Source organism: Ascaphus truei, chromosome 1, assembly GCF_040206685.1.
Source record: "Ascaphus truei isolate aAscTru1 chromosome 1, aAscTru1.hap1, whole genome shotgun sequence".
In the NCBI taxonomy this organism is placed as follows: Eukaryota; Metazoa; Chordata; class Amphibia; order Anura; family Ascaphidae; genus Ascaphus; species Ascaphus truei.
In genome coordinates this window covers 67,275,157-67,347,245 of record NC_134483.1, presented here as the reverse complement: position 1 = coordinate 67,347,245, position 72,089 = coordinate 67,275,157, and positions in this window count along the sequence as shown.

The window sequence follows — 72,089 nt, the reverse complement described above, 5'->3', positions numbered from 1 at the left end:
ATATATATACACACACATATACATATTGTATATATATATATACAAAGAAAACTAAAAAAAGAAGAGAGAAAGTGCGCAGCCCATAGCGTAAAAACGTAAAATTTAATAATAAAAATTGAGGAGAGGGAAACAAGCTCACTCACAAACAGAATAAAAATGCACATATACATATACATACATATATATATATATACATATATATACATATATATATATATATATATATATATATATATATATATATATATATATATATATATATATATATATATATATATATATATATGTTCCTTACCGAGTAAATCCAGGATCCCAAGACCACAAGGCAAGAAGGAAACAGCACACTCAGGAGGTACAAAAAAAGCGTATATTCAGTAGAAAAACTGGCACATAAACCCGACGTTTCGGTCCTTGGCACAGGACCGAACTCAAGGGAGTGCTCTGTACATAATGATACCTGACAAACATATATATCCACCACCCATCAACAAACAGATCCCTGATAGGCTAAACCATGATGTTAAACAGCTGTAGACACTAGCTAATCAAATACGACATCAGCACTGAGCAACAGTGGTGTCGGGTGGCGTCTCACGTATCTTAGTAACCATTAACAATGGCGCACATGCGCAACATACGTCACAACTACAAATAATAAATATATAATGGTAATTGCTAGAAAACACGAGCGTTCAATGCGTATGCTAGGTTTCCACGAATAAATAGCAAAGCATATGTACGGAGCATACCATGGTATTACATAATGAAAATAGCGACTGTAGTGACTATCAATTAAATACCGGCGTCAGCACAGGGAAACACAGTGTCGGATAGCGTCTAACGTAACCAGGTAACCACCACTGCAAAGCAACAATGGCGTTTTTCAGCAAGCGTAACAACAAAGAAATATAAAGAAAATTCCTGAGGGACGCAAGCGACCAATGTGCACACTGAGCTGACTCGGATAGGCAACCTAACACATAGGAAGAGCATCACGTAACATAACTTGTTGAAAATAAATAGATAATTGCCCAAAATATCACGAAGACACACACAGCAGCTGCAATCACAATATAAATAAAGCAAGCGTGATAGTGCATGCGTGACTAGCATAATTATTGAACAAGTGTCATAACATCAGATAGCCATAGTAAAATAGGGAAAAATAATAAGGTGAAAGACAAAAAATAAGGGACGGGAAGGGAAGTGTTCCTTGGAGTCCCAAGACACATGAGGAGTGAACACATAAAAATAGGGCAGTTAGACAGAAGACTGGACCCAAAATGAAAGCAGAGGCATACCGATATAACATCACTGTTAAGTACAGTGGGCAAAAAGAGATTAGGCAATAGAAAGGAGAATAAACAACAAAATAAAAATAAAATACAGACACGACCAACAAAGAGCTAATGTGGAAGAACCACAAATGTGCAAAAAAATGCAAATCATGCAAAAAAGCAAAAAAATACAAAGATTATGCAAAGCACAAATGCAAAAAATAGCAAATCAAAAGAAAAAACAAAAAGCAAAAAATGGCATACAAAAATAAAGACAATGTGCAAAAAGAGTCCCAAATGTCAACTTTGTTTTTTGGCATATTAATATGCCAAAAAACAAAGTTGACATTTGGGACTCTTTTTGCACATTGTCTTTATTTAATTGATAGTCACTACAGTCGCTATTTTCATTATGTAATACCATGGTATGCTCCGTACATATGCTTTGCTATTTATTCGTGGAAACCTAGCATACGCAATGAACGCTCGTATTTTCTAGCTATTACCATGATATATTTATTATTTGTAGTTGTGACGTATGTTGCGCATGTGCGCCATTGTTAATGGTTACTAAGATACGTGAGACGCCACCCGACACCACTGTTGCTCAGTGCTGATGTCGTATTTGATTAGCTAGTGTCTACAGCTGTTTAACATCATGGTTTAGCCTATCAGGGATCTGTTTGTTGATGGGTGGTGGGTATATACTGTATGTTTGTCAGGTATCATTATGTACAGAGCACTACCTTGAGAAAGGTCCTGTGCCAAGGACCGAAACGTCGGGTTTATGTGCCAGTTTTTCTACTGAATACATGCTTTTTTTGTACCTCCTGAGTGTGCTGTCTCCTTCTTGCCTTGTGATCTTGGGATCCTCGATTTACTCGGTAAGGAACCAATTTTCATTTTTTTTAAATATATATATATGTATGGGACAAGCACCTATTTCCAGTTTATGTGTGTGCCATCTGCCTATTTATATATATATATATATATATATATATATATATATATATATATATATATATATATATACAGTGGTCGACAAATCACCAAAAAATCTACTCGCCAAACAAAAAAATCTACTCGCCACCTAGTACCACACGTGTGCTGCTTGGGCCAATAGGAGCTCGCCACGATGTTAAATCCACTCGCCCGGGGCGTGCAAATGTATAGGTTTGTTGAACACTGTATATATATATAACAAACAGAGGAAAAAAGCAGCGCCTCTGCTAATGGTTAAATAGGTAAATGTAATATAATATATATAATATATAATAAACCGGCTGTGATTAATAATAAGGATCTACACTGTATACACTAATAATAGTGAAGTACTAAATAATTCTAGCACAAATAATAATAAAACCTGTAACCATAAAGATAAGTGCAGAGATATTGCAAATATACAAATTTAAAAAAGAGAAAAAAAGAGTGTAAAAAACAGTCCTCAGAATGTCCAATATTGATGTGGGTTCTGGTATGAAGGGTCTCCTGCTGCTCTCAAATGGACAAACCACGTCCACAGGGAATCTAATAGAAAAAAGGGGAGAGAGAGCGCACACCCATAGCGTAAAATAGTAAATTTAATGAGGGGATGGGGAGGAAGGGGTTAAGAAATGCGCTTACAAAAATGCAATAAAATCAAGCATTGTGTGATATAATCACCACCATCCGGTTTGTTTCTGCAGTATCTTGGGGCAATCCCGGTCTAGCAGTAGCAGGATCAATATCCCAACAAGTGTCCAGGGCAGGTAGTCTTCAATGTAGCCGTGTTAGAGTCCTGGAAAGATGGCTCTTTGTACTTCAAGCCTCTGCAGCAGTCGCGCGGATCAGTCTGTTCCGGCGCGCGGTGATGACGTCAGTGTCAATGCGTCTGACGTGATGACGCTCCCTGACGCGTTTCGTCACTGACGGGTAACTTTTTCAAAGTAACTTTGAAAAAGTTACCCGTGAATGACAAAACGCGTCAGGGAGCGTCATCACGTCAGACGCATTGACACTGACGTCATCACCGCGCGCCGGAACAGACTGATCCGCGCGACTGCTGCAGAGGCTTGAAGTACAAGGAGCCATCTTTCCAGGACTCTAACACGGCTACATTGAAGACTACCTGCCCTGGACACTTGTTGGGATATTGATCCTGCTACTGCTAGACCGGCATTGCCCCAAGATACTGCAGAAACAAACCGGATGGTGGTGATTATATCACACAATGCTTGATTTTATTGCATTTTTGTAAGCGCATTTCTTAACCCCTTCCTCCCCCTCCCCTCATTAAATTTACTATTTTACGCTATGGGTGTGCGCTCTCTCTCCCCTTTTATATATATATATATATATATATATATATATATATATATATATATAAATACACACACATATATATATACACACAAGTACACAACGTGGGACACTACTAAGTGGAACTCCGCCTCCTTGTGACTATCCATCTCCCCATCTGTGGAACTTCCTCTTTCTCCCCTGCATCCAACACGCCAGAGAAAAGAGGTCAGGAAGTGAGAGGGAAACAATGTAGACTTTAGAGTGGGACAGGGTCCGGTGCCACAGAGCATGTATGGTATCCCTTCACTTCACTTGGAAGTATGTAAGGGTGCAATGCATGTAGTGTAGGCACGTAGTTAGTGAGATACTTGTAGAGTCACTGACATGGGTGATCAGTGAGCATGTGAGGTTACACCATCCCCAGCAATCCCATATTTTTCTATTTCTAGATTCTTTTAATGGCTGCTTTTTTTTTCCAAATTAAATGCAACATGTCTAATAGTCTTTAATAGCATTCAATCATAGACATATTTAATAATTACTTCTAGTTACTTTATTACAAAGATACTGTAGTAATACTAATTGTCATCGAATATGTTAAAAACCAAAGATGGAAAAACAAAACGCAAGTTACATTGTAGATGAGGTTAAAAAAAGACATATGTCCATTAAGTTCAACCTAGGCAAAATTTAGACGACAAATACTTAATTCTATATTTGTATTTACATTATATTGATCCAGAGGAAGGGAAAGCAGATATCTCCCTGGATCAACATACTTCCAATGTTTACTTATTTCAACCTATGTTAAACTGTAATTCATGAAAACATGATTTGAAGTTATAATTAATTATGAAGAAGAATTGTATGACCTGCCAGTTGACCCATTACTCTCTCCAAAAAACATTTTGTCACACATATGTATTTTTTATCTTGGTGAAATCATATTATGTAGGAGTCTGACATAGGATTCATCATGAAAGATTACATTAGATTGATATGATATTTTCTCTCTCTGACTGTGTGCAGTCAGACCAGATGGCGCTCTGTCTGTGTAAAGTGCTGCCAAGTCATGTGTCAAGTTTGTCAATCTACAGTGGATGTTACATTGGTTGCTATTGTAGTAGTCTATTATTTTATGCTAGTTTAATCAGTGGTGCCTGAATTCTATTGGCTTTGCAGGACCAAATATAGGAAAAAGAGACAACCACAAAGAATAAAAGAAACCAATAATTAACAAGTGCACTGTAAGTGGAATATACAGTGCACAAAATTAGGGAGATAAAGGAAGTACGTTAAAAGTTAAATAACCCAAATGGAGTATGGGGAGTGGCACCATCCACCCCGCCTGTGATACCCACTAGAATAGAGCCAAACTCTAAACCGTCCCAGTGGACTCGGTGTGGATATACTCTTCTCGGATACAGGAGTGCACCATTGCCCAGAACACGCCACAATGTTCGTGGGGACCTCACTTTCCAAACACTACTTCCTGGTCTTACACAGCCAGCAAAACTAATGCCAGGAGTTGTTTTGTTAGGAGGTCCCTAGGTGGGTCTCACATCACTGGCAGGGTATCACTAGTATTACTGGCCAAAAGTTGTGTAACTGACATCCGTAGTGCAAGTCGTGACTCTGGATCTGGGGAATCGCGGAGACAAGGAGAGAGGAATGGAAGCAATGTAACACCTGTTTGTGCTCTGGTCTCCCTCTCAAGTGTAGAAGAAGTCTGCTCTTTGAAGCATTTTTTTTTTGGTTGCAAAGTCTGCAAAGTCACTAGTCGACAGAAGACAGAAGACAGAAGTCGCTTCGTGCAGCAACCAGAAGTTCAATTTAATCAGTTTCTTCTCTCCAATGTTGAGAAAGACTTGCTATTCCACCCTGTCACGATTAAAAACATTTTTTTTTAATCTAAAATATTTCTATCAACCGAATACATATGAATACAGGGTGTGGCAGATGTGGCTAGGTTGGTGATTCACACATATAATGCTAAAAACAAAAGTGTTTTTCACAGTGTAATAAATATTAATTATTAAGAAGCGAGAACAGAATAAAAAAATAAAAGGACTAAGTCCTTGGGTCCTCCCTCCCACCCTTGCATTACTGAGAGATGGAACAGCAACTTGTTCTTGACATACAAATGTTAAACAAGTCAAGCAGTAAGCCAACTGCCACCCATGAGTTACTGAGAGGTGGAACAGTAACTAGGTTTAGTGCATACTTACATATGTATTATTCAAGACTTCAAACACTTTGTGTGCCACGGCCAATGCCAACCCGGATATTATTGTGTGCAACTATCTGGCATATCATGGCAGTTTGGGTGCTTGCTTCTTTCGGACACCACTAGATCGTCGTTCCAAAAAAAAAACCCAATGAAATCATTCATTGTGGCATATTTTCCCATTTTGCAATGGTAATAAGATAATGATTAATGATGATGATTGATGATTGTGGAGGTTGAACACACAAGCCAGTGACAGTGGCATGTCAGTCCGTGGCAAATGATGCAGGCGTAAAGCTTAGATAAGTGTATTTTCCGTCAGACAGTCAGCCTGTCAGCCTCTTTGATTGGTTGTTTTATTTACTTATTGTTGTTATTGAATTGAATATACTAGTCAATAATATAATCATTCAGAGTCATTCACTCATTGCTACTAGGACTAGTGGCAATGGACAATGCATTGATTTTCACAGGAATAACACTCAAAAAAGTGCTGACTTGGGGGTTGATACATAAACCTCAGTTACTTTGGGGGAACTAATGTCACCTTACCTAAATTTGTTAACAGACCTTACCTTCCCTAGCTGTAACGAAGACCCACAAAGCTAAATATATGCACATATCCAGCTAAGATTAGGATAAGACACCCCCATACTATTTGACAGTAACGCAAGCTCGTGTTAACCATATGCTAGGGAGGATGAAAGGTGTATATTGCTATGTACTATATACCTGGTATCTTCCTTCCCAATTCAAAAAAATAATGACCCCTTTTAAGTAATAGTGGCCATGAGGGCATGCATTATGCATGCATTCGTGGTCACCAAGGTAGCCAAGACGTTAATAGAATACCCTATCTACACTACTAGCCATTGTACTGTATGTCATGGCATTACAACCGCTATGACATACAAGTGGTTAATTGTCCCCTTATACCCCACATGGGTGACCTAACCTCTCTCCTCAAGGCACCCACCCCATAACCCCCACCCCACACCCAACCCCCAACAGACCTAACCTACCTCTATAGTACTACTAGCCCTACTAGCAAAAGTTGGCTAATGACCAACTTTAAAACAAGACTTACACCATGACACAGATTATCTATCAATCAATCTAAATATATTTAGATATATTCAAACATAGCAAACGCAAAACCCAAACACTCCATGGTAACTACCCTGCAAAAAGTTTGCAATGAGATCCAGTGTGGAATGGAACTGGGACAACTCACTGGTGCAACATTCCTAGATTTTGCAAAGGCTTTTGATACTGTTGATCATGTTATCTTGCTTAACAAACTCCAGTGCTCTGGAATAGGGAAACATGCTTTAAACTGGTTTCAGTCCTACCTATCAGGTAGATCCCAACATGTGTATATCTCAGGCTCTAACACCAACCCCTTGGATATCACCTGTGGTGTTCCGCAAGGCTCTGTTCTGTTGTCCCTACTCTTCTCAGTGTTCATTAATGATCTTCCTACAGCTTGTAAGGGAGCTTCAATACACATGTATGCACACAGCCCTAGAGCCTCCGACCTTGAACACATACTTCAATCTGACTTTTTGGGACTTGATAATTGGATCTCACAAAATAAACTGTTTTTAAACACTGACAAGACTGTAACAATGGTATTTGGGACCAAGGCTAAATGTCTAAAGCTTCCAAAGACTGAGCTTCAGATCAGAACCAACGCTAATACCACCCTAACTCCTATTACTAGTTTTAAATACTTGGGCATATGGTTTGACTCCCATTAAAATTTTTGGGATGCACACTGATACCCTGACATCCAAAACCTATGCCAAACAAGGTGTACTTTATAGGAACAAATCCTCCATAAGTCTGCTAGTCAGAAAGCATATCGCACAGCAGATGCTAATGGCAATTATCGACTATGGGGACATAGTATACGGCTCGGCACCCCAAACCCACCAGAGCAAACTTGATACCCTCTACAATTCAAGATGCTGTTTTGTTCACCAATGCAAATACAACACACATCACTGTGAAATGCTCAACGAATTAAATTTGTCATCACTTGAGTCCAGGCGCAAGTTCATCTTTCCTGTCTTGCCTTCAAAGACTTTCTGGGCAAGCTACCCATCTATCTGAACACGATCCTCACCCCTACCACATGCAGCACTTATCTGAGTTTTGACTCCAAAAGACTGTTCATGGTCCTAAGGTTCAACAAAGTATCTGGCCACTCCTCCTTCTCTTACCGTGTACCCCAAAACTGGAACAATCTACCGGAGACTATCACAGCCAACACCAGTCTGAGTTCTTTCAAAACTAAAGCTGTCTCACACTTTAGTCTGGTCTGTAACTGTTACATACGCCTATATTATATATTATCTGTAACTGTGCATGCAATGTTATCTATAATATATACCATGTTTACTTATGTAACTATGTATTTGTAAGCATGCGTTTGTCATCATAACTCTGTGCCCAGGACATACTTGAAAACGAGAGGTAACTCTCAATGTATTACTTCCTGGTAAAAATTTTTTTATTAATAAATAAAACCTACAATATTATATATTGTGACATCTCAGCCACGTTGCAGGATCTGGGCTCTCACATTAAAGGCAGGAAGTATAAGTATCTGTTTACAGGTTTATTCTTAAAGGCATAAAACAAAACAACAAATTAACGAAATGCCTAGATCCTCTCTGAGCACTAACTACATAGTAGACATCTGTCCCCTAACTATCCTGGATGGCTACCCTGCTTACCGGTTAAACAAAACTCAGAGATTGTTGATTCACAGGCAGTGCAACAAAAACAGACTAAATATTTCCTTACTTTAGGATCCTGAGGTAAGTCCATCTCCGGTGTCAGGTACATCCTCTGGGCTGCTTGACTTTTTCATGGCTCACCTCGTTTACGGCTGCAGAGTCCTGCAGCTTCTCGGTATCCCCTTTTGTGCAGTCCCCACGGCCTATGATCTGCCTCTGTAGGTTCTGGAAGAAGTAGCACTGATAGGGACCCATTTCCTGCCTTTTAAAGTCCTGCTCTGGAGCCAATTGTATAAATCCTAACATAGCATACATCTAGGGTGTGGTCTACATGTCTGCAGAGTGAGGGAGTTAACCTTTTACTCCTAATATCCTCCCTCCCAGCTCAGACCTGCTGGTGTGAGCTACCATGTAAACCCATCAGAGTACTCCATCTTCAGGCATTCCTTGAGTTCCTTAAGGCAATCCTTTTCTGGTGATGCGAAGACGCATAGTTGCCATTAAACATTAACGTGTGCTGTTTTGGGGCGACAGCTCTCCAAAACTTATCAATGTCCTTGTTTAAGAATTAGAACTTCAATTTCTTCTCCTCTTTTTCTTCCTTTTAAATCCAGCAAGTCCTTGAACTTCACTTTAATTATAATAGCGGTGACAATTGTAACTGTTGAAAGCCATCGTTGAACTTCGTTGCTTCCTCTTTCCAATCTTTGAATGTTCAAACTCTGTACCTTCATTGGTTCCTCTTTTACGGCAATGTCTTTTCTCAAGACCATTTTCACTCCTACCAGTAATTTTTTATTTCCCCCTTGTGGCAATTATCAGGTACTCAGGATGTGAAGTACAGAGGCTTGCTACCTCATCAGTTTGTGATTCCAATGAGTAGTCGTAGTTGAAGTAGACACTGGTGACAAAGTCCTTGTAGCCTGCGGAGGACTTTTCATTCAAGCTCACCTTTCCATTTCACCAATTCTTCTTTTACTTGCTTGGCAATGAATTCTTCTACGTGCAATCTCCTTTTCCCTGTCACTAGCATAACAATATGCATCTGGCTCAGCACCATTAATCTCCAGCACCTCAAACTTGACGGAGTTCTCATCAACTCTAACAGTACCCCGTGGCATCTTTCCTTTGCAGTCGGCAGACTTGTAGTCTTGGCCTCTCTTTCATGATGCCTTCATTTATTCAGGTGAAAGCAATACTGGACATTAATATATAATATGCATATTAATTTGTGTCAATTGGAGTGCTACTGGGGAAAGTGGCGTCAAATATGCAACAGTAAACAAAGAAGGCCCAATGCATATCCAATCTAACAAATAATTTCATTCATTACTAAATATTTTTAAAGTATGGGTCATTTAGTTAAATCCTTTGGCCCCAAAAAATGTCAAGCCTGCCACCACATTGACATTCAAATGTATGAAAAGAGAAGAGTACAACAGGTAGAGAGGTAAAAACAGAGAAAAGGAAAAAATATGACTGCGCCCAATACCTGAAATGCTTGAGAGACTGTCATTCTCAAGTGGGACTATATGGTCACTTCTGTAAATGGTTCAGGGTATTTAATCAGCGCAATTTCTATTTTCTCTTGAGCTAGACAGATGCTCCTGCTTATTATTGCAACCTGTTCTTAATATCCATAAGCTTCACCTACAGTACATCCCTTTCTTCCTCTGTTTATTTCTTATCTCACTTTCATCATTATATTCACTTTTCTTTTCACCATCTCTCCTGACAGTGAGAGAGGTGTGATTTTTTTTTTCAGAGCGCTTTGCAAATCAAGCAAAATGGACGGACATTTTGCAGAGAAAAATGGCACCAAAAGGGAAAACTTCACAAACAAGTTTCCAAGCATTTAACCAAATCCAGTCAACGTGCATTGCAAATTCCAACATAGAAGCAAATATTACGAGGTCACATGATCCTTAATATATTGCCATTTTCGCAAAGTTCTGGTTAAGTCATAAAATGTCATGGCAATCGGGGGGAAAAATAACTCCAAAGTCTATTTTTGTGTGTTCTTGAGATTATTTTTGACCATAATTTGAAATTTAAGAGAAAATGTCAAATAAATGTTGGGAAGGAAACTTGAGGACATTTGCACAACTCTACTGGCAGCTTTCTCCATTCTGTCCTTTTCCCTACCTGCCTCCAAAGCTGGACTATCTTCATTGTCGCTTCAGAATCTTTGTATTGGCATCGCTTCAGCACCGTTACTTTGCAAGGGGAAACATTTGAATGCTGTTATTAGCCACCCTGGCTGGATATGCATGGTCACCTGAAGCTGTCATGACCCCAGCCCAAACCAATGCAGGGTAATGTAGCCCATCTACCTTTTCCCCCCCAACCTCATATCGGGTACCCTAGGGTGTTTCATGGTCTGGCTACATGTCTGTATGTGGTGCGTACCTTCTGGCAACAGGAGGGCCTGAGTCTCCTGCGGTGACATGTGGGACAACAGAACAGGTTTTTGGGGTGGATGCCTTCGTTCTCCTTCAATGGTGCAGCACCTCCATCTGTAGTAGGCCCCAGGGATACGGGGTGGAATCCCTACCACAGAATCCCCTCCCAGGGATGAGAGATTCCAGTCTCCACACAAGTCTCTTATAATTAGCAGCAGCTCTTTATTTGTCTCTCTTCACAGCATGCAGATAGGTATCACATATGAGACAGCCAGCCAGCTGTACTCCCTTAGGATGTCCCTGCCTCCACTCTGTGCCTCAGGGGCACCCAGAGTGGGGCTAGCTCTTCCCTCACCCCCTAAGCAGGGTGAGAGGTACTTGGTCCACCTATCTATGTCTATCAGCTCTACTCCTTCCTAGACTAGTAGAACTCTCACACACTAGACCCAAGAGCTAGAACACACTAAATAGAAAGTGCACTGCTCTTTATGGTTTCAGCAGGCACCGCCCCTGTGTCTGATTGACAAACGGACAGGTGACCTACCTTCACCATTTCAGGGCAAGTGCTTGAGGTGGGGAAAACCCATGATGACTCCTGGCAAACCTGCCCTTAACAGGGATTACTGTGCAGGAGGAGGATAGAAATATAGCCCATAATTTTACCAGGGCTAAAGTAACTAGAAAGCCTTTGTACACTTTGAACTGAATCACTAACCACAGTTATTGAAGAACCAGCTGATTTATAGGATTTGCCCCACATATTTACTCAGAGAATATCACAAAATCTATGCTGTGTAACTGTCTTGCCTTGTTAAGCTGAAGTTACTTTTCTGTTTAATGTATACATCCACGAATATATCCACTAATGGCAAATGCCTCTAATTGAATGCCAAAATATTGTATTACAATTGAGGTCTATTTTGTGGCAGTTGTATTGGGCTTTGAATGTCTCCTAACTCAATTTCTTATTTTTTTTTTTTCAAAAGCATCGCAGGCCATTTTATTTTGTTTCACAATTTTACTGAAGTTTTTTTAAAGCTGACCTTAAAACCTGGCCAGCCTCCCAATTGAGTCATTTTGAATCAGCAACAATAACCATCTGTCTGACATTCTGAGACTTCCAATGTGAAATTTCAATTTCAATTGCTCACCAATTTCCCCTGTTCCAACCCTAAAGCACAGAACATATGTAATATTTTGGATGTAATGAGCACTTCCACTATGAAACACACAGTAGTCCACCAATGCTGACATCACTGTGCCTACAGCTGGTCTACATTACAAGATAGACTGATATGACTTTATCTGGCTGTCCTATTTAGGTAGTTACACTAATCAGGCTATACTGTAATTAGGTTACACAATGGGGTTTGTCTTGTTTCATTAATTAAGACTCGTTATGAACATGTCATACACTTAATTCATGTTAATATCAGTTGACACTGCATTTCCTTTTCTTTATTATTTTTAACTCAATTGTTTATACCGTGCACCAGCAAAAAACATTTAGAGAAGTTATGTGCTTGCAGTGGACATAAACTCTGTACATGGTTTTCAAACAATTCTGTAGTATTATATAAGTATTACATGTCTCAATTTTATATAATCTTTCCATACATATATCAATGATTACCTTATTACTTTACAATGCTGACAATGTAAGCATAATTTCACATTGTTGAATTTAGGAGGCATAGTGAATCATTGACTTAAAAAGCTCTGCAGAGAGATCTAAAGTTATTCAAAATGCGTTGTGATTTTTTTTGTGATGTTTTTCAAAATTTCATATTTCTTTCAATGTTTCACAAGAATTTAAATTGAGGTAAATGTTGCCACTTTTTGCTAGAATTTCACCACATTTCACAATAATTTTGTGAAAATTGCAGTATATAAATGGTCATGGTACATGTACATTAACTTGTAATGCTTGAAAAATGTTGTTGTGTGAACGTTGTAATTTTACCAAAAAAATTGCGTGAAAGAAACATAGCAAATTCTCCTGGTTCATGAACTTTTGTTAATATCACACATTTCTAGAACTCTGTAATACCGTCACAAAAATATGTCTTAGACCCTGACTGGCACATACCACTGTGGCTATTACCTCTCTCACTTTGCCACTATTATCCATGTGCCACAGTTTCAAACCAATTTCTGTATTAGTCAATAATTTCGCTAGATAGTCCAGTCCAAATACCCTAAGCAAAGTTCAACAAGAATGCACCAACATGTTCTGCCACCTGTTACTACACTGTGGCACTTCTCCTAAATTTTAATGAGAGCACCTCTCCACATACTTCTATGTGCAGTGTGTGTATGTTTACATACCACCAGGTGGAAGCAGCACTGAACCTCCACTTCAATCTGCCAACATTCTTCAACCAGCAATCCATTTATCAAAATGGGGGTTAATTCCACATCAATGAAAAAGTAATGTCCAGCAGAATTATCATGATGCATATGTAGCTAAAGAAATGCACAGCATTCAAGCCCTTCTGGTTCATTTTTCCACATCTGCTCCCTAGATTTTTCTATTAGCTCAAGACCGTTTGTACTAATTATAACCAGATTAAAATATAAATAGGAACTAGTGACTAAGCAAATTCTGACAAATGGAGAAAACAATATTTTAGGATGTACAGCCCTATTTAATATGCTGTATAGATACTCTTCATGTAAGGCGGGTTCTGACCTATATTAAGTCTGGATTTAAATTATTCCGGGGAGGGACTTGAGATGAGACAATATACAGTAGATTGGGGCAGAATTGGTTTAAGTGAGCACAAGGGATTTAGAATGTTTATGAGTGTTTGAATTTGAAACAGAAGGAGCAAGAGTTTATAATGTATCTTTGTGGCAATGGGTAGTATCCAGTTTAGTCTAGAGTTTCAAAGGCTCTATTAAGATGCAGGCTAAGATAAGTAGTATTTTATTTATGTATTTATTTATTTATAAAATATTTTACCAGGAAGTAATACATTGAGAGTTACCTCTCGTTTTCAAGTATGTCCTGGGCATAGAGTTAAGATGACAAATAATACATGGTACAAATACAGTTCCATAAGTGAACAGGGTATACATTACAGCTGCAGCTGCCGTTATTCAAACACTTCACGCGTTGTGTACATCGGAATGTCTTCCAACCTTACCGCCTTAAGACGCGAGTGCGGCGAGTGCAGAAAATAGAATTTTAGAGTTCTGGTTTTTAAACACCTTAAATTGACACAGTAGCACAGTACTGTACACATTGCAATTCATTCATTTCATTGCACCCAAAGAAACAGAATCCATGAAATTCAAACAAAGCAATCGTGATAAGCGCGGGTGCCTGGGGAGATTGGTCGCGTTCATGCTGCGTGGAGTACAGCAGAGCACACAATATCGGCACCATGATTTGTTCGAATAACGGCCGCTACAGCTGAATATACATTTAATGCACAGTTAAAGATAATATATATTATAGGCTTATGTAACAGTTACAGGCCTGATTAAAACGTGAGAGCTTTAGTTTTGAAAGAACATTATCTTGTGGTGGATGTGAGAGTCTCCGGTAGGTTGTTCCAGTTTTGGGGTGCACGGTAAGAGAAGGAGGAGTGGACAGCTTCTTTGTTGAGCCTTGGGACCATGAACAGTCTTTTGGAGTCAGATCATAGTAGGTACAGTATGGTCAGTCTACAAAGAGGGCTCAATGTTGATCTAAGAAACCTAGTAAGGGAAAGAGGTTGCTGCAAAAAGAAAATGTCACAGCAAACAAGCCAACTCCTGGTTTAATACAAATTATTTTTTTCTAAATGATTTATCAATTGAATATATGCATGGTAATTAAAGTTTTGTGATTCATTTGGGTGCAGATAGAAGAGTGACTTTAGATACTTGATATGGCATTAGGAAGGTAGTTGGAAGAGTTGGTAATACTGTAGGAGGTCATGTGAATATGGGATTTACTTTGTTGGAGTCAGAGATAGGTGCAAATCAAGGTCAGGTTAGTTTGCACAATGAGGGATAGTGTGGCCCTGCGCTCTGGAGTGCGCTCACTCAGGTAGTGTAAAGTATAAATGGATCGGGGGGAGAAAACGCATTGATAAAGCGCAACTGTTGCGTGGAAGGACACATTCTCTTTGAGAAAGCCACTTTATTAATGTTCTAACAAAGCATTTCACTATTTTTCCATACCTGGGTTCCTTGTTCCCATGATTGAGGATTTTTGCGTGGGTTCCCTGGATCTCCGGTTGCAGACTTACAGGTTAGTTTGCCGGCTGCAGCTTTGAATTGGTCAATTGTCTGTATCAGCGGTTGGTGAAGGGGTTTTGTGTGTTTTACTTGATACTTTGCTAATCAATCATCTATTTCTGATACTAATATTAGTTATGTATTGTGACAGGGTAAATAAAAGCCACCAGCTATATGCCTGGAAAACCTATGTCTAGTCTGCAGTGCAGCACTGACTAGGTTAACTTCAGCTGGGAACCTCAGGACAATTAGTTGGAACCCAGCTGCCTAATCAAGGTGAGTTAAAACCCAGGCTGTAGACACATGGAAGCGGCTGTTGATGAGAGAGGAGTAAGAAGTAAAGAGATTCCAGAAAACAAGGTCTGAGTAGCAAAGCAGTTGTATTGTGAACTGTCTGTCCCCTGCATAGAAAAAGGGTAGCTGGCTTATATATAAACTGTCTGCTAAAGAGAAACTGCTTTGTTTGGTCAGCCATTTTCGTTTTTGCTGATGGAAAGCTATTTTTGTTTTGTGTGCTGTATATCTTTTAAGGCTAAATAAAATAGCCTTGTCAAGAAAACCCACGTGTGTAGTTGCATGTACCCTGCAACATGTATATTATAAGTTTGTTTGTTGAGTCCTTTAGAAGCACATTTATCAAAATATGGAAGTGTGAGTATGTGGAATTGGTTACCCTTCGTTCTGTGTATAGAGAAAATACTAAAAAAAATTCTTAGAGAAAGGAAGGTGAAGGTAAAGATGGGTCTGAGGACAAAAAGAAAGAAGTTCCCAAAACTTTGGGAAATGGGTTATATTTGCTAGCGTGTTGGAGAAAAGAGGTTTAAAGATTGTGCTTATTTAGGTATGTAAAGTGTTTGGCAGCCTCGCCTGGTGAAGATATAATGCGGCATTTAGACAACATTTGGCGGTTCATTAGAGTGTATCATGGTGGTCAAAAAATATGGATTTGTTGTTATCGTTAATGACTCAGCACAGACCTTTTTCTTCCATTTTGACGAGTAACGATACATTTTCAGGTCATTCATGATAAAATAGGAGTTTGTTGGCAGTTTAATGAGAGTTGTTATAAATGGAAGTCTGCTTGTACATTTTGAGTGTTTCCAGTGTGGGGATGCCTAAGGTGCAACTTGTTGTTTTAGCAAATGATAAGGAGTCAATAATAAATACACAGCTAAAGAAGAGGCCAGTAAGGGCACTGCCATCAGTAAACATGTCTCGAATGCTACCTTGGCTAGAAGTGTATTCTAATGGGGTGGATGCTGATATTATCTTAGGGTTTTCCCTTTGGGTCTTGTTTCTAAGAAGGAACAGGGAACAATTTGTATTGTTCATCACATATACTTTTCTGAGAGTGGGTCGGTGAATGATGGAATTGTCAAAAATACTTGTTTTTTGCCTTTTTGCCACAGCTCTTGCTTTAATAAAATCATGTGGGCAAGAGGCTTTGCTGGCTAAGGTGGAGTATAGAATGAGCATTCAGGCTGCCTGTACATGTTGGTGCTTTTTACAAAAAAACAATCGGTGGCGCCCTAACACCCTCAGTGAAATGTGCAAAGTACAAAATAAAGTGATAAACAAGTGATGCTTAGATGACTATAAGAGTGCTCACCACAAACAAAGCGGGATCATGAGGCTGAGGTGGGGATGTTGGTAGCTACCAACCTACAGTACAACCGAGCAGCCACGTCCGAAGTGGAGAGTGCTAGTCATGTAGCTGGGTTAGGGTAGGAGAAGTCAGATTGGTCGAGGTACTTGCCATGGTCTAGGAGTGGAGAGATCGGATTGTCGTCATGCGGTGCCAGGGTCCAGGGGTATAGAATGTAGAATAGTCGTATCCGTGGTCCAGGGGTCAGAGAAGGCAGGAGTCCGGGTACAAGCTGAGGTCAAAATACTGGGAGCAAGACAAGGCAAAGGCAGGACAGCAAGAAGTTAGAGGTAAGCACAAGTCACAAGAACAGAGTTTATGCTCAGCCAGTTTGTAGGAGGGCTGGCTGAGAATTTAAAGGGCATATAGCCAATTGAAAGGTTGCACACAGGTGCAAGGTAATGAATGCAGGACAGCTCGCAGCTGCAGGGTAATGAGCAATCAGACATACTGTAGGCTGTCCACTGATAGGCAGGGGCGGAGCGCATAGCAGCTGAGGAATAATTGAGAGAATTAACCACTTGTTTTCTTGTGTCCACGTGGCATCTGCACATAGCTACCGTGCACCGTAGGTTGTCCGTATCATCACAGAGGCGGAGCCTGGAGACGGTTCCTGCGGTATTTTCCTTCCTGGCAGCGCAGTGCCTGCGCACAGGTTGCGGCTGACGTGTGTCACTCGTGACGTCGCGAGATGCATCATGGGGGTGGGGCTTAAGCCCGATCCTGACAAAGTCTGAATAAGTGATGCCAGTGAATAACTAAATAAATTGTTATTATAAATAAATGTACGCCTCCACTCAACCCTTCATAAAAACTGTTCCACAAGTCTTCTCCAAGCAATTTCCTCCAAAAAATAAGTGGAGCGGTGGACTGTACCAAATGAAAATAAATATAACTACATAAAGCAGTACAGTTGGTGTCACGTGCTGATAAAAAATTTAAAAATAACCCTCCAAGGAACCTACTCACACTTTGGAAGGAATAATAATGCAGTAATCCAAATCTGTGGCACTGAATTCAAGATAGTGATTCCGATGTGCTCAGGGAAGAGAAAGACACAGCAATAGTGTAGATAGAAAATTCTAAATATTTTACTCTAACAGAAAACCTCTGAGTTCAAGGCTTTTATCAATTCCAGTAAAAACAAGCATGAATGTTAGTAAAGATGTCCAGAGAGCCAGGTGGGCTGCAGTCCGCATGCCCCCGCGTCCTGTTCCGTCACTTCTGGTTTCTTGTTTCGGCTACTGCTGATGCTCTCCAGATCCTTCACAATCATCGGCAGGCTCCAAACAGCTACACGTTTCGCGAGAATCGCTTCATCAGGAGTATCGGTGTCAGTGCATCTGTCTTGTTTTTATTTATTAGGTTGTAAGTTTCAAGGGGATTATTACTATATATTTATTTATGCCTTCCCATGGTTTGGTATATTGGTATATTTCTTGTGTTTATTTTGAAATGCTTTGTAGTTTAGTTGATTGAGTTGTTTATTTGTAATTAGCTGATTTGGGTGTTGTACATAATCTTGATGTTGGTGAGGATTTTCTATTTTTATTTTCAGGCTATTGCTGATACTGTAGGTTGAGTGTGCCATAAGCTAAAGATAATACTGAGGGTCAGACATATGTACTTGGCTTCTTAAGTATTGAAATTGATACAATTGATACAATTGAAGGGTTTATCGTTCTACAGCTCAGAAGATTGATCAGATAAAGAGCCTATTGAAATATTTTTTTGTGTTGTAAGAAGGTTACATTGTATCAAGTTCAGTCTTTAAAGGGACATTTAGCATTTGGATGCAGTGTCATGCAGTGTCATGCATATGGGTAGTATTGTTGTCGTCAATTGGCACTAATGGCAGTCGGTGCTGATAAGCCACATTATTTTGTTTTGATTACTTAGAAAGTTAAAGCAGAAGTGGATTTATTTGTTTAGCATATAAAATGGTCACATATTGGATTAAACGTTAGTTGTTTAATATTGAGTTAGAACTTTAAACAGGTGCCTCAGATGCTGTTGCTTTTGTGCATTTTTTGGGGGGCGGGGAGATGGTGTGCAGAGAAAGGGTCTTTGGTAAGAGTTCATCCTTTTTTATATCGTAATTTGATGTTTTTCGAGTAATTTCATAGAATTGTGGCTATGGATATTTGAGGTGAGAGTTGTGCAAATAAGCATATTGTCTTCGACACTGATGATGTGTGTATAGTTGCAGCTTTAAATGGTTTAACTTCAAAGTCTGTTCAAGTTGTAAATTTGTTCCCTCATTAAGTTTTGCAGTGTTCATTGTTGAATATTTTATTTAGAACTAAGCACGTTCCGGGAAGGTGTACTATTATTTCTGGTGCTCTTAATTTACAGTTTTCACTGTTCAGAAGAGCTCTGCAAGCATCAGTAATGGGCTGCAGCTGTTTAGATTACTTGAGTCTTGGAAAGGCATGAGGAAGTTAGTAAGGGCTGCAGGGGCACCAGAACTTGGAATGCTTATGTAAGGGCTTGGCGAGATTGTCAAATCTTTCTAAGTAGTTTTGGTAGGATGAGGGATAGGAAAAATTGGAAAGGAATTTTTGTAACATTTTTAGTAAAACAATTTGAGGTTGTTTTCTCAGTAAGTTCTACAAAGAAAGGTAGGAAGCACCTAACACCAGGTCACGGAAAATGAATTGGTCTTGTCAAGGGTTCTGAAGAGGGCCACTTTAGCTTTATAGCCTTCGCAATATAGGAAGCCAAAGTTAATACCCAGGATTAGACCAAAAAAGTTAGCCATGACCTGTACATTAACTCCTTGGAAGCCATAGTGGCCACGAAAGCACACATTTTGCATACATTCATGGCCACCATGGTAACCAAGGGGTTAATACAAATACCGTAACTACCCTAATACCAATTGTATGTCACAGCGGTATAACCTTTCCAGGAACCTTTGATAAAGCGCCCAGTGCGTGAAACGCGTAAGAGGACTACCTTTGTGCGACTATAATGTTGCTAGTGGTTTCCGTTCTTAAAATAAAGTTACCTGTTTTATCATCATTTTTGTCTGGATTCCCGTTTTGGCATTCAGAGCCAAAGAAACCCTTATGCAAACCTCTTCAAAACAGTGAAGTCGCTTTGACTTCCTAGGCAGGACAGTACACAAACAATTTTGGCTCAGACACTCCTGTCAGATTTGGGATGCTAACAGAACTTTCTACAAACTAACAAGATTTCCTTCACCTTTGCCCCAGGTTTTTAATCACCCATGATTTTTGATGGGGCAGTACCTTAAAAAGTTTTCTTTCCTGGAAGGCAGCTGCCCATACCAAATATGATAACTGTTTTGGATACTAAAGTTAGAACATTTAGCTTCTTTCAGGAAATATTTAAAATCCCTGACTAGGAATTCCTGAGTGATTTGCAAATACAGCATTTTATAGGCTCCAATGCACCATGGACTGAGACACAATTTGATTATCTTTGTTCAACGGGAGCTGAAAGCAAGGGGATTACAGTACTTCCATGGTTTATCATCTTCTGTCCCCTAAAGACTTGGATGCTGAAGATAGGTACATGATTCAGTGGGAGAGAGAGTAGGGCCTAGAACTAGATCAAGAGGATTCGTTAAATATGTATGAAGTGACCTCTTGCGCCTCCATCTGCACCACTATTAAAGAAAACTCATACAAAGTTCATTAGTATTTGACCCCTGGGAGGCTACACAAAATCTATGTATGTATGTATGTATGTATGTCTTTATTTATATAGCGCCATTAATGTATATAGCGCTTCACAGCAGTAAAACAAGTGACAATCATATAATTAACAAATAATATAAATAACACATAAAGGGTAGAAGTGCTAGATACATAAATGTAACATTTAAGAAAAAGGAGTCCCTGCTCCGAAGAACTTACAATCTAATTGGTTGGTAGGAAGAACGTACAAAGACAGTAGGAGGGCGTTCTGGTAAGTGCGTCTGGTGCTAGTCAGAGGGTGCTAGTCAGATATTCAGGGGAATGGCATTCCAGAGGTGTGGGGCAGTCAGTGAGAAGGGTTTAGGGCGGGGGAAGGCTTTATATACAAAAAGGGGTAGAGAGAAGACATCCATGAGCAGAACGCAAGAGTCAGGGTGGTGTATAGCGAGAAATTAGGGCTGAGATGTAAGGAGGAGCAAAAAAGTGTAAAGCTTTAAAAGTGAGCTCTGATACTGTCCTCAGTCAACAGCGCAACTTGCCACTGTTGTTTACTCCGCCAGAGCTGCTTCTTTCGTTCTGTTCCCGTAGTACTGGATCTTGGAACCTTAGTTCTTACGAACTCTTGAAGCTTAGCTGAATCTTTGTTACAATGTTACGAATCTCTTACAGCATGATGAATTTTTGGTGAATCTGTTACAGCATGATGACTATCTTCCTGATGGGCTGCACGGGTTTTTATAGGGTTAACATTCCTATACATAACTAGTGCAGCCTGTCTCTCCGTGGAAATATTTCCGTCCCCCTATCACGGAGTTGCCAATACTTTGCAAACCTGGCAGAGGGGGCTTCTCATTCTTCTCTGGGCACGTGCAAACTTTGTCCCTTTGCCACTTAGCATATGAGTAGTCAAGATGGGAGAGAAGGAGTGTCTGTGTCAGAATTTTTGCAGTCGAGCAACAGAGGAAAGGGCATATCTTGGTTATATTGCGTAGGAAAAAACAACATTTTTTGCTACTTTTTGAATGTGAGAAGAGAATGTGAGAGAGGAGACAAGTGTGATCCCTGGGCAGCGTGCTTGTGCCACTGTGTGAATGATAGTACTTCCAACATCTATCTGGCATACCCGTCTCTTTGTTGTCCTGCTCTGCTAATAACGGTGTCGTCTCCTCCCCTTTCACCACTACTGCTCTCTCTCGCCTTAAACCTTTTTTCCTCACTACCCCTTACCTGTAGTATTTCCTCACACTCAGTATACGCCAACCACCTTCTCTCCTAATCTTTATGTAAAAACTTAAAACTCACCTTTTAAATTAAACATTTCAATAGTTTAGACTAATAGGCACTGTCCCACAGTCGCTCCTTACAACCATTGTAGCAAAGCACTGCCATCTACTGCACTTATTCTCTCACTTCCTATCTCTGTATGTCTCCCAACATACCACTTAGATTGTAAATTCTCTGGGGGAGGGATCTACTTTCCTATTGTCTTAATTTCTTTTTTTGCACTTATTGTAACTTTGAGGGAGCTTCTTCAGGGGGGAGGAGAGAGGCTGATTGTGTAGTCTTTTCAGCCCAGGCCTGTATTCAAATGGAAATTATCTCGTCTGGTTACACATGTCTTATAGCCAATGGTTTTAGGTATATTTGACGAAGCCCTAGGGCATACATAGCCATTTAACTGTCCCACTGTCTCCACTCTGGGGATTTTAATAATTGCTTCACTGTACATATATATTCACTGTATTTCGTCGTTCATGTGTATTGATTAATACAATTGTATTTTAGTTTTATTGTGTCATGGAGCACCTTGGCTTGCTCACCTAGCTTTATCCTTTGGGCATCTATAATAGCCAGCCGTCCTCTGGGCTATTACTATCTCGTTACATACATATGTATCCATTCTATTTTTGACTTTAGAGTGCATAGATAAAGGGACCTGTTGGGACCTATTGGTCACTCTCAATATGATTTGTATTATTACCTTTTGTCCTGTTTTCCAGGTCATCGATCTTGTTTGCCAATTTTTAATTCTGTCTCTTTAGCTTGTCTACGAGGAGCATTTGAAAGGTGGATTGGATATGTCTGAGACTCTTGTCTCCACGTTGGTTATTCTAGAGGTATGCTCAGTAAGCTGGCAAGTTATTGTGGCAATCTGTTTCATGAATTTTTCCAGCCGCTGATACATCTTAGCAAGCCAGGTCTGGCTCACTTCTTCTAATGCCGCTCTAAGCACTGTCACGCCTCACTTCTGTGCAGAGTTGCAGGTAGGGTCAGTGGCTTTAAGTGTGTCCTTTCGTTTCACTTTATCTCTTCGATCAACATTTTGCGATTTTAGTGAAATGATAGTGCCCATTCGGGAGAGAAGCCTCTCCATAGATTGGAAGAGAGAACTAGCAGCCTGTTATCTGTTATATTTCTCAATAATATGTAGCATTACTTGACTAGATTTGACATTTCGAGTAGATGGGAATTAAATCTGCGCTTTGCGGGCAAGGGTAGGTGGGAGACAGAAGAGCACCCCCATCACATTCTCTTAGATCTGCTGACCGACTATCCCCCGTTCAGCAAGGAGACCTCGGTTTGGTGCGGTGTCCCTGTTGACAGAGCTGTGGTGCCCAGAGAAAGACTTCTCAAATAGGACATATGCAGTGACCCGTGTACCTTAGTGAGATGGTCCATATGCCAGCCTATGCACTGTCTGGTACCTTTAGTAAAAGTTCTTATGTGGGCATATACAGTGCTTGGCGGCTTTAGTGAGAGAGTTCTTATATAGACAGATGTAATGCCTGGCGGCTTTAGTGAGAGTGTATCCATGCACGGCTCTTACAGGCGATCGTGCAGTTTAAAAATTCATTTTAATACCAGTGTGCAGGGGGTCTCCTGAGCTGAACCGCATTGATTTCTACCTCAGGACCCCCTACTTCAAGATATAGGCCCCGTTATGGGGTGCTGGTATCCCCTGTGCATTTAAATATCCCGGTCATGTGACGCGGGAGAATTTTAACATTGTGGGGATACTGGCACCCATATTGGGGCCTATATCTCAGGAATCAGGGGGTCCTTGTGGCTGAAATTAATCCGGTTGAGCTTCTGTACACTATTAGTTAAATCACATTAAAGCAGCTTCATTACCTAAGCGGCAAGATGCTAAGGCAATTAAGGAATTAATGTGCAGTAGCTGGTTTATTGGGGGTAGAGGGGGTGAGTGAAGGGGGTACTTGGCCCAGGGTGGGTGGTTAGGTTGCGGGAGGTGTTAACCCCCTTCATTACCATAGCTATGGTAACCGCTATGGTAATGACAATTACACAACCCACCCCCTGTATCCCCAACAACCCCCTCCCCCTACATATACAGTACAATAATGGGCAAAATTACTATTTTCCAGATATGGATAATAGTGCATTTTCCCATTAAAAATAAAATATTACCCATCCAGCATAAAGTAAATAAAAGTTGCACTTACCCCTGCCAGGATGAAGGCATCCTCATCACCGTCCTCCATGTTCATGTCCTCCGAGGGCAGCAACATTACAATCAAAAATACAAACTAATGACCCTAGCCCCTTAATCAACTTAGCGGTTAGCAACTGCTACAGTAATAAGGGGTTAACCCCCTACCCCACTACCCACCCGGGAGGCCTAACCACCCTCCCCGGGGCAACTACCCCCACTCTCCACCGCCACTACCCAATGATTGGCACAGTTTTAAAGAATGCCCATTATATATGGGCATGTTTTACCACTATAGCAATAAATTGGCAAGCTAAAAAAAAAAACACATAAAATAAAACACATTAAAAAAAATACATTAAAAAATACATTAGAAATGCCAATAAACTAATTGATTGGCACAGTGTTAAACCATGTCCATATAATATGAGCATGCTTTGACATTATGGCAGTCAATGGGTCACCCAACAAAAAAGCAAACACCAAAAATACACAAGAAACCAAAAAAGCAAACACTAAAAATAAACAAGAATTACAAAAACTAAATACCAAAAATAAGCCAGAATTAAAAAAAGTAATTAACAAAAAAAAGAATTAAATAAAAGCAAAATCAACAAAAAAACATAGCAATGAAATAAAACAAACATTTACCAAATAATGCATTGCTTGCCACTATATTTATCTATAGCCCTAAAGCGGCATACTGTAGGTAAACACATTGGCAGTCAATGGGCAACCAAAAAAATACAATAAAAATACCTGATAAACAAAAATAACATACAATCAATGTTTTTCTAACCTTTTGATGTCTTAACCCACCGATTCCGAATGCATCAGGAAGCTCTTGATCCGCGACGCAATACTCCTTAACTTCAGGTAACTTCTTCATTTAAAAAATAGAAGAATTGTGTGGTGCTAAGAGCCATAAACAGATGCTAGAAGATTGTGTAAAAACACCATTCCAATATGGATTACCCTTGGAGTATGAATATGTATGAAAATGTGGATAGGTAGATAGATTTACACGCTTGCCTGGGTACCTCACAGTGCACATTTATAAAGGTAAATAACATTGAATATCCAGAATTTACAGCATGAAATAAAAATCCAACCATACCTTAGTCAATCAGTAGATAAGGGGGAATATTTCAAATGGACTCACTTGATAGTGTAGTATCCTGACGCTGTTCACTTGTCCTTGGGTCCTGGTGTGCCTTCCATATGTGTTAATAGAACCAGAATAGATGGAGAAATGGAGCACTATTGATGGAACAATTGGAAGAAAAAAGCTGAGAGTGCGTAATCATAACAAATATTTTTATTGGTCATAAAGGCAAAAAGGAGCAAAGGTGTAGCCCCACCAACGCGTTTCACGCTGTAGCGCTTTATCAAGGTATACATACTAGTGTGCCAAACATACATTTATAGGTCTATAGTATTTAACCTATCCATGTTTATACCTGGGAGCCTCCCCCTGTAACCCTTGGCGCCTTCTGCGTGATGTTATCGCATCCCGCATGCATCCCCGGTGTCCGAGCCAGCGCCGTATCACTTAACCATGCCCAGCGTGCGATGCCACACCACACAGAAGCAGAGGACAATGTGCATGCGCATATCCTAAGTTCCTGAGGCAACTGGCACTACTGCGCTGGACCAGGCCCTGCGAGCACATCCCGCCTGTGATGCCCCATCCATCTGTGGCCGCACACCGGTCGTGCGACATGCACGCTTCCCAGCGTGTGAACTGATTTAAAGCAAAATAACTTTATGTAGACACAAGATTTTGGGCACCACAAATACACAAAAAAAACCTCTCTGCATTTTTCTCCCTAATTTCTCCATTTCATCCTTTCACTATCCTAATACTATAAATGCATTTTCTATGTCTGCTGTGATTATGAGACCTATCTATGGGACCTATGCTAGTAGCCTTCATAAAATATCACCCTGGGACTGTTACACTGCCAATTTTATCAGTGTAGTTATCATGATATTCAAAAAGACCCTGAAGACCGGCGATAGCTGAATGCCCAAAACTGGCAAGGAGCAGCGATGTGATATTCACCTCTCTCAAAAGTTCTAACCTGTGGATCTGCAGCGATATGGGCGGGCCAGCTGCATAGAGAGCTGCACAAAGAGCCACTTCTCCCTGTGCATATCTCACCAGCGATCACTTGGTTTTAATTACAATGTTAATACTAGAGCACATGAGCAGGGGGTCTCTGGAGCAAAACCACATTGATTTCAGGTCCGGGGACCCCCTGTATCCTGAGATACAGGCCACATTATGGGTTTCCGGTATCTCCTATGCATTTAAATGTCCTGGTCACGTGACGCAAGACATTTTAATGCATAGGAGATACAGGGCCAGCATAACGGGGCCTGTATCTCAAGAACCAGGGGGTACCCGGACCTGAAATCAACACGGTTCTGCTCCGCAGACCCCCTGCTCACGTACACTAATATTAACATTTTAATTAAAACAGCATCATTACCTTAGCGGCTAACCACTGGGGCAATGAAAGGGATTTACTTCAATAGCCTGTTTATTGGTGGCAGAAAGGGTGGATGAAGGCGGTAGTAGCATCAGGTGGGTTGTTAGGCCTGCTGGGAAGGTTGTGGGAGGAGTTAACCCTATCACTATTACAGTGGTATTAACCTCTATGGTAATGAAGGGGTTAACCAGTACCGCTACCTCCCACCCCCTGTAGGCCTAAACATCCATCCTTCGGGCTATTACCCCCTTCACCCAATCCATCTACCCCCAATATAGAAAAATAAGCACAACAACCCTATTTCCCACCTCCTCTACTCCCAACACCCTCCCTCCCCAACACATACAGTACAGTAATGGGCAAATTAGCTATTATCCATATCTGTATCTAAATCAACCATTAGCCAGCCAGCAGAAATAAAATCAATAAAACTTTATACTTACCCCTGCCATCATGAAGGGCATCCTCATCAGCATACTCCGGGTCCATGTCCTCCATTCGCAGCAAGAGTATAAGAAAGAAATACAATCTAATGGACCCTAACACCTTAATCACCATAGCAATTCATAACCCCAATAGTAATTAAGGGGTTAACCTACCCTGCCCCTTTACAGAAATACAGTGACAGGCAATGCATTTTTTGGCAAATGCTTGTTCTCAATCAATTGTAATCTTTTCTATTTGTGTTCATTGTTTTCACTAAATTGTTTGGTATTTGGATGGCTTGTTTTTAGTACATTTTTGGATTGGTTAGCGGTTTTATGTCTTGATTTGTTTTGTTGGTTAGCTGTTTCTTTAATTAAATAATAGTATTTTGGTATAACATAATTTGTATTCGTTTGCGGTTTTGGTGTTAGAATAATTGTATTGATCTGTAGTTGAGGCTTTTAGTTCTTTTATTCTTGTGGTGTTTAGATGCTTGTGTATTTCTTTCATTGTTGTGTATTGTTATGCTTGATTGTTTTAATAGGTTGGCTATTGACTGCTATAGTGGCTTATGCCCATATTATATGGGTATGATGTACCACTGTGCATATGGGTATGGGGTACTTGTGCTGGGGTGGGTGGTTTGGCCTCCTGGGTGGGTAATGGGGGAGGGTGGGTTATCCCTTTAATTACTATAGCGGTTATTAATCGTTAAGGGGTTAGGGCCATTAGGGCCCATTAGATTTTATTTTTTCTTGTACTCTTGCTGCCAACGGAAGACATGGACCTGGAGTATGGTGATGAGGATGCCCTTCATTATGGCCAGGGTAAGTAGAAAGTTGTATTGACTATTTATGCTGGCTGGCTAATGTTTGATTTTGAATGGGCAAATGAGCTATTATCCATATCTGGATAATAGTAATGTTGCCCATTACTGTACTGTATGTGTTGTTGGTGGTAGAGGAGGTGGGTAGTAGGGTTTTTGTGTTTTTGAATGTTTATTGTGGGTAGTGAGTATGGGTGAAGTTTGCATTTGGCTCTTGGTGGGTGTAAAACCTACTGGGTGGGTAGCGGGATGGGTTAATCCCTTCCAAAGTAATGAAGGGGTTAACTCCACCCGCAAACCCCCTCGCAAGATCTAAACACCCATCAAGGGCCAAATACCACCTTCACCCACCCTCGCTATCCACAATAAACATGGCACCGGTAGTTAACCCCTTCATTTCCTTAGCGGTTAGCCGCTTAGGTAATGAAGTATACAAATAAAATACAGGGGTGGCCAATGCTACATCCAATTGACAAATTGACAAATTGGATGTAGCATTGGGCACCCCTGTCTCTTTTTTGTATACATTGGCCACGCTCAGTAGCACTCATTGACATAAATATATATATATGTATAATGTGGTGGGTGTTGGAGTTAGAGCTAGAGCGTGCTGGGAATGTGTGTGTTAAATTAAAAAAGGTAATGAAGTGGCCTGTAAATGCATTTTTCATGCATCGGATTTATGCCGGGGACCCCCGGCATCAATCTGATGCATGAAAAATTTATTTTTTTGTAAGTCCCTCTCTTGCCACCGCCTCTGAAGCCTCTCACGAGCTTCACGCCAATTTTTTCTGACAAGAGGAATTTGGGAGGAAATCGCCATTCTAGAGCCGAGATTAGCCTCGATAAGCTATTCGAAGCTACTTGAATTGCATGAGTTTTAAAACCTGCTGGTAAGTGGCTTATCATGGCTCACTGGGCGATGTGTTTTAGACGAGAGCAAAAATGGCGAAAAATGCATTTGCCACCCACTTATCGAGGCTTTCTGAATCGCTGTAGGTATTTTTGGCCAATAACAGCTAAAAAGCCTTGATAAGTCGGTTATGACGGCTACTAGCATAGTCCTCTATGTGTAGTATTCTACCACTTCAAAACAGAAAAGGTTAAGTTGAGTTACAGTACAAGTAATTTAAAAAATACATGGAATTGTTTTATGGCAGGTCAGGTAAATGACACTCACCTGGTTTTCTGTGCTTGTCTTAAAGTGGAGTTATCTATTGGCGATCTACTGTAGGATTGTGGGGCGAATAAAACCCTAGATACAAAACTCTTTTAGACAGTAGAAATAAGCACTTAAAGAAATTCCTCAAGTGATCTGGGGAACACCATATGGTGTGACCAGGAAGACATTCTGCAAGACTGTGTAAGTTTACTAATGATAAAATATCTGGGGTTTTGTAATATTTGCAATCTGATATTTTAATTGATGCTTAAAATCCACGATTGTGAGGGTTCAAGGGTTAGATATCCATTTTTCTCTCAAACTTAGATGTAACCCCATCAAGACTAATCTCTTTGCCTGCGGCAAACTCACCCAAATTCGATGAGGTGGGTCACAATATTCTAGGAGTTACGAGGATACAGTTATAAGACTATTATACTCTGAGGCATTTTTCAATTAAAAAAAAAAAACTATCTATTCTTCAGCCATAAAAATGTCAATAGAGATAGATGAAGGGGCATTCAGGACATACCCAGATGGTGGGCTTATTCGGTTTCCAATGCAGAAAGTTTTAGGATAAAAACCATGCATTTCAGATATGAAATTAGAATTCAACCAAGGCAGTGTTAATGCTATGACATGTATTCAACATAGAGGTTGTGCTATGCCAATTACACATATGGATTCTCTTATTTTCGACTCTAAGCCCTCTTTGGAGGAAGCTGATATTGTTAGGTGGTATCTTATTTAGACTTTCTTCATATATGTGACTGTATATTTCTTGTAACGTTAATTTTTCTGTAACTAAGATCTGTACAACTTTTGTATATTAGATCTAACATTTTATAAGTATTGTCTTTGGGCTCTAATTGAACTTTGCACGCTTCGAAGAGAGTAACTTCATTTTAGGACATTTGTTCATCAATACATTTTTGTGTGTTAACTACATATTTTTCTTAATAAACGGGGACCAAAGACCCCTAGCAATAAACATTTTTATCCATGGTGTTAGTAGTAATTTAAGATATATTGTGACACATTGAGGGGAGATATTACTCCTTTTAGGGACCCTGCATGGAGATGTGGATCAGCTGCATGGCTGTGTGTATTAACCCTTGTCATATATGTAGCCATGATAACAATGTCTACAATCATCTCTCCTGCTGGCAGTAAAACCTGGTAAGTTACAGGAATGCCAGCAGTAATTATGGAGGTTTGCCCTCACAACCTGGTGAGGTGCCCTATGTATGGATGGGAGTGGCTACATGCTCTGAGTCCCTAGTTAGTGAAATCAGAGATGTGCCTGCTTCTTGAGGTATATAAGGCACTGCACTGCCTAAAGTTAGGGCGTGTGGTTGCTGCGAGTTGATGGTGCAAGGTGAAGCAGCAAGTTAAAGGTGCCCACTAGTACAGTAACTAGTGGCATCAATTTATATCAAGCCAGAGAAGGCCAACTGTGTCCAGGGACCTGGCACAGGGGTGATCTCCCTGCGGGGAGAGGGAATCCCACTCCATTGGGAGGGCATATCTTTTAAAGGGAATCACGGAACAATGTACGGCTGAGACAAGGACTGTGAGGGGCAGCTGGCCCTTATCACCACGCACAATAAATATGGCTTGTTTAATGAGAACCCCATGGTGTGAGTCTGCAATTACTCTCCTGGGGCCCTCACCACCAAGAAGACGTTCCACATCAGGACCCTCTACCTGCATATGCATAGATCCTGATGAGGTGGAGGCGCTGCACGTGATGTAAGTAGGACTCGCACACACTACCTCAGCTACCTGTCTGGCTGACATCCCTGAATACCATCATGCGGGAGACTCAGGAGTCCTGTTGCCTACAGGTGCACCACCATACACAGACATGTAACGGGGCTGGATAGACCACAGGAGCCAATGTGAGATTGGGTGGGTAAGACCAGACACGAACGAACGTTACAGTTGGAGGCGCTGCTGAGATACCTGTCAACAGGACAGGCTTTTGCTGGGCACACTGGGAAATAGGGAGAGTGTCTGCTGCCACTTTGTGCTGCGTGGGAAGGAGCCAGGGTAGTCAAGGGAGGCCGCGGAAGACTTGGAACGCATAGACGCCCTGGGATTCTTAGGTCTGGAGCCAGGCTATAGCTGTCACCAAAACCTTGAGGTAGTGCTAGTGATATGATGCCTAAAGGCATAAACTGGTAACTTAGAGCAGGAATCCTGGAGAGGGTCTGCGCTAGACTGACCAACAGCAGGTAGACTCTAAAGTATTGCATGGACGAACCAGGGTTCTCTAGCCCATTCCAGACCACTCGTACAGGGAGCACAGACTGGGAGGAAGGAGATACAGCAGACACAGTAAGAGTGAGCCTAGCCTGAGGTAGTGTAAACACGAGTCAGATCTACATTAGGTACACAAGGTGGTGCACAAGGCATTTTTATTGTATCGGTGTGGCAGCTGCCCCGCAGAGTGGAGCTCCATGTACAATATTTCAAGACACAGTATTCTAATGGCGACCGACAGAATGGAGAATCGGCGCAGTGCGGAAGCTCAAGTATGGCTGACGGAGGCCGAAAGAGAGAACAAATATGTTATGATGTATGAGGAAGAGGAGCCAGCTACAGAGGAGACTTTCGTGAGCCTATTGTGGAATGGCGTGAAAACAGTGGTGGTGCCGTGTATGGCCTGCTTAGGACCTTGGGGTACTGACCCTGAGGATAGTGAAGGAGACAGTGTTGTGAAATGGGAAGCACGAAATGGACTTGCTTGTCATTCAACATACAAACAATCGAACGCTACCTCAACGATGAATATGATTGACAGTGCAATCCATGATGGCGGTTTCCGCGTCCCTGGGAAACTGTGTGGGCCAGTTGCAGAGAATATTGCAAATGCTAAATCTGCAGAAAGTTGGCCAGGAGTGGTGCCAACGGAGAGACCCCGCCCTGTTGGGGAGTATGGCACAAAATCTGGAGCCGCGCCCACATGGACTGTGACTAGTTCCGCCCCTGTGCTGGGCCAGCCTACAAGTCTACGGGACATCCCCCAAGTTTCAAACAGGGGGAGTGGTTTCCTGTCTTGGCATATGCGGATGGAGAAAGCTGGAGGAAGGGTTGGTGACCCAGCCCATGCCCTTCAGTTACGAGGAACCAGCAAGCCGTACATACCACTATTGCGAGCACCTCCATTGGTGACTATGGCTTGCAAACAAGAACAAGGGCCTGCCGAGCAGAACGGGCCATTATAACTAAATATAAACAAACCCATGGGCTAGAATACCCATATGTTCCCGAACCCCTCATGCAGGAGATAGAGGACCGCCGGGATGGGTGGCTCATGGAGGATATTGAGTATTATATGGTTACCAAGGGAGGTGCCATTGAGGGCCCCAGAGCCGAGGAATGTATATCCCAGTTGATGCACGTCTGGAGTATTGGGCGCAGCATCTATATGCATAAGGTGGTGTATAGAGGGGAATGTGGCTTGCCCAGGGAGTATAGTATAACAGTGACTGACATGGCGTGCCGAGAAGTGAAGAAGCCAGATCCTCATCACTATTATTAGGGAGAAAGCCAATGAGGTCTGTGCAAATAAATCTTGAGCGCCCCTGCTGGTCAGTGAGCATTGTGATATAGCTAATTATGAAAAGCATTGCTATGACTTTTGATTGTGTGTTCCTTTTGCAGGGTTTCCTGAAGAAAGGTACACTAAATTTAGGTCCTAGCCGGGTCGGTGGGGATTCACCAGGGGGAGTATGTAGCCATGCATAACAATGTCTACAATCATCTCTCCTGCTGGCAGTAAAACCTGGTAAGTTACAGGAATGCCAGCAGTAATTATGGAGGTTTGCCCTCACACCCTAGTGAGGTGCCCTATGTATGGATGGGAGTGGCTACATGCTCTGAGTCCCTAGTTTGTGACATCAGAGATGTGCCTGCTTCCTGAGGTATATAAGGCACTGCACTGCCTAAAGTTAGGGCGTGTGGTTGCTGCGAGTTGATGGTGCAAGGTGAAGCAGCAAGTTAAAGGTGCCCACTAGTGCAGTAACTAGTGGCATCAATTTATATCAAGCCAGAGAAGGCCAACTGTGTCCAGGGACCTGGCACAGGGGTGATCTCCTTGCGAGGATAGGGAATCCCACTCCATTGGGAGGGCATACCTTTTAAAGGGAATCACGGAACAATGTGCAGCTTAGATAAGGACTGTGAGGGGCAGCTGGCCCTTATCACCACGCACAATAAATATGGCTTGTTTAACGAGAACCCCATGTGTGAGTCTGCAATTACTCTCCTGGGGCCCTCCCCACCAAGAAGGAGTTCCTCATCAGGACCCTCTACCTGCATATGCATAGATCCTGATGAGGTGGAGGCGCTGCACGTGATGTAAGTAGGACTCGCACACACTACCTCAGCTACCTGTCTGGCTTGACATCCCCGAATACCATCATGCGGGAGACTCAGGAGTCCTGTTGCCTACAGGTGCACCACCATACACAGACATGTAACGGGGCTGGATAGACCACAGGGGCCAATGTGAGATTGGGTGGGTCAGACCAGACACGAACTAATATATATTAGAAGTCATGTGCTGTTTGTGGCACCTGTATACACACATCAATTCCTCTAGTACAGATGTAGCAAGATTTACTGCCGGCGTGGGCACCAAGAGGTGCGTGTAAGTCTGCTGCAATTTACAAAAGTGCATTCATACAGAAAGAAAAAAAAGAACATGGAAAAGCATATAGTATACTAATGTAGTGTCAAATCAATGGAAGACAATAAATATATTGTAGTTACAGAGGTAAGATCATGGGTATCGATTGAAAGGCAAATCTCCGTTACCACAATATTTTATTTCAATATTGATATATCTTATATGCAAGCTTTCACAAACAATTACCTGATGTACATACTGTAGGTGTAAGTAACCTTCATAAATGCTTTTTTGTTTTAATTGGTGGATCAATTGACCTAACTGTGTATAAAAATGTTGGTGATATCAAACAAGCACACCCCTGAGGAAGCCATAAGCAAAATGCAAACTGTAGGAAAAGAGGTTCAGCTGATCTGTGCCTCCAGCTTGCACACTGATGGACAATCACATTGGTGGGAACATCCGAGGTGGGTGGAGCTGGTTATGCAAGTGACAAGTGAGAGCAGTGGTTCTGAGAGAGAAGAGACCACTGTATCTGCTAGAATGTAGCATCCACACTTACCTGGGCACGCCGAGAGACACATGCACAGACCATTATGGTAAAGGAGATTTGCCTTCTGATCAATGCCAATGATTTTCTTACCTCTGTGGGTGCAATACATTACTTGTCTTACATTAATTTGAGATGAAATGACGACTCAAGTATTTTTTCTATTTATTCTTTTTTCTCTCTCTTAATGGATGTACTGTCATACTGGAGGAGTTAATGATCAGTTAGTGACTAGAGATGTGCACGTTTTTCACACATATTATGGAACTTTGCAAATTTCACCCAAAAGCTTGCATAATGCTAAATATCAACAGGCATTGCGTGTTCAATTAATTCTGATTGCTTTTCCTTTTGAAATTTGATAGAACTTAAAAAAAAGTATATATTAAAAGTTTTGGGATTTCTATTGCGCAACTATAAAAAAGTTAAATATTGAATTTTTATCAATTTGTGTAGTTCCACTAGAATTTTGGGGCCAAAAGTTGTTTTCTAACTTTTTGGAAAGTTCTAGTGAAACAGCAGTACATACATCTCTGTTAAAGACTGTTGCAGGATGATCTAAGAAGAGAGCAGCAGCAACAAGTATACCGAATGGATTTATTCCATCATTTATACATTGTATATTTTTAGGGTTACATTTATTTATTTAACTTTTACAGTATCTAATTTTCACATATCTACCAAATTGTAAGATTTATTTGACTTTATTTGCACTCCCCTATTATATACTGTATCAGTAAATGCACATCTGTAACTTCCTATCCAAATACCGTAGGCACATACTAAAACAAAAAATATGAAAGCATGTTGTACAGTATTAGATTGTTGGATATTAAATATTTCATTAGATTTCAATCACACACAACATTTTTCTTATTATTAACATTTCAATCATCCATAACATTTTTTGAGAGTTACTTGACTGTACTTGATGACTCACAATGCTGACTAATATGTACTAACATACTTTTTCAAATTTGTGTTGCGCCAAAAATTTAAGGGCTAAAAAGTTACAGAAACTATCAAAAAATACTTCATACATTTCATGCATAATTTGTTGTTTTAAATGATTTGATGAAATCTGATTGATGCAATTTAAATTAAATCATAATTAGTTTTTTTTTTTTAATGTATAACTAGTATTAGTACATAGGAATGACTAGTGTAATATTATTTATAATGGCAATACTGTGAAAATTATACATTTTGTTAACCTATATAATGAAACATCTACATGAACTTCAATTACATTTTACCTTTGAAGAGGCATATGATATTTTGGCCCAAAGTATGTTGCTAAAGGTGGTTATTAGTCTGGGTACCAACATTTGCACCTGTATTGAGAATTAAGGAATAGGCAACAGGGGGTGTCTTTTAATGCCAATTGGTTGGTATTTAGTCACTGCATGTTAACTTGTTTAATAATGACTTTGGGGCTGACTCTATAAACTTTGAACAGGCTGATCACATTGAAAACTAAATGGAAGTTTCAGCCAATTGCACAGTGTTAATAGAACCTGGCCCTTGCACATATTAACAGTGCACAATTTTTATCTGCTACATAACAGACGTCGAAAAAAATAAAAGATAAAAAGGGCAAGAAAAAATGTAAACTGTGAGACAACGTCTAACTGTATTTTCAATAGATTAAACAAAAAAATAGATGTTATCATGGCAATAAATGATTAACCAAACTTCCTAGCTTTTTTCATTGAGATGGCACAAAATAACTAGGCGTATTGTAAATGCCTTTCTCTGTGATTAGTGTTGTGAACGTTACCCTGTTATTCACTTTACATATGGCTTTACACATACGTATTTATTTGCTTTGTTATTCCAACCATGGCAAAATGCTCTGTAGAGCATTACTCACGTTCCAAAGTATGTAATTATTTAGTATGAGGATGTTGTTTGAGGAACTGCATCATCCCCTAATTTGGAAACATATTACCTAACTTTCAACTTCTTCTTGGCTTTAATATGAATTTCCATTAGTGCTTCCAAGGGGAAGACAAGGGAAATGAGATATCTCCTCTAGGTCTACCTGGAAACCACATTTTCAAAAACTGGCCAAACAACGTCCTGGACAATAGCCAGTTGCTTCCCTTTAGAACAAATTACCTCGTCATTAAAATAAATACCCACTTAAAACAAAGAAAAGGTGCATTATTTGTATTGTCCCATTTTTGCAATTATAAACAAATAGATATTACTTAAATAAAAAATTTAAAAAAAAGGAATAGCACTGCTCAAAACAAAATCAAACACCTTTTTTAATTCATGGCAGGGAGAAGAAGACATTTTAAATCAGTTTTGAAGCAGATTTTGGGTGAAGTGATAAACAGTGAAATGGGGTAGAGCCATGTGTATAATTAAACAATACAGTTGTTGCCACTAAGGGCAGATCCACAAAGTTCAGTTAAATCAGGGCTCATAATGTGCAATTACATAAAACAGTATTGGACGTTATTTTCCCCGAGTTTAACACGTATTCATAGAACTAATTATACTCAAAATCAAGAGCTGTTGTATGTCCCATTAGCATAACATGTTATATTATTGTAGGGTTTCATTTGCATTAGATTCCAAACACACAATGTTAGGTTTGTCTTGCTCTTATCCAGTCTCTAAAAAAAGAGGGTGGCGGTGGAAGAGGAGTAATATCAATGTTCAGATAAATTAGTCTTTTGAATATCATTATCACGAAATGTCGATATAGTTTGGCCAATGCTTTAAGGAGAAAACTTTATTTAACGTTACATTATTTCACTTTAAAGATATATATATACATTTTAAGTTATGGTGGGTGAAAAAGGCAACAGGAAACCTCCACCGTGTTGCATATAGAAAATAAAAAGATCACTTGTGAGCACATTCACATGTCTTAGGCAAGTCTGCAACCCTGCCTTTCGCTATTATCACCAGCATACATTGCTTCCACTGCAGCCAGGGATTCTGGGAAATGACATGCAAATGAGCACACAATGTGTCACCTTTTGCCTGAAAAACCATTGTTACATGGAGCCCATATAAGCCAATGCTCACTGTTAACACAACTTTAAAAGCACAGCATGGGAATCAGATGCAAAGCCAGAGAAACCATTCACAGACATGTTTGAACCTTAATGGGTCTCATCAGTGTGAAGTTGGTTGTACTGCTGGCTTTGCAATTTTCAAGACTGTAGGGTTTACCATCACTTTTTAAGTTATGGTGTTGCATATAGCAAATAAAAAGATCACTTGTGAGCACATTCACATATCTAAATCTATTTATTTATATAGCTCCCATAGCTGTACTTAGCATTTTATAAGAGAGACAATACAGTGCAGGGAATTTTATTACAAACAGTGCAACAAATTAGATCAGACAATAGGAAATTACTTTCATTGGGAACTAATAGTTCCCTCTGTCTGTGGTAGGGCATTTTTTCGTTTATTATTTCATCCATGTCATCAGTTTATTGTTAGGTCTCTTTAGTTATACTGTGGTTTTTTGCTTTATGTTATACAGACGCAGCACCCGTTATTCGAACATTTCCCGTAGCCGTTTTCGTAAAGTTTGCTATTTTCCACGAATGATTCACTCATTCTCGGAGAATGCTCGCATTAATGCGGCCAATCACACCTGTATTTAGCAATGTTGATTTCTTTGAATTACCTGGATTCTGATTTGTTTGGGTGCAGTTCTTCGCGTATTTGCAAGGTGACTACCAGCAGTCACCTGTCAACTATAATGCAGACGACATGAGTGACCCCAGCTTCTACGCACAATGCACCTCACACATTGGCTCATCTCCACCCGGTTAGCAAAGTTTATAATGAAGGTAAATATAATGTACTGTACACCGTACAGTGTTACACAATACAGTATTAGCTTTAATTCCCAATGACACAACAGTAGTGTACAGTATGCTGCAGGATTAGGGAATTGAATGCCTTGACTGTGTAACACTATTGACATGCACACAAAACGAATAAACTATAACTAAACGTACCTGTAAACTTTAATTAATTATTAGAAACAATAGGTAATACACACATGTCTAATAAAAATAATGCACGTAATATATATAGTATATACTGTAGAAAGTGGAAAGTAAGCGCAGATATACATATACTTACCTGTACTATACTTACTGTACCTGTACTTACCTTACTACAGATATCGCACCCCACACATGCATCTTCACTGGGTGCTCGGGCCGTGGCTTTAGAGATAGCTGTCCTTTTTGGCAGAATGCAAAAGTGGCAAATCTCTCAGGAGCTATCGTTGTCTCAAAAGAAAAGACGACATCCTGAAAAGTCTTGCCCCTTTCGATTCATGCCTGTGCTTGGTCCACTCTTTATCTTGTTGGCCTCCCTTGTCATAGGATTTGCTCTGTAATGATAAGGAATAATTTTACAGGAACTGTACAGGCAAACCACACTTAACTAAAGCACAGTACTGTGCAACATTATAGCTGTACTCTCCTTACTACTGTACAGTAATTACAGTACAGTATCAACCCTGTTGTGTCCCTCTTTTTACTATTGCAATATACTGCACATTATTACAGTAAGACATGTACTTTACACATCCATATTTCCATCCCAATTGGTGTCTCAAGAACTTGATGCTGGTCTCAGATGCTGTTATATTGTGACTCTTCTCTAGAATAGTCTTGACTGATTCTGCACAGCACTCCTCATTAGCCTCGCTGATTTCGTCCACCAGACGCTTTGCTGTCCTACAGTTTAAAGGAAACGAGAACAATTTGTTAGGCCCAAAAATAAGTCAAAACAAATACATGTTTTTGTATACAGTAATCTAAAATAAATGAAAAGAAATTAACTAAACAAAAATATGCATTTTAATATGCAAGACGCTTTTAGTCATAAAATCAGCAGGAGAAAAAAAATCCCTTTAAAATTTTCGTCTAAATGTAGTACAGTAATATTTAGGTTCAAATCTAATTGCAAAGAAAACAAATAAACAAAAAAATGCATTGGATATGCAACAAGCTTACTCTGTTGTGACTCGGGAACTCAGCTTTACACTTTTTGTCTTACCATGGGCATGATAGCTGACAGTGCTTTTTACTGTTCTGGAGATCCTGGTACTTAGGAAGTTACGTAGCATTTTAACTGACTTGTTGCCATATTCATAATTAAAGGTGGTTAACGGGCATATTTACTAAACTGTGCTACTCAATAAGACACCTTTTGTGCACAGCTTTGTAAATATGGCCCCTTGCAGCCTATTCAAGTGAAACATGAGTATGTTTGTGATCACTGACAAATAATTTTTGAGTATTTCTTTTTCAGTTACTTCTTTTTCCAAATAAAGTAAGAGATTATGGGCCATACTTAACAGTATGTGGTACTTCATAAGACAACATCGAGAGCCATAAGATGAAGATGAAAGGCTAATGTTTACAGAAAAGACCAGGAGTTGGATCATAAAATCGAGTAAGAGGGTTCAATTGTATACCACACCAGCCATGATCCTAAAGGCAAATAGACTCTACCCTGGCATGTTACTATGTGAAGTAAGGGATAATGAATAAGACAATAGCCGATGTGTGAAACGGAGTGGCGTGCCTTAGAAAGGCATCTAAAATACCTTGCCACAGAAACAACATTCTCTGGGGTCAAATAGACTGAATTGATTTTTCCGTTTTTGAATGTTGATGAATTGTTTTTGCCCACAGGTGTTTGTATGTGCCCATAGGTTTCTTACTCCATCTAAGATATAGTTGTCAAATTAATTTAAATCTAAATTTACATTTAAATCTCCATAGATAATGTAGCCAGGTCTTCCTCCGTGTTCCCTTAAATCCTAGCGGGTAGCGCTGCTGGGGGAAGTATATGCAGCTGCAGCGGGAGACAATCCAGTTCGGCAGGGGATCAGCTGCATGGTGGTGGCTGAGTGCGGAGAGAGAGAGGGTGCTCCGTTGCTCCGGAGGCTCCGCGGCACACCCGGCTAGCGGGGGCCGCCATGAGAGACAGGCACGCATGCGCAACAGGGGTTCAGACGTCCCGGCGGGAATCAGAGAGCTTGCGCATGCGCTGAGATTGTTGTGTTGCGCCGGCCCTCTACCATAGGAATCCTCAGGGGACTATATATCCCAGCAGTCCTTGGGGCTGCAAGTCAGGTGGGGGAGCAAAGCCAATAGGGCTGTTGTATCCCTGGGAAGACAGTGGATACATTTGGCATGCTTGGCACCATGCAGGCAGTTGGAGCCAGGACAGAGAAGGGGAAGGTAGGGTCAGAGTGTAAGTGGCACTCAGACTAGGCCAGAGTACCCCCTTAGGTCCCAGATAGTCCCCACTCAAGTGAGCTTGTGGTTGCTTCAGGGAAGGCCCTAGATAGGAACGCGTCCCCATTTACTGAGTAGTGTCAAGGACACAGAGGAAGACACTGCTCTTTGATTGCGGCCTGTGGTCTGGGACCAGACCACCTACAGTATGTGCAGAGACTCTTAAAGGTGGGACCCTCCTCCGGAGACCACCCAACTAGAGGCAGACGCCATCGCTAACGATGTCACTGGATCAACGGATCCTCATCGCAAAGTCAGCTGCACCGAGTACTGGAGTATTCGGCAGGTACTTCAACCACGTGCACCAACAATTCACGGACGCGCAATGTTGTCAGTCTCCTACTTGGAGCTGTTTTAATACAGTGTTTGTAGTCATCTGGCTCTGTTGGCAGTACCTATATGTCACTACTTTATTTGGTTTAGTGACATTCAGTTAATGAGGATATTTACTTTCTACCTAGTTGTCTGTGTGCTTACTATAGCCTGTGTGCTGTGGATATATTTCACAGTCACACCAGCTGCACCATGGGTGTTAGTCAATGGTGGCTGCACCTATGATGTTCACTCCCTGTAATATTTTGGGGGGGTTCTGAATAGCACATATTTACACTAGGTGGACTCTATATTTTATTTGTTTAATTACATCATTCTCCTCACTGCTGTTACCATTTATCTACTATTTGGTTTGCCACAGATCCAGAGGGTTCTTACCCTGACTATATGCACCACCAGTCCCATACACCCCACTATTATTAATTATAGTTATGGTTTTCCATCAATAAATACTGGTGACTAAGGTGCAGGTTATTTGTGATTTAATTTCTTTTTAAATTTTTGTTACACATTCACTTGGTAATATATGTTTTAAGTAATTCTATTAAAGGTATATTTTAATTAGTGGTGTGCAGTTAAGTGAATTCTTTCAGGAATCCAATCATTTTGTACTCCTTTTTTTCTGATTCACTTTCAGCTCACTGTTTGCACCCACTTCACGATTACCAATCTATATTTAGTTCATTATTCACCCAATTAGTATGATTTTGTGATCACTCCCTACCCCCTACCCCTTTTCCAGTAGTGTCAGGGACACAGAGAAAGATGCTGCTCTTTGATTGCGGCCTGTGGTCTGTGAACAGACCACCTACAGTATGTGCAGAGACTCTTAAAGGTGGGACCCTCCTCCGGAGACCACCCAACTAGAGGCGGACGCCATTGCTAACGATGTCACTGGATCAAAGGATCCTCATCGCAAAGACAGCTGCACCGAGTACTGGAGTATTTGGCAGGTACTTCAACCACGTGCACCAACAATTCACGGGGTAGCGCTACTCCATACACTTTGGGTGGCCTGACATTTGGGAGAAGGACATCAGGGAATTGGTGCCTGGCAGCCAATGTACTTTGGGGACACTCCACTGGGGGACCGAAACGTCGGTTTATGTGTCTTTTTCAATACAAAAACTTGTGATCAAACTTACCAGAGTGCTGCCTCCTGAACTCGTGCTTCAAACGGTTTATTATTGCTTTATGGGACAAGCACCCAATTTTTTCTACTTGCAAGTGGAGTGCCGGCTGCTTCTGTGGATTATATATATATATGTGACGGCTCAGGGGATTCCTTCCCCTCCATGTGTCCCTGGCGCTGCGCTCCCTCCTGCCTCTCATGTCCCTTCCTTGCCTCCCCGTTCTGTTCTACCTTCTTCCTCCCGCATCCGTCCCTCTGCGGCAGTCCCTGATGCCCTCCCAGCATCTGCGCGCGTTCCCCGCAGGGCACGCGCGTCCTCTCAGTCTCCCGTTTCCCTTTACAAAACTCCCCGCTCACGGTCACCCTCTGCCCCCGCTCCGGTCTCCTTACCTCCTGCATACTCCCCTCCGGTTCTCCCCCCGCCCTCTGCGGGTGCCAATGAGGCGCGGCGCTCCGCGCTCCTCTTGACACAGCCTGTGCGCACGCACTCTAACCTTACAGAGGGCGCGCGCACACGCTCCTCTTGTAGGCCATCCCAGACCTCTGGCCCCTCCTCTCATGCTGTTCAAGTTATCTCCCTCTCTGGCTCACCTGTCTCCTCCTCCTGTCCTTCTCACCTATCCCTGCTGCCTCTCACTTCACCCTCTGCTCCTCCTCTCTCTCCCATTGGTGTTCCCTCCTTTATAACCCCTGTCTGTCCTCTAACTCATTGCTCTGCATAGTTCTTTGTAACCTCTGTGTGTGCAGTCATATGCTTGGCTCTCCCGTGTTTTCCAGCTTCTGTTCCTGCTCCTGCTAACCCCTTGATTTCCCTGGCTTGACCTCTGCTTGTACTGGATTACCCTGCTCTCCTCTGCCCTTGAACCCTGCTTACGGACACGACTTTGCTGACTTCTGTTATCCCTGGACTCTGGCTTATGAACATTACGATCCTGCTCTCTATAACCCCTGGACTCTGGCACACGGACATCACTATCCTTACTCTGAATCCCAAGGCGTTGCAAGTATAACTAACCATCTTTCTACAGGCCCGGCAACGCCATACCACACTCCGGGCACGTCCTCACTGCTGTGGGTGCATGGTAAAACCCTTCCCACCTCAGTTCTGGGGACTGGCCAGGTCTGCGGGCATACAGGCGTTACATTATGCAGAGCCCAACAAATGCAGACCCCCCTGAGGTGGGTCAAGGTGTTTCTTTGGAACATTTACAATTTGTGAGTAACCAGCTGACCACTGTTTCCCAGCAACTCGCTAACCTAACTATACAGGAAACTCCTGTGGCTCCATCACCCCCTGTGGCTTATGGTAATGCTGGACCCCATATTCCACCTCCCAAACGCTATGATGGGAACCCCCTCGCTTGCCGGGGATTTCTTAACCAATGCGAGGTGCAATTCGAAATGTCCCCCTTTCAGTTTCCTACCGGCCGCTGAAAGGTGGCTTACATCTACGCCTTGCTTACTGGCGACACCCTCGCTTGGGCTTCTCCCCTCTGGGAACATAAGACTGAATTAACCCAAGATTACCCTAAATTCAGGCATGAATTCCAGCAAGTGTTTGACACTCCCGCACGTCGGGAGACGGCTGTCTTCTCTCTCTTTCATATCTCACAGGCTCGAAGATCTGCTGCCAAATACGCATCGAGTTCCGTACTCGAGCTGCGGAGACTCAATGGAATGATGAGGCACTCACCGCCGCATACTGTCATGGTCTCTCTAACACCTTGAAGAATGATCTTGCTACTCATGCCCGGCCTTCCTCCCTGGAGGAATTAATTACTCTCAGTGTACGTATGGACTAGCGCAACCAGGAACGACGGCATGAGAGACACTGTTCCCATTCTCTTTCTTCCCCTGTTGTTTCTTACAGGTCTCCCTCTTCGCCTCTCCTGGCATTGGACGCCCCAGAGCCGATGCAAATTGGGAGCCAACAACTTCGGACCGCGGAGAGAATGCGACGCCGTCAGAAGGGACTCTGTTTCTACTGTGGTTCTTCGGAACATCACCTCCAGAACTGTCCCCTGAAGTCGGGACGCGAACACCCAGTAAAGGTAGAGGGGCTTCTACTGGGTACTGTCTCTTCTTGCCCCTCTCTCCCCGAGGATCTCCCAAAAAAGTTCATGCTTCCTGCTACGCTGGAGGGTCCTGATCTCCTACTGGAAGTAAAGGCTTTCATTGACTCGTGATCTGGCGGTAACTTCCTGGATCAAACCTTCACCTCTGAGAACCAAATTCCCCTGGTCAAGAGAAAAGCACTTATTGGTCTCGAGGCTATCGACGGTCGCCCGTTCCAGCCAGCATTCATCTTCTGGGAGTCCATTCCTCTCACTTTGACCTTGGCCGACGGTCATAAGGAGGTAATAGTTTTTGATATCTTCCATTCTCCCACCGTTCAACTTATTTTACGATTGCCTTGGCTTCAACTCCACAATCCGCGCATTGATTGGACCAGCTCCTTGCCTATTCAGTGGCCTTCCTCCACTGAGTCAGTCTCTACGTCTCCTCCTGTTGCGGTGCTCGCTGGTTTGGATTCGGCTCCTTCCAATCTCTCGATTCTCCCGACCGTGTATCATGAGTTCCTGGATGTGTTCAACAAAGTACAGGCTGAAGTTCTGCCTCCCCATCGTCCATATGATTGTCCTATCGATTTAATTCCAGGAACCATCCTCCCGAAGTCGAAATCTTACCCTTTTGTCTGTTCCAGAAACTGAAGCTATTATGTCTTACATCCAGGAAAACTTGGATAAAGGATTCATCTGCAATTCTACCTCCCCCGCTGGGGCAGGCTTCTTCTTTGTGAAGAAGAGGATGGATCGCTAAGACCCTGTATCAACTTTCGCGGACTCAACAAAATCACGGTAAAGAATCGGAACCCCCTTCCCTTAATCTCTGAACTTTTCGATCGTCTCCAAGGAGCCTCTATCTTCTCCAAGCTCGATTTAAGAGGGGCCTATAACCTCATTCGTATAAGGGAGGGGGACGAGTGGAAAACTGCATTTAATACGCGATCTGGACATTATGAGTATCTAGTAATGCCCTTTGGTTTATGCAATGCTCCTGCCGTCTTTCAAGAGTTAATGAACGACATCTTCCGGGATGTGTTGGGAACATTTGTTATCTTATACTTGGATGACATTCTCATTTTTAAAAAAAACTTAGATGTACACATTCACCATACCAAACTAGTGCTTTCTAGGCTTCGTGCTAACCGCCTATACGCCAAGATAGAGAAATGTTTGTTCCACCAGACGTCTACTGCCTTCCTAGGCTATATTATCTCTAACCAGGGTTTTTCTATGGACCCAGAGAAACTGAAGTCTGTTCTCGACTGGCCGCTGCCAAATTCTCTCAAGGCCTTGCAGCGTTTTCTCGGCTTTGCCAATTATTACAGGAAATTCATCCGTAATTTTTCTTCCATTGCTCTCCCCATCACTGCCTTGACCAAAAAAGGTGCTAATCCCACGTCTTGGTATCCTGAAGCCATTGACTCATTCCAGTTTCTCAAAAAAGCCTTCGTCTCTGCACCCATCCTACGTCACCCGGATACCTCCCTTCCCTTTCCTTCACTTTGGAAGTTGACGCCTCGGATGTGGGAGCCGGTGCAGTTCTTTCTCAGAGATCCTCTCCCCAAGAAAAACTCCATCCCTGTGTTTTTTTTCTCGGAAATTCTCGTCTGCAGAGAGAAATTATGATGTTGGGAATCGTGAGCTTTTGGCCATCAAATTGGCCCTTCAGGAGTGGAGGCATCTTTTAGAAGTCACCAAGGAACCTATTGCCATCCGCACCGACCACAAATATTTGCTGTATATCGAGTGGGCTCGACGGTTAGGATCCCGTCAGGCCCATTGGTCTCTTTTTTTTCCCCGTTTCAACTATACCATTTCGTATATTCCTGGTACCAAAAATATCAGAGCGGACGCTCTCTCTCGCCAGTTCGCCACGGAGAATGAATCTAATGAATCCACGGAACCGATTCTTCCTGCCAAGTGCATAATCTCTGCCAATAATTTCAATGTGTTGGATGAAATCAACAAAGCCCAGGTTCACATTCCCAGCAGGTTCAGGGTACCAGAGGGACGCTTATACACAGCTCCACGGTTTCGCCACAAGATTTTACTTTGGGGACATTCTTCTAGATCGGCCAGTCATCCAGGCAACAGGAGGACTGCGGATCTTATTAAACGGACATTTTGGTGGCCTAAGATGAACAAGGACATTTTTGATTTCACTAGTGCTTGTCCGGTATGTGCCCAGAGTAAATCTGCCCATCACAAACCTTCGGGTTTTCTTATGCCTCTTCCCATCCCGGAGCAACCTTGGAAACACATCTCTATGGACTTCATTGTCGAACTTCCCAACTCTAAGGGATGAATACCATTCTTGTCGTGGTAGACAGATTTTCTAAACACTCACACTTTATTCCCCTCAAGGGTCTTCCTAATTCTGCTACTTTGGCCGATATTTTTTCCAAGGAAATTTTCAGATTACATGGCGTTCCCATTTCAATTGTCTCTGACAGAGGTTCGCAATTCATCTCTAAGTTCTGGTGTGCGTTTTCCCAGAGACTTGGGATTTCTCTTCTTTTTTCTTCCGGATATCACCCTCAGACCAATGGTCAGACTGAAAGGATGAATCAAACCTTAGAGCAATATCTCAGATATTTTGTCTCCGAGTCGCAAGACAACTGGGTGGACCTGTTACCATGGGCCGAATTTTCTATCAACTCTCTTAAGAATTAATCTACACAAGAGTCTCCTTTTTTCATCAATTTCGGTTTTCACCCTAGCAGTCTTCCCCTCTCCTTCCCCTCTTCTGGCGTTCCCGCAGAGGACTCCCATGTTACGACCCATCAGAATTCTTGGAGGAGGATCCTATAGTCTCTACAAACTGCCGTCTCAAGACAAAAAACTAAGGCAGATCGACGTCGCCAACCAGGTCCTTCGTTCAAACCCGGTGACAGAGTGTGGTTGTCCTCAAAGAATATTAGGCTCAAGACTCCATCTCCAAAGTTGTCTCCAAGATTTTTGGGTCCTGTCAAGATTATAGAAAAGATCAATACGGTCGCCTACCGTATAGCACTGCCTCCCACCATGAGGATTCCTTTTGTATTCCATGTATCTTTACTCAAACCTTTCATCCAGAGCTCGCACTTCCCGGATCCTTCCCATAAACCCAACCCAGTGACTACCCTAGGACAACAAGAGTACGAAATTCACTCTTTAATCGACTCTCGTTGGTCCAGAAATTAACTCCAATTTCTCGTCCACTGGAAGGGATATGGTCCAGAAGAACGTTCATGGGTTCCAGCACGTCACATCCATGCTCCCAAACTCCTCCGGCAATTCCATCTGAAATTTCCCCAGAAACCATTGCTGAATCATCCGGAGAACGATCCTCAAGGGGGAGATACTGTGACGGTTCAGGGGATTCCTTCCCCTCCATGTGTCCCTGGCGCTGCGCTCCCTCCTGCCTCTCATGTCCTTTCTTTGCCTCCCCGTTCTGTTCTCCCTTCCTCCTCCCGCATCCGTCCCTCTGCGGCAGTCCCTGACGCTCTCCCAGCGTCTGCGCGCGTTCCCGCAGGGCACGCGCATCCTCTCAGTCTCCCGTTTCCCTTTACAAAACTCCCCACTCACGGTCGCCCTCTGCCCCCGCTCCAGTCCCCTTACCTCCTGCATACTCCCCTCCGGTTCTCCCCCCGCCCTCAGCGGGTGCCCCTGCGGTGTGGCACTCTAACCTTACAGAGGGCGCGCACACACGCTCCTCTTGTAGGCCTTCCCAGACCTCTGGCCCCTCCTCTCATGCTGTTCAAGCTATCTCCCTCTCTGGCTCACCTGTCTCCTCCTCTTCTCCTTCTCACCTATCCCTGCTGCCTCTCACTTCACCCTCTGCTCCTCCTCTCTCTCCCATTGGTGTTCCCTCCTTTATAACCCCTGTCTGTCCTCTAACTCATTGCTCTGCATAGTTCTTTTTAACCTCTGTCTGTGCAGTCCTATGCTTGGCTCTCCTGTGTTTTCCAGCTTCTGTTCCTGCTCCTGCTTACCCCTGGATTTCCCTGGCTTGACCTCTGCTTCTACGGATTACCCTGCTCTCCTCTGCCCTTGAACCCTGCTTACGGACACGACTTTGCTGACTTCTGTTATCCCTGGACTCTGGCTTACGAACATTACGATCCTGCTCTCTATAACCCCTGGACTCTGGCACACAGACATCACTATCCTTACTCTGAATCCCAAGGCGTTGCAAGTATAACTAACCATCTTTCTACAGGCCCGGCAACGCCATACCACACTCCGGGCACGCCCTCACTGCTGTGGGTGCGTGGTAAAACCCTTCCCATCTCAGTACTGGGGCATACAGTACAGGTCTGCGGGCATACAGGCGTTACAATATATATGTAGAGGTATCCGTACCATGTTAGCTGAGCTTTAATAATCAAAAATGAATAGACGATACCGTTCTGTGGCTAACGAAATGCTTTTATTCTTGCGAGCTTTCGAGATAAACTGATCTCTTCTTCCAGCGATGTTACAATGAATGAAGCTAAAAAGAGGTTTAAACTTAAAAACAGTGCATACTGGAATGTGATCTGTGATCTAGCATCATCTATTAACATTCCTCAAACTATTTCCACTGACTCAAATTAGTTTTTTGTCCAGTCCCACAACAACTCTCCAAGTTGTAGTATAAGCTAATGCAGGAGTGCTCAACTCCAGTCCTGAAGTCTCCCCCCCACCCCCCCCAGCAGGTCAGGTGTTAAGGAAACCCCAAGCTTCAGCACAGGTCGCTCACTGAGCCATCTATGCTGAAGCAGGGTCTGATTTAGCCACCTTTGAAGAAGCAGTGATATCCTTAAAACCTGACAGATGGGGGGGGGGAAGGGCTTCAGGACTGGAGTTGCGCACCACTCAGCTAATGTATACAGTGAGTTGGAAAGATACGTTATAGTCCAAAAAATATGGGTTTCCTTGATGGGTGCTGCACCGAATAACAAATGGGTTCGTTCTGGGCCACTTGAGTAGTTGAGGAAGAGGGTTCCAAATGCGCACAATCTCATCAGAATATATAGAGAAAAAGGAAAAAGGCACACAATAGTGTAACACTGTATAATACAGTTAGAGCAGAGAAGGTATTGCACTCACATTTGACGAAGTCAAGCGGGCATTTCGGTTACTAAGTTTAACCACACTGATGTTGTAGATTCTCTGTTAACAGGACACCTCTGGTGATGTATACCGTCTCTAATAGCAGGACTTGCAGTATCATACAGGATCACTGGTAACAGGATATTAGAAAAGGCTCCTCCTGTGTGCTTCCTCCACCGCTTTATTTCTTCAAGTCTTCTCTTTCCCGGAAAGGGTGTCCTGTTAACGGAGAAAATACAACATCAGTTGGTTAAACTTAGTAACCGAAATGCTCGCTTGACTTCGTCAAATGTGAGTGCAATACCTTCTCTGCTCTAATTGTATTATACAGTATTACACTATTGTGTGCCTTTTTCCTTTTTCTCTATATATTCTGATGAGATTGTGCGCATTTGGAACCCTCTTCCTCAATGTATACAGTATATTATTTCTTTATTATAGAGTCAAGCAGAGAGGAGACAATTTTCCAAATTTTTGCAACAAAGACAAGAATAGTATTAGTATTTGAATGTACAGATGCAGCGGCCGTTATTCAAACATTTCACGCGTTGTATACCTCGGAATACCCATGTCATGGCGCGTCATGAATGCATGATGACTCATTTTTATTGAGTGCAGAAAATGGCATTTTAGTTTCTGGTTTTTACACACCTGCAAATTGACACAGTACTGCACTGCACACATCACAATTCATTCATTTCTGCCACGGAAACGCGAAGAATTGCACCCAAAGAAATCGGGATCCCTGAAAATCAAATAAATCTACCGCATGATTGGCCGCGTTGAGTACAACAGCGCGCACGAAAACGGCTCCGTGATATGTTCGAATAACGGCCGCTGCATCTGTACACTGGCGACACACTTTATTCGAGCTCGGCTAGTCCCACGAATTCGGGTATACTCGGGTGTATTGAGGTTTGTGACTGTTTTCTGCCCGAGTGCATTGCGTTATTTTCCAGGCAGGGATTGAAGCATTTTATTCCCGCTGGCTGCAATACTGCACAGTATATATATATATATACTGCATTACAATTCATGAATTTATGCCATCTGGTAGACACGCGAAGCATTGCAGCCTATTAAATCCTAATCATTATCATTTAACATATCAGCCGCCCGTCAGGCAGGCATAAACCATGGCTGGGAAGGCAAACGCAATGGGGCTTGTCAGAGGTGAGGAGCGGCGCATTCCAGGTATCTGCCAGGTACAAACTGGGCATTTGCTCGAATAAAGTGTGTCGCAGCAGTATGTATACTTTTATTTATTTAGCTCAAATAATGTATGCAGGGCTTTATAAAATTATACTACATGGTAAATAAAGTAAAAACAATGGGTATAAGCACAAAAGATAAATGGCAGCATTAGGCAAAGGGACGACCTGCCGCAAAGATCTTACTATCTAAGTAGTATGTTGGGAGGCTTATACTTTATACATGGTAAGAGTGAAAGGGCATTATTAAAAGTGCAGTCAGGGATGTCCAGGACAACTGGAGTTTGTGATAGTGCCGTAAAAATGGGATGAGCAGCTTCTTTTAAGAGTTAAATGTTCAGTTTTGGATTTAATGCGGAAAGTGAAGGTGGAGAAACAGTTTTTTCCCTTCATAAGTTCGCTCAGAAAGCTTCCCGTAACCACAAATAACTTTGCTTGTCTTTGAAATTTAGGAATCCAATCATCACAGGGGGAGGTCTAGATCTGCTAATGGCTGCTATTACAGGAACTATGAAATAGACTAAGCAGTGGGTGATCATCTTCAATACGGAGAAGTTGAGATGGACGACAGGTAGTTAGTAATCTGAATGTTGTATATAGTGGTTCCGTAGCTCATCCACTGTACTGTAGATAATTTTGCATTTTATCTTTTTCAGGCATCTACTTTCAGAGCCAGACAGTTTTGCTGGTACTTGATCAAAGACTCTCTTCTGTACAGTTGTTCAGTGATTTTGTAAATTGCTCTTGTAATAGTTGACTCTGAGATCAGGATCCAATAAGCAGCAAAGCAGGGTTGCGCTAGCTGCCATTGACATATATGGCATTAAACACTGGATCAATGTTACGCCGATGCTCGCCACAAACCGGGACCGGACCGCGGGGCTGAGGTGGGGTTATATAATCACCGACCTGAGTCCACGCAGACTGATCCGGAGTGCGTAGTTCATAGTCGTACATCGCAGGGTCAGGATTGGAGAAGGCAGCATCGTCGTTAATGAAGCAGGAGTTCGGCAACAGGAAATCAGGAGTGCCCCGCTTCAGCTTAGGAGCGTGAGCGCGGGGGTGGCTTCTGCGCGAGGAGCGGCCTCGGCCCATGACGCCGATCTCAGCAGGAGGAGACAGCAGGCTGGCCGAAGTTCACCGCAGGGCAGCGTCGGGAAGAACCAACGCTTCAGCGCAGAAGTCCAAGGCAGGTCACTGCAAGAGGATCGCAGCAAGCCGCAGGAAAGGAAGGGTAGCCACTGCTAGGAGGGAATGCAGCAGGTACCGGTGCTGGCAACACGCTTCAGCACAGACGTCCCGGGTAGGCCACTGCAGGAGAATAGCAGCAGGCCAGTGCTGGCATCAACGCTTCAGCACAGACGTCCAGGGCAGACCACTGCAAGGAGATAGCAGCAGGCCGCAGGAAAGGAAGGGTAGCTACTGCTAGGAGGGAATGCAGCAGTACCAGTGCTGGCATCAACGCTTCAGCACAGACGTCCAGGATAGGCCACTACAGGAGAATAGCGGCAGGCCACAGGACAGGAAGGGTAGCTACTGCTAGGAGAGAATGCAGCAGTACCAGTGCTGGCATCAACGCTTCAGCACAGACGTCCGGGGTAGGCCACTGCAAGGAGATAGCAGCAGGCCAGTGCTGGCAACAACGCTTCAGCACAGACGTCCAGGACCAGGCCTCTGGATACTCAGGAACTTGGAAGGTAAGAACGCTAGGAGAGAGGCCTGGGGTGGTTTGTGGCAGAGACAGTAACATAGAGGTAGGAATAGTTATGCTCGGCGCTGGTTCAGAGCCAACGCCTAGAATATAAAGGGCGGAGATCCAATCACAGGAGGAGGGTGTGTGAGAATTCCTCCAATGAAGTAGCACAGGGCAGAAGCTGCAATGAGAGGCAGCACCTGTGCCATAGATTGCCAGAGGAAGCCTGCAACTGTACAGGTCTGCAAGGCAAAAGTCAAAGCCAGTAGTGGATTCCTTACAGTACCCCCCCCTTCAGGTGAGACCTCCGGACGAACAAGATCCATCACAGATTTGGGGGACATGGAATTGTTCCTAAACCTCCTTAGGCGAGAGGTGGCGTTGAAAGCCCATAGTTTGTTGGGATTCCTTACAGTACCCCCACCACTGGGTGAGAAGCCTGGGTGAACAGAACCATTCATAGGTCTGGGAGACATTGAGTTGTTCCTGAAGTGTCTCCGGCGAGAATTAGGTCCACAATCCAGATGTACATTGGCGAGTGCCATGAAAGACAGCGGTGGTACTGCAGTTCTTGGTACATGGACAATGGGACCTGAGGGCTCCGGAATGGGAACATCGGAAGGACAGTAGCCAGGTGTCCGGTGCATAGTAATAGTCCAAGAGTATGGGACACAGGACACAGATTGTTGGACAAAAATGGCAGAGGGACCTTCAGAGAAGGCAATGTCTTTGGTGAAATCAGCACGGAGGAAGTTGCGAGAGTCTTTAGCTTCCAAGGAATTCCGGGTGGTTGTTAGCAAGGGAATGGGGCGGGAGGGTTCACTACACACTATTGCAGCGGTACTTTTGATACCAAGCAGGGTTGCTATCCCAAGCAATTTGCGAGAGTCTGTAGCAGTGTGTATGCAACTCATGGTACTGGCAGTTGAAGAAGGATCCGCTTCCTTTGGTTTGTGATCTTTAGAGAGAATCAAATCCGAAATTGTGACCTTGGCGAAGGACATAATAAGCATGTCTATACCCATAGTGGACCCATAGAGAACAGGAACGGACGCTTCAGGTAAAGCGACGAGGTCCAGTAAGGGTGTCTTCGTCTTAGAGAGAGGCCAATTGCCATACAGATTGGGCACTTTGGGCACCGCACAGAGACCTGCGAGTAAGGAGTCTGTTTGAAAGGTGAGAAAACAGATTTTATCCAAAAAACAAGGCAGGCGGTTAAGCGGTGCATCAACCTTAGGGAAAAAAGTCTTGGGGTTAAAGCTGGGTGCCTCCAACACAGAGAAAGAAGACAGAGAACTAGAGCTTGGCTTCGGAGTGGAGGTCCCAGGTACCCAGGTCTCACATGATACTGTGGGAGAAGCAATGCAAATTGTTACTGTTTTAAACATAGGGTCTTTAACATCGGTAGCTCCAGGCACCTTTTTGAGAGGTAACCCTAGTTTTGGGACAGGACAGTCAATAGCAAGTACCCCAAGTATTGTGGAAGACACAGAGAAAAATAAGTCCATTTTAAAGACGGGATCTTCTGAAAAAAGGGAACGTTCCAAATGCGATACCCCTGAGTTCGTGGTAGTAGACATACAGTCAGTAGTGGATACCCCGAATACTGTGGGCGAATCAGCGTGAAACAGTATTATTACAGGAATGGGCATCCCAGACTTAAAGTCATTTTTAATCATCCCGGAGGCTGTGGCATGATCCGTGAGAGAAACTGGGGTAAACTCTCCAACAGACACAAGGGACATCTTGCTTGTTACAGAATTGGGTCCCTGAGAATCCCTAGTGAGGGCATCAGACTCCATGGGAGACTTAGTGACAGGGGTTTTGGAACTGATTAAAGGAATGGCAGGTATCACAGATTTACTAGGAGAAATACCTTGCAAAACAGAAATTTTAGTAAAGGTGATAGGCATCACAGATAGGGCAGACAGAAGTAAGCTAGGCAAGGTTGCTTCTATAACAGAAGATTTGGCAGCGGCAAAGCTTAACTCAGCGGCTGCTGGAGAACTTTTAACTACAATGAGAAGGGACTGCAGTTTTACAAAGTCAGGGATAAAGGGAGTCTCAAACTTGAAAGCCTGATCATTCAAAAAGAAGGGCCCTAACTTTAATGGTACAGAGGGAGCAACAGCAGATACGCTGATCTCAGAAGGGGTCACTTGGAAAGGAGAATAATATGTACTGTTCGCTTTAAACCCTAGGATTTGGGAAAAGGAGAACTCAGACAGTGCAAGTGGGGCAACCACGACTGTGCTGGCCTCTGAAGTGGGTATTTGGGAAAGAGTGTCTGGGACTTCAGAAACGACAACAGATTCCACGAAAAGGGGTCTATGCTCAGAAGCAGGGGTCTCAGCTCTCTGAGTGGCAGACGGGGTGAGTGAAATACCTAGGAGTAGGGATTCTGCGAACAGGTTTAGAGAAACAAACGGCTCCAGAATACTTTTTACTGGAGCCAGTATTATTGCCGAAAGTTCAGGGGGCATAGCCCCGAGAATTTTAGCCGAGTCAGAGGACAAAAGAGGTTGATCCTCTGAGGCTAAGGAGGTGTCCCTGACTGACGAACTAAAGGGATCTACCAAGGAAGGTTCACAGGGCTGACCTGCAGGGGTTAACATAGGAAAAACCCCAAGGGTTAAATTACTCTGTACCTGAGAATCAGAGAAATAGAAGCTAGTCTCCAAGAGTGGGGTCATAGGGGGTTCTGCCTCTTGCCCTAGGAACCTATCATTAGACTGCGGAATACTAGGGTTAGCAGTAGGAACCTCACAGAGCAGACTAGCAGGGGTTAATACAGAAAAAACCTCGGAAACAGAGCTTAGAATTTTTGGTTTAGGAAAAGAGGGCAAACAGGATTCATTCTCTGGTGCTAGGGAAGACACACTGACCTGGGTACTGCAGGGATTTACAGTGGGGAACGCATAAGCCTGACTAGCAGGGGTTAAGACCGAAATAACCTCAGGGACAGAACTTAGGGAGGTTAACTCAGGATTAGGGAGCGTGGCAGCTTCTTCCTTAGCGGGCAGCGACAGAGAAATGGTTTGACCATTCTTAGGAGAGAGAGGTAACCCCACAGGTTTAGTAACAGGACTGGTAGCACAGAGAATCTGCCAAGCAGCAGCATAGCTGGCAAGGAGGGGATCCTGTTCTATTATGTGAGTGTCTAGTGTTGAGGAAAATACATGGAGTGTATCTTGAGACTGAGCCAACATGAGGAGGGCGCTCTGTTCTACTAGATGAATGTCCAGTGATGAGGCCAGGGCATAGATTGCCTCTTGGGCGTCGGCCAGTTCCATAGGGTTCACATTATCCCAGGTTAAAGGGGAATCAGGGGAGCGAATACATTCGGCTAGAGACTGTTTTAAGCTCAGGATACAGTAAGCCTTAATAAAGAGATCACAACGGCATTGTCTTTGCAAAGGGGTTAAACCTTCATAGGTAAACATTTCATCCATCAGGGGTATTACTTCACACAAATACTGGCCTTCATAGTGGGACTGATACGCAGGACGGGACATAACTTCAGTTGGAAAATTGCCATCCCCCGCCACGGCGCGGTCCGGTTTTAACGGGCCGAGCATACTGTTACGCCGATGCTCGCCACAAACCGGGACCGGACCGCGGGGCTGAGGTGGGGTTATATAATCACCGACCTGAGTCCACGCAGACTGATCCGGAGTGCGCAGTTCATAGTCGTACATCGCAGGGTCAGGATTGGAGAAGGCAGCATCGTCGTTAATGAAGCAGGAGTTCGGCAACAGGAAATCAGGAGTGCCCCGCTTCAGCTTAGGAGCGTGAGCGCGGGGGTGGCTTCTGCGCGAGGAGCGGCCTCGGCCCATGACGCCGATCTCAGCAGGAGGAGACAGCAGGCTGGCCGAAGTTCACCGCAGGGCAGCGTCGGGAAGAACCAACGCTTCAGCGCAGAAGTCCAAGGCAGGTCACTGCAAGAGGATCGCAGCAAGCCGCAGGAAAGGAAGGGTAGCCACTGCTAGGAGGGAATGCAGCAGGTACCGGTGCTGGCAACACGCTTCAGCACAGACGTCCCGGGTAGGCCACTGCAGGAGAATAGCAGCAGGCCAGTGCTGGCATCAACGCTTCAGCACAGACGTCCAGGGCAGGCCACTGCAAGGAGATAGCAGCAGGCCGCAGGAAAGGAAGGGTAGCTACTGCTAGGAGGGAATGCAGCAGTACCAGTGCTGGCATCAACGCTTCAGCACAGACGTCCAGGATAGGCCACTACAGGAGAATAGCGGCAGGCCACAGGACAGGAAGGGTAGCTACTGCTAGGAGAGAATGCAGCAGTACCAGTGCTGGCATCAACGCTTCAGCACAGACGTCCGGGGTAGGCCACTGCAAGGAGATAGCAGCAGGCCAGTGCTGGCAACAACGCTTCAGCACAGACGTCCAGGACCAGGCCTCTGGATACTCAGGAACTTGGAAGGTAAGAACGCTAGGAGAGAGGCCTGGGGTGGTTTGTGGCAGAGACAGTAACATAGAGGTAGGAATAGTTATGCTCGGCGCTGGTTCAGAGCCAACGCCTAGAATATAAAGGGCGGAGATCCAATCACAGGAGGAGGGTGTGTGAGAATTCCTCCAATGAAGTAGCACAGGGCAGAAGCTGCAATGAGAGGCAGCACCTGTGCCATAGATTGCCAGAGGAAGCCTGCAACTGTACAGGTCTGCAAGGCAAAAGTCAAAGCCAGTAGTGGATTCCTTACAATCAAGTTGCGATACCTGCATCATGGCACAGAGAATCCCAGAATTACATTTATTCTTGCCACCACATAGTCCATACAAAAGAGCACCAAGACATAAAATATCAGTTTCAAATGATGCCCATGCATGCACCACACACAACAGATCTTCCCCTATGAACTGTAAGCCAGAGTTAGGCCACTGAAGTCAGCGGTTGTTCATTAGGCGTTTTTTATTTTTTAATCTATCAAATATTTTAATAGGAAATAATACATTGAGAGATAACTCTCATTTTCAATTATGTTCTGGGCACAGAGTTATAATAATACATGGTTATATTAAATGAACAGAGTTTATACATTCAATTTACAGACATTTCATAGACAGTTAGAGATAATATATGCTGCTAAGAGACCCATCCAGCAAAAATGCACGGGAGGGGGAGAACGTGATGAATTCCAGTTTTTTCATGCTGTCTGTCCTTTCTTGATTAAATTAACCCTGTTCATGCTGGTTTTGTGGATAGGAGCAGTGAAGGGAGAACCCTCTTTGGGGAGCCCCTTTGGGGAGCAGCCTTTGGGGAGATGCGTGTGGTCTCATATCATATAGAGCTCTGAGCTTTAGCATCAATTATGTATGTAGATTTATGAAAGTCAGAGAGGTACAATATCTGGACAGCACCACCCATGTAATTTAAAACAGTATCAAAACATGGATAATAACAACTACAAAAATGGCGACTACACACAACAAAAGATGAAATATATATTTGACTGTAACAAATCATCACACAAATAAATACAAACAGTGCAAGTAAACATACAAGTCCTCACAAAAGATAGTATAAAAGTTAGCAAACTCAAAGACAAGGTTGTCAAACACGTGGCCCTGCGGGCTGCCCACAAGGTGTTGCCATGTGGCCCGCGGCTGCTCTGCAGACAGAGCCTGTGCTAAAACAATGGGGAGAGCTGGGACATTAGTCCCAACACCTGTTGCCATGTGGCCCTGATGGCTGGTGCTGGAAGTTGCACCAAGATACCGGGTCTCTACTGTGGTCCTCCTCTCCCCCCAGCTCTTGTGTGCCTCCACACCATGATGGTGCATGCCCAAAGTAGGGCCCATGTGGCACCAGAGGCTCTCCACAAGGTAAGGTGTGTGAGGGGGCTATTGTGTGGTTATTAAGGGGAAGGGGGAATTGTGAGGAAGAGGAGTTTTGTGGGGGTATTGTGGGGTGGGTGTATTGTGAGAGTTCTGTGGGGTTGGGTGTTTTGTGCGGGTATTGTCGGGGGAGTATTTTTGGAGAGCTGGTTTTTGTGGGGGTATTGTGTGTGAAGAAGGTATTTGTTGCGAGGTTTTTTTGTGGGTATTGTGGGTTAGGGGGATATTGTAGGGAAGGGGAGTCTAGTAGGGTTATTGTGGGGGGAGGGGATATTGTGGGGCAGAGTTTTTTGCGGGGGTATTGATGGGTTAGGGTGTTTTGTGCAGGTTTTGTGGGGGACGGAGGGGTATTGATGGGGAGAGGGTATTTGTATTGTGATGGGGGAGACAGTGTCTGTGTATTGTATGAGTGGGGGGGCATTGAGTGTGTATTATGGGGGAGGGGTGTATTGTGTGTATTTTGAGGAGGGGGGTATTGTGTGTGTATTGTGGGGGCGGTGTATTGTTTCTGTGTGTATTGTGAGGATGGGGGGGAGAGAGAAATAGTGAGCGTGTTCCTCAGAGAGTGAGAGGGTGTGTCAGAAAGTGAGAGGGTGTGTCAGAGAGTGAGAGATTGTCAGAGAGAGAATGTCAGAGAGAGAATGTCAGAGAGAGAGAGTGTGTCTGGCTCTCTCTGTCTCCCTCCCCACTCTCTCAGGGCAACTTACCGGGAATCTGTTTCCTCTTCTTTAGATGGGGATAGCGGGGGATGGGGAGAGAGGGAGAGAGAGGGGATGAGGAGGAAGATACCAGCGGTGGTTACATATTTTTAATAAGAAATGTTCAAGAAAAAAGTGTATGCGCTGGTTAGTGACAATGTGGTCTATGAACTAAGCTGTGATAACTGCTTTTAAGAGCGCAAACTGGCTTTTAAGGCCTAGAGCTTGCTGTGCGATTCACTCAGCAGTGATAACAGTGCTTTATCGGTCTTAAAAGGCATTTTTTCAGCTGTGCGAGCAAAATATGACCGATCAGGCAAAAAAAGGCAAACGTGCCGTTTTTTGCCAGTCAGCGGGATTCTCTAAGCGGTGATAGCTCAATCGTGCTTTAAAAGCACGCCAGGAAAACGCGCCAATTAAAGGCAGGCGGAAAAGAAGATGGACTCAGACAAAAAATATTTGTTTACCTTTTTTCAGGCACACCATTCATAGAATATGCTGGGGGGGTGTCCCCTGTGATCCCCGCAGGAGTCCAGGGCCCTCGGGTGATCCAAGTGGGTATTCGGGGGTCTCCGCTGGCCTGCGGTAACAATCATGTGCCCCCCAAAAAATAAACTATACTTTTAAATAAATACACCCCAACCCCCTTTTCCCCCCCTAGCACATATACATTACAGTCCAGTAATGGCAAAATTACTATTATCCAGATATGGATATGTCACGGTTGTGCTTGCCACAAACCGGGGCCAGACCGCGGGGCTGAGGTGGGGTTATGAAATCACTGACCTTAGAATGCGCAGACAGGTCCAGAGTGCGAAGTTCGGAGTCAAACAGGCCGGGTTCAGGACTGGAGAGAACAGCGTAGTCATTGGACGAGCCAGAGCCAGGGTAGGAGATATCCGGATAGTCGTAGTCCAAGCAGGGAGTCGGCAACAGGAAATCAAGCTGGTCTTTCTGCTTCAGTGTAATTGCTGCAGGTCGGGAATGGGGTTTGCGCGAGTGGCGGCCATGACCCATGGCGCTGGTCTAGGAGAGGGAAGGCTGACCGGAGTGGGCACACCGCCAAGCAGCACTGGTAGCCCGTACTTCAGCACAAAAGTTCAAGCAGGCCTGTGCAAAGGAAGAGAGGAACAGCAGGCCTCCAGGAACCAGGAACTCAGGTCTCAGCTGTGCAGCAGCAGGCCTGAAGGAAACTGGAATGAGTACAATGAACTAGAACAATAACAACAAAGATCAGTAACAAGAGATAACAAGCCAGGAGGCTTGTGGCAAAACACAGGTAACATCCAAGAAGGATTATGCTCAGCAGAGAAGCATTGTGGGAATGCAGTATTTAAAGGTCAGTGAACCAATAGCAGAAGGGGCGTGTGACAGCATTGCTCCAATGACTGAGCCCAGGCTGAGATTGTAGTCATAGCTTGCACAGCTGCTGTAGGTACCAGGGGGGAGTGTTCCAGGACTACACAGGTCTGCAAGGCAAGGTAAGCAGTAAACTGAGGTGTGGATTCCTTACAGGATAATAGTGCATTTGCCCGTTTAAAATAAAACATTAAGCAGCATAAATAAAGAAAATAAATCTTGCACTCAACCCTGCCAGGCTGCCACGATGAAGGCCGTCCTCATCCTCATCACCGTCCATGTCCTCCGTTGCTACAAACAATACAGAACAATATAAAAATACAATCTAATGTCCCCAAACCCTTTAATCACCTTCGCGGTTAGTAATCGCTATAGTAATTATGGGTTAACCCACCCTGCCCCACTACCCCTACCCCACTACCCACCCGGTATGCCTAACCACCCAACCTTGGTTATAATACCCTCTTCTACCACCCCCGCTACCCACATTAAACACTAACACACACAAAATCCCCACTACCCACCTCCTAGGCCCCCAATAAACCATTACAAAAATTAATAAACAATATACAAATGTGCCTCATTATAAAAACAAATATTTATTTATTTTACACATAGGATTAATACCCCAAGCCGTCGGAGGTCCCCGGGGGGTACTCACGGGTGTCTGGGGGCCTCTGGGTCATCCTTAATAGGCTCTGTGGCCTTCAGGTAGTCCCCGCAGGCCCCAATGGGGTCCACAAGTAGTCCCACGGGTGTCTGGGGGTCCCTGGGACATCCCCATGGGTGTATGGGGGCCCTCTGGTGGTTGCCATGGGGTCCTGGGGGGCCCCTATGTGGTCCCCATGGGTCCCCATGGCCCCCACAGCTTTGGGGCCCCTGGTTCTTCCCTGCGGATGTCCCCTGTGGCTCTTCAGGTGATACCCATAGGCATCTGGGGGTCCTCGGGTGGGCCCTGTGGTTGTCCAGGGGTCCTCGGCTTGTCCCCGTGGGTCCTCGCTGCCCTGCGGTACCAATCCTGCATTTAAAAAATAAACATGTCCTCCATTTCAATACATACACTCCCCCACCCCCCCCCCCAAAACACATACAGTTCAGTAATGGGCAAAATAACTATTATCCACATATGGATAATAGATTATTTGCCCATTATTAATTACAACATTAGCTAGCATAAATAAAGTAAATAAAACTGTTCTACTTACCCTTGGAAATATGAAGGGCGTCCTTGTAAGCTTTGTGGAGGTCAATGTCCTTCGTTGCCAGAAATGTCTACTGTCTAATGTCCCCTAGCCCCTTAATCATCATAGCGGTTAATAACCGCGAAAGTAATTAAGGGGTTAACCCACCCTCTGCCACCCATCTAGGAGGCCTAAAAACCTTCCCCAGGCAACCACCCCAACCCTTCACCGATTCATTGGTACAGTGGGTATATCATGCTCATATAATATGGGCATGATTTACCAATACACCAAGAAATGGGGAAGGATTAAAAAAAAAAAAAAAAAACATTAAATAGCCAAATAAGAAACATTAGATAGCCAAATAAAACACACCACATAGCCAAATAAAATACAGCACATATCAAAATCAAACAGCAAAATAAAATACTGCACATATCATAATAAAACACAGCAAAAAAAAAAATACAGCACATATCAAAATAAAACACACCACATAGCAAAATAAAATACAGGACAAAGGCAATTAAATAGATAACAAATGCCAATAAAACAATTGAGTGCCATTATGATTTCAGCAGGGATGCGGTACCCTGCCAAAGAATGAAAATATCATCGATGTATCTCAACCACAACAGCACATGGGACATGCACTCACTATTGGCGTCCGAGAAGACCTCTTCGCATTCCCACCACCCCAGGAAAAGATTCGCATAGGAGGGCGCACATGTTGCACCCATAGCCGTTCCTCTGATCTGTAAATAATAATTATGTTTCAAAACAAAATCCAGAAGTTGTTTTAATGTATTTGTGAGGTTTGTACTCAGGTTCTGCATGGATATAAAGAATCTTGTGGCAAATATGCCATCTTCATGGCGGATACAGGTATATAGTGTTTCAACGTCACAAGTGACTAGTATAGTATCATTATCAACAAACATATTATCCAACCTTGAAAGTATATCCATGCTGTCCCTGAGATAAACGTAAAAATGCATTGATGAAACGGCTTATGGGCTCACATAACCCTCCTATGCCCGATACGATAGGTCTTCCTGGGGGGTGGGAGAGGCTCTTATGGATTTTAGGCAGAAGATATAATGTTGGTGTAACTGGGTATTTAGTAATTAAACCGTCATGATGACGTCTATTAATAACACCCTCTGCCAGTGCCTCAAGCACCAAAATATCGAGCTCTTCCTTGAACTTAGTAGTAGGGTCACCCTGCAGTTCCCTATAGCAGTGTCTATCACAAAGTTGTTTAAATGCTTCTGCTTCATATAACTTTCTAGGCCAGAGGACAATATTACCCCCCTTATCGGAGGGTTTAATTATGATGTCTGGCAGAGATTTTAGTACTTTAATGGCTGTCCATTCTGACCTAGAAATGTTACCAGAACCTGCAAAGTCAGATAATTCATTAATGTCACAGATTACCATATTGGAAAATACCTCCACCTGCGATAACGCCTGGATTGGGGGGCAGAAGATGGATTTAGTCATCCAGGGGTGTTTTGATTGCGGCATCTATTTTGCATATAGTCCATTTGCATTAAACACAAAATGGACTTTATTAGCAAAGAGTATAAAAAAAACACACAAAACAGACCCACACAAATCACTCATAATAGCATTAACATCAGGCTCATTTACACTTCAAGTGCAACTAATGTAAAGTACCTTGACCTTAGTATCAGTGTTGCTTCTGATGGACGCATAGTGACCGATATTTTCCGGAAGACGACATCCTGCAACACTATACTACATGCAAGTAGTTTCCATCCTGCGCACCAGATCAGGGGAATACCCAATGGTGAGTTCATCAGACTCCGCCGTAATTTCTCGACTATGGATACCTTTAATACCCAAACAACAGAGATGAGCAATAGATTCAAGGCAAGGGGCTACACTGGCAACACACTTTATTCGAGCTCGGCTAGTCCCACAAATTCGGGTATACCCGGGTGTATTGAGGTTTGTGACTGTTTTCTGCCCGAGTGCATTGGGTTATTTTCCAGGCAGGGATTGAAGCATTTTATTCCCGCTGGCTGCAATACTGCACAGTATATATATATATATACTGCATTACAATTCATGAATTTATGCCATCTGGTAGACACGCGAAGCATTGCAGCCTATTAAATCCTAATCATTATCATTTAACAGATCAGCCGCCCGTCAGCCAGGCATGAACCCAGGCTGGGAAGGCAAACGCAACGGGGCTTGTCAGAGGTGAGGAGCGGCGCATTCCAGGTATCTGCCAGGTACATACTGGGTATTTGCTCGAATAAAGTGTGTCGGTGCAGTATAGTAAAACGGCCATAAAACGGGGTCTTAATAAGAGCTATAAACTAGACAGACAAGTTCTATTACAACCAAAACCAAAATCAACATCTACTAAAGCAATCAGGTTCATTGGAACTTACAATAACAAATGGAACAGTCTCAAAAACATCCTCCAAAAACACTGGGACATACTCTTGGCAGATCAGGAACTTCTGGCCAATTTGGGTGACAGAGTCAATCTCACTAGTAGAAGGGCCCCTAACTTAAAGAATCTGCTAGTTAGGAGCCACTACACTACCCCTCCAGGAGTTAATTTCCTTAATCAAGTTAACCTCAAAGGATTCTACAAATGTGGACATTGCTTCGCTTGTAGACATATGAAGCAGACTAATGTCTTTCATAATGCTAAAGGCACCAGAGATTTTAGAATCTTTCATTTCCTTAATTGTAGATCCAAGAATGTCATCTACCATTTGAACTGTCCTTGCGGCCTGATCTATATAGGCATAACCACCAGGGAATTTCGTGTAAGGGTTCTGGAGCACACACGGAACATTAAAAATGCAACCAAAGATCTGGCATGTTTCAAAAAAATCACCAGTGTGGCACGCCACTTCTGTGATGTGCATAATTCAGACCCTTCATCCCTGGTGGCCTTTGCCATTGACAAAATCAACATAGGCATTCGAGGCGGTAATGTGGAGCAACTACTACTGAAAAAAGAATGCAGATGGATAGTTCAATTGGGGACTATGATTCCAACAGGATTAAATGACTATCTCAGCTTTGCAATGTTTCTTTAGGTTTTCATTTATTTATATATTTTTTAAGGTTTCCCCAATATGCTTTGCCTTTTTGATATATCTACCTGAGAGTTTTATCTTTTTTCTTTGGTTCATCTCTCTTTTCATTTTTTATTATTTATTTTTCTGCTCATTTGTAATATTATCAGTATATTTAATCTTACTTTGACATTATCACCTCTTTATACATTTTGTCTGATACTCCTATCTTTCATTTATTCTATCATTATCCATCTCTCCTTGCTTTTAAACACTCTGCTTAGCAATTATGTCTTTTTTTAATCACATTATGTTACTTTCTTTGTCCCTTTATGTCTGTCTCTTTAAGGTTCATTGCCCTCTAAAGTTCTTCTCGCCTCCACATAGCAACAGCTGACGCGGTTCTATTTTTCAGAAATTCCTATTGGCTGTTTGCCGCGAGTGAACTTTTGGCGCGAAAACGGAGCCCTTTAAAGAGTGTTTGTGTATCCTGACATTGTACGCTCCCGGAAGAAGCCTTTTTGGCGAAACGGCCGTCGGAGCAGAGCTGTGACAGTACCCCCACCTTCTCCTGACCCATGTGCTGTATCAGACTGTCCAAGATTTTCCTATGCGACGTCGCTGATGCCCTAGCGTGGGACGCTGGTCTGTATTGTGGGACTTCCTCATTGCCCTGCTCACTATCTATCTGTAGTGCTCCCTGTCCCTGGGCTACTCTAGCAGAACCTCTGCTCATTACTTTTGAGCCTTTTACTTCTGGGGACTTGTGTTGAGTGCTACCAGTGCACTTCCCTTTCCTGCTGCTTATTCCATGTGTGCAGCATAGCTTTAGCATCAGTTGTTCAGAGTCTGCAGCACATTATAGGGTCTAATTTTTATTCATTTTTAGCTGTGTGTTATACCATCTCTCACCATCACTAAGAGGTTAATGTTAAATATTATATTTTTTCTGTGTTCTGGTTAGATTTACCTATTACATTTATTATTTTTCATTTGCTTTAGATCGGCCGATCTAAGTTACACTACTGGGGGAATTTTCTTTCCCCTGGTTTTGTTATGGTATATTTATATTTTTTTGTTTTGGTCTCTACCAGACTTTATGTGCCTCTTTGGTGTTTAACTTTTCATCGTTGTGTCACACAGCAATTAATTATATGATTTGTGTGGGTCTGTTTTGTGTGTTTTTTTTATACTCTTTGCTAATAAAGTCCATTTTTTCTATTTTTTCATTATATATTGTTTGAGTGCACCTTTTTTAACCCTTCTTTTTCTTTGAGTTATATATATATATATATATATATATATATATATATATGCGTATAAGTATCAAAGAGGAGTGCTACTGAGCATGGCAATATATATTTAAAACCAGAGACAGAACATGAAACACAGACAGAGCCCAGTGCTACTGTACATCCATTGACACAAATACACGGTACAGTGCCTATATACACTGGCGACACACTTTATTCGAGCTCGGCTAGTCCCACGAATTCGGGTATACCCGGGTGTATTGAGGTTTGTGACTGTTTTCTGCCCGAGTGCATTGAGTTATTTTCCAGGCAGGGATTGAAGCATTTTATTCCCGCTGGCTGCAATACTGCACAGTACATATATATATACTGCATTACAATTCATGAATTTATGCCATCTGGTAGACACGCGAAGCATTGCAGCCTATTAAATCCTAATCATTATCTTTTAACAGATCAGCCGCCCATCAGCCAGGCATGAACCCAGGCTGGGAAGGCAAACGCAACGTGGCTTGTCAGAGGTGAGGAGCGGCGCATTCCAGGTATCTGCCAGGTACATACCGGGTATTTGCTCGAATAAAGTGTGTCGGTGCAGTATATGTAACAGGGTCTTATCCCTGTTAACAGGCTTGCCTCTAATCCAGCAGTGTGCTGGTTAATTGCACACCTGCAATCAACCACTCCACCTGCCTAATCACAGCTCTGTGAAAAAGCCTGTTCCCAGAAACAGGAAGGAGATTCTCCTCAGTACACAAGGGTGCTGACAAGAGGAAAGAGGTCTTGAGCAGAAAGGCTCTGCTGAGATCAAGACACCAAGAGACTTATATTCTTGGACAAAGGGGGCAAGATTCTAAACCTGGATCCTGACATTACTTTATCACACAAGGGTGTGGACACCAGGAGAACAGAGAAGCCTCCCCCCTACAACTACAAGAGACAGATAAGACTTTTCATATAAGACTGTTATCTATATCTCTATATATATATAATGATGTCTCTATGATTTTGGGCTGGTGAATCGCTGGGCTAACCAAGCAGTTAAGAGGGCTGGACTGCAAGTGTAAATATACTCCAAAGTGGAGCAGATTTTGTTTGTGGATTTTCACATGTTGGCTGTGTTTAAAGGCACAGGCGCAATTAAGCCTTATTTTAATTTCACCTTAAAACAGTCTCCATTGCGTACCTCTGCACATGCCCTCTTAAATATGGTGTCAGAAGTTGGGGTGAGGGGTGGCCCTTGAAGTTCAAAGGGGCCCCGGAGACTGCATGTAAAGATTTTTGTGCTTTTGCCTGCATAATTCCTACAAACAGTCTGAGCAACAAAACCAAAGAAACACATCCAGGCAGCAAAACTGCACTGCCTGTGAAAAATGTTGTGCTTATTTTCCTGCATATAGTTCCTGCAAACAGCCTGAGCAACAAAGCAAAGAATCACATGCAACAGGGACCAGAATTAAAGGGATACACATCCAGGCAGGAAATCTACACTGCACTGAAGAAAGCCACAAAACCACAGATGGACTCTTTTCCCCAATCCAAAGAGGAGAGAGAGAGACTGCTGAAGCAGGTAAACCTTACTTGCCTATCACAATAATGTGTAATATGGTTGTTGAAAAAGGGGCTTTGCCTTCCAGACATAGTCAGGGTTCAAGAAGTGAGTTAGCGCTCCAGAGGAGCTAGGCTTTGTTTATTGTTTTCCTTTAAAAAAAATTGCGCTGAAGCAGTGAATACAGACAGTGACCCACGAGCGGTACTGATTCTGGAAGTAAAGGCTGCCACACCGCATAGGGCTACCAGCTGTGAATGGAGTATATGTAGAAAAGTGTGAAAATTGATGCAAGACTGTGCTGAAGCAGGGAAACTTTTACAGACGGTGACCGATGCAAGGTACTGATTCTGGGAATTTAAAATGGCCGCCCAGCTGATGTCAAATACAGACTCTGCAAAAATGGGGAAGAAAATGTTTTCCTGGAGTAAAGAACTCCACCACACGGACCAGTGTACCTTTAGGCCTTATTCAGAAGATGAGAGTGAATGCATACACAGAACTGCTGATGTTTTAAAACTTACCAAAGGAAAGAAAAAGGAACTGACACATCTGCAGATCTGTGGAGGAAAATGGGGTCCGAGATGCCCTGCAGCCTAGAGAAAATGGAGAATTCGTCCCGCGGATGACCAAATATCCAGAGGGCCCAAGGCAGAAGTCGTGTAACCCAAAGAAGTGTCTGTCCAGTGAGAAAGCTAATAGTGAGAAACCCTCAACCAACCATACCAGGGAAGTGGAGACGGAACCAATGAGTGACGATCCCTTGACCAGCACTGAAGATGCCCTGAAAATTGCCAGGCGTGACTGTGATCTGCTCCGGGAACAATTGAAACTGGAGAGGGAAAATAATGCTGAGCTACAGAAGACGGTGCTCGCAATTTACTCGGCGGCCAAGACTGAGCTAGCCACTGCAAGCACTACTAATGCCACCATGGGGGAAAAGCAGAGCCAATCCGATAAAATGGTGGGTAAGCTGAAGCAGAAGTATGAGGAGGCACTGAAGGAGATTCCAGTCTTTCAGCAAGAGGTTCACACTCTTCGCCTAGAACTGAATGCCTCACAACAAGAGGTCAACAGTGTCCGGACAGAGTTGGACGTATCCCAGAAGGAGGTTCATACACTACGCACAGCACTGGATGCCTCACACCACGAAATCGGCAGCTGCCGCACAAAACTGGAAGTCTCCAAAAAGGAACTTCACAGTCTTGCTGAGGAGCTGGACAATTAAAAAAAAACTATTGTCAATCTTAATATAGATCTCAAAGTCTCTCAGAAGGAGCTCCAGACCCTCAACCTAGAGATGGAAGTCTCACGCCAGGAGACAGTCAGTCTCCAAGCAGAGGTGTGAAAATGGAAGGCGGACTACAAGGAGGCCCTGAATATTACAGAGACTGAAAAAATAGAAAATTTAAGACTAAAAAAGAAAATTCTGAGTTGACAGACCACGTCAATGGAAAGAATGAAAAGCTCCATGAGTTGGAAAAAATAAAGGAACTACTGGAAGGTGAAAAGGTTGAAGCAGAGCACCAACTGCAGAACCAACTGCAAGGACTGCATACACACCTCCAGAATACCGAGGAGAAGCAGCGAACTCTGCAGGAAGAAAATCAGCAGGCTGCTGAAGAGGTACAAGCGCTGCAGGAACGTCTGAATACCCAGTGCATCCCCACAGAGCAGTATGAGGAGCTAAAGGCCAAGCTGCATGTCACCAGAGCATCATTGGAGGCAGAGCTTTGATACCAAGTGACTCTGTATGAGTGGGAGAAGGCCCATAAACTGAAGCAAGAGCTGGAGAGACAGAGAGTCTGTTCCATCCCCTTGAGTCAGTACACCAAGGAGAAAACAGACGCAGCGGCAACCTTGACGACAAAAATTACAGAGCTCCAGAATATGAAGGAGACACTGATACAAACTCAGAGAAAGCAAAGTGCGCAGATAAATTCCCTGAGACGAGACTTGCAAGACGCACTCAAAAAACAGGGATCTCTCGCGGATGAGATTGTAGTACTACAAGGACAAGTATTGACCCTGACCAAGCATCAGTATCCCACAGCCACAAAAACCCAAGGAAAAAGGGTACAGTGAGAGCTGGGAACACCGCTCATCTGAAAAACAAGGTTGCAAAGTCTGAACCACCAAAACAAGCACTAGCTTCAGCCACCCAACAAGCAACAAAAAAAGGTATACGTGCAGAATCAAAACCAGAAGAATCCTTAGCGAATGAAGCTGAAAAGATGGGACATTCTCTGGAAGTGGAGGTGGAATTACAACTCAATCCCAAAGAAGCTGAACTGGGAACACCATGTAGTGGAAAGAGTGCAGAAGGACAGCTTCAAGAGTGGAAATCTCAAAGGGTTACTCTCAAACGCTCTGCAACTGTCGCCATACAATCTGCCTACAAAAAGAGGAGCGCCCGACGCAAGGGAAATCTCATGACCGCGCACTCGGTAAAAAGACTTTACTTGGAAAAAGTGCTCCTCGAGCGACTGAGGAGTGCTGATCTCAAGCACCTTCAGGAGGAGACACAAATAAACTGGAGAAAGGGCTCCAATCCCAGTGGGACTGAGGGTTCTCTTCCTCCATCCACTCTCATTCAAGTCACAGAGATATCTTGAATGAGAGTGGAAGGATGGGCTTCGGCCATGGTAAGCCCGAGCTCCCACAAAAAGGGGAGGTATGTAACAGGGTCTTATCCCTGTTAACAAGCTTGCCTCTAATCCAGTAGTGTGCTGGTTAATTGCACACCTGCAATCAACCACTCCCCCTGCCTAATCACATCTCTGTGAAGAAGCCTGTTCCCAGAAACAGGAAGGAGATTCTCCTCAGTACACAAGGATGCTGACAAGAGGAAAGAGGTCATGAGCAGAAAGGCTCTGCTGAGATCAAGACACCAAGAGACTTATATTCTTGGACAAAGGGGGCAAGATTCTAAATCTGGATCCTGACATTACCTTATCACACAAGGGTGTGGACACCAGGAGAATAGAGAAGCCTCCCTCCTACAACTACAAGAGACAGATAAGACTTTTCATATAAGACTGTTATCTATATCTCTATATATATAATGATGTCTCTATGATTTTGGGCTGGTGAATCGCTGGGCTAACCACGCAGTTAAGAGGGCTGGACTGAAAGTGTAAATATACTCCAAAGTGGAGCAGATTTTGTTTGTGGATTTTCACATATTGGCTGTGTTCAAAGGGACAGGCGCAATAAAGCCTTATTTTAATTTCACCTTAAAACAGTCTCCATTGCGTACCTCTGCACATGTCTGCTTCCACATCCACGCCGGGGTTCACACGTCACTTCCGATGTGGCAGGAACCTCCGGACACGGAGGTGCAGATGCGTTCTTGGTGCTCTCTCCTGACGAAGCCGTGCTGACCAACGGCGAAACGCGTAGAGTGTTTCAGCAAGAGATCTGTGAGAGCGCACCAAGAGCGCATCTGCACCACCGAGTCCGGAGGTTTCTGCCACATCAGAAGTGACGTGTGACCCCCGGCATGGATGCGGAAGCATTTTGGAGAGCAGTGCAGTACACAGGGGAGATCGCGACCCGCTGTGCACCTGCTACATGTTTATACTGCGCTTGAAAATCTTCTTAAGTGTAAGCCTTCAATTGTATTACACTGTGTATTAATAGATTTTTCATTCTACACATTGGTTTGTTCTTTTTCTTTTGAGACTGACTGCTGAATATTGCTGCACATCTATGGGAACATCCACCCCTTAAGTTGGATGACTGACTGATATCTCTACTCAATTGTGAGTAGCCATTTGCGAGCCCATTTATTGCTTATATATTTTTGTTAACATTACTACACTATGTGATGTTTCTTTATTTTTATGGTACTTACGACGCTCCCCTGGTCCTTGTTTTGCAATACCACAACTGGTGGGTGTGAGACAACCAGTGGGACTATTTAGGCAGCAGTTTGGACAAGAGTTCACAGGGCTTTATGATTTTTCATTTGTAATCACATTGTATTGTATTTTCACATTGCGATATTAACGCTTTTTGTGCACTAAATTTTCACTTATGATGTACCCACTGTATCAATGAATGGGTGAAGGGTGGGGGTGGTTGCTTGGTGAGGGTGGTTAGGCCTCCTGGGTGGGTGGCAGATGGTGGGTTAACCCCTTAATTACTTTCGCGGTTATTAACCGCTAAGGTGATTAAGGGGATAGGGGACATTAGAATGTATTTATTACTGTATGTAAGCTTTCTGGCAATGGAGGACATGGACCTGCAGTAAGTCGACGAGGACGCCATTCATATTGCCAGCAGCAAATAGAACTGTTTTTATTTACTTTATTTATGCTGGCTAATGTTGTGTTTAATAATGGTTAAATAATCTTTTATCCATATTTGGATAATAGTTATTTTGCCCATTACTGTACTGTATGTGTGTGGAGGGGGGGGTGTAATAATTATTTTTATTTATTTATTTGTTAAATGTTTTACCAGGAAGTAATACATTGAGAGTTACCTCTCGTTTTCAAGTATGTCCTGGACATAGTTAATATGACAAATAATACATGGTTACAAATACAGTTACATAAAGGAACAGGGTATACAATACATTGCATGCAGTTAGAGAAGATGTATATTATAGGCTTATGTAACAGTTACAGACCAGATAAAATAGGAGACAGCCTTAGTTTTGAAAGAACTTAAACTGGTGGTGGATGTGAGAGTCTATGGTTGGTTTTTCCAGTTTTGGGGTGCACGGTAAGAGAAGGAGGAGCGTTCGGATACTTTGTTGAGCCTTGGGACCATGAACAGTCTTTTGGAGTCAGATCTCAGATAATAAGTGCTGCATGTGGTAGGGGTGAGGAGCTTGATTAGATAGATGGGTAGCTTGCCCAGAAAGTGTTTGAAGGCAAGACAGGAAAGATGAACTTTGCGCCTAGACTCGAGTGATGACCAATCTAGTTATTTGAGCATTTCGCAGTGATGTGTGTTGTAGTTGCATTGGAGAACGAAATGACAAATTGAATTGTAGAGGGTATCACGTTTGCTAAGGTGGGTTTGGGGTGCAGAGCCATATACTATATCTCCATAGTCTATAATTGGCATTAGCATCTGCTGTGAGATATGCTTTCTGACCAGCAGGCTTAGGGAGGATTTATTATTTTAAAGTACACCTAGTTTGCCATAGGTTTTGGATGTCAGGGTATCAATGTGCATTCCGAATGTTAAGTGGGAGTCAAACCATATGCCCTGGTATTTAAAACTAGTAACAGAAGTTAGGGTGTTAGCGTTGGTTCTGATCTGGAGCTCAGGCACTGGAAGCTTTAAAAAT